This window comes from Sciurus carolinensis, chromosome 6 (assembly GCF_902686445.1).
Source record: "Sciurus carolinensis chromosome 6, mSciCar1.2, whole genome shotgun sequence".
Taxonomy (NCBI): Eukaryota; Metazoa; Chordata; class Mammalia; order Rodentia; family Sciuridae; genus Sciurus; species Sciurus carolinensis.
In genome coordinates this window covers 113,459,990-113,532,078 of record NC_062218.1, presented here as the reverse complement: position 1 = coordinate 113,532,078, position 72,089 = coordinate 113,459,990, and positions in this window count along the sequence as shown.

The following is a 72,089-nucleotide window of genomic DNA, read 5'->3' as shown; positions in this document are numbered from 1 at the left end:
AGCCAACATGTTGAAGATCTGGACCTACTTTTTCTTCTATAAGATGCAAGGTCTCTGGTCTGATTCCAAGGTCCTTAATCCATTTTGAGTTTAGTTTCGCGCATGGTGAGAGATATGGGTTTAGTTTCATTCTGTTGCACATGGATTTCCAATTCTCCCAGCACCATTTGTTGAAGAGGCTATCTTTTCTCCATTGCATATTTCTGGCCCCTTTGTCTAGTATGAGAAAATTGTATTTATTTGGGTTTGTGTCCATGTCCTCTATTCTGTATCATTGATCCACCTTTCTATTTTGGTACCAATACCATGCCGTTTTTGTTACTATTGCTTTGTAGTAGAGTTGAAGTTCTGGTATTGCAATACCCTCTGCTTCACTCTTTCTGCCAAGGATTGCTTTAGTTATTCTGGGTTTTTTATTCTTCCAGATGAATTTCATGATTGCTTGCTCTATTTCTGTAAGGTACATCATTGGGATTTTAATTGGAATTGCATTGAATCTGTATAGCACTTTTGGTAGTATGGCCATTTTGACAATATTAATTCTTCCTATCCAAGAACATGGGAGATCTTTCCATCTTCTAAGGTTTTCTTGAATTTCTTTCTTTAGTGTTCTGTAGTTCTCATTGTAGAGGTCTTTCACCTCTTTTGTGAGATTGATTCCCAAGTATTTTATTTTTTTCTATGCTATTGTGAATGGGGTAGTTTTCCTAATTTCTCTTTCTGAAGATTCATCACTTATATATAAAAATGCCTTAGATTTATGTGCATTGATCTTATATCCCGCTACTTTACTGAATTCACTTATGAGTTCTAAAAGTTTTCTGGTGGAATTTCCTGGTTCCTCTAAGTATATAATCATATCATCAGCAAATAGGGATAGTTTCAGTTCTTCTTTTCCTATTCGTATCCCTTTAATTTCTTTGTTCTGTCTAATTGCTCTGGCTAGAGTTTCAAGGATGATATTGAAAGAAGTGGTGAAAGGGGGCATCCCTGCCTTGTACCAGTTTTTAGGGGGAATGCTTTCAGTTTTTCACCATTTAGAATGATATTAGCCTTGGGTTTAGCATAGATGGCCTTTACAATGTTAAGGAATGTTTCCACTATCCCTATTTTTTCTAGTGTTTTGAGCATGAAGGGGTGCTGTATTTTATCAAATGCTTTTCTGCATCTATCGAAATAATCATGTGATTCTTGACTTTAAGTCTATTGATATGGTGAATTACATTTATTGATTTCCTGATGTTGAACCATCCTTGCACCCCTGGGATGAAACCCACTTGATCGTGGTGCACTATCTTTTTAATATGTTTTTGTATGCGATTTGCTAAAATTTTGTTTAGCATTTTTGTGTCGATGTTTATTAAGGATATTGGTCTGAAATTTTTTTTCCTCCATGTGTCTCTGTCTGGTTTAGGTATCAGGGTAATATTGGCTTCATAGAATGAGTTTGGGAGGATTCCCTCCTCTTCTATTTTATGGAATACTTTGAGAAGTATTGGAATGAGCTCTTCATTAAAGGTTTTGTAGAACTCGACTGAGAACCCATCTGGTCCTGGAGTTTTCTTTGTTGGTAGGCTTTTGATGACTTCTATTTCATTACTTGAAACTGGTCTATTTAAATTGTGTATGTCCTCCTCGTTCAGTTTAGGCAATTCATATGTCTCTAGAAACCTGTTGATGTCTTCGAAATTTTCTATTTTGTTGGAGTATAGATTTTCAAAATAGCTTCTAATTATGTTTTGTATTTCAGTCATGTCTTTTGTGATATTTCCTTGTTCATTCTGAATTTTAGTGATTTGGGTTTTCTCTCGTCTTGTCTTTGTTAGTGTGGCTAAAGGTTTATCAATTTTGTTTATTTTTTCGAAGAACCAACTATTTATTTTGTCAATTTTTTCGATTGTTTCTTTTATTTCAATTTCGTTGATTTCAGCTCTGAGTTTAACTATTTCCTGTCTTCTACTACTTTTGGTGTTGGTCTGTTCTTCTTTTTCTAGGGCTTTGAGCTGTAGTGTTAGGTTGTTTATTTGTTGAGTTTTACTTCTTTTATTGAATGCGCTCCATGAAATAAATTTTCCTCTAAGTACTACATTCATAGTGTCCCAGAGATTTTGATATGATGTTTCTTTGTTCTCATTTAACTCTAAGAATTTTTTAATTTCCTTTCTAATATCTTCTGTTATCCATTCATCATATAATAGCATATTCTTTAATCTCCAGGTGTTGGAGTAGTTTCTGTTTTTTACTCTTTCATTTATTTCTAACTTCAATCCATTATGATCTGATAGAATACAAGGTAGTGTCTCTATCTTCTTGTATTTGCTGACATTAGCTTTGTGGCATAATATATGGTCTATTTTAGAGAAGAAAGTGTATTCGCTCTTGGTTGGATGGTATATTCTATAAATGTCTGTAAAGTCTAAATTATTGATTGTGTTATTGAGATCTATGGTTTCTTTGTTCAATTTTTGTTGGAAGATCTGTCCAGTGGTGAGAGAGGCATGTTAAAAACACCTACTATTATTGTGTTACGGTCTATTTGGTTTCTAAAATTGAGAAGGATTTGTTTGACATACATGGATGAGCCATTGTTTGGGGCATAGATGTTTATGATTGTTATATCTTGCTGATTTATGCTTCCCTTAAGCAGTATGAAATGTCCTTTTTTATCCCTTCTAACTAACATTGGCTTGAAGTCCACATTATCTAAAATGAGGATGGATACTCCAGCTTTTTTGCTGAGTCCATGTGCATGGTATGTTTTTCCCCATCATTTCACCTTTAGTCTATGGGTATCTCTTTCTATGAGGTGAGTCTCTTGCAGGCAACATATTGTTGGATCTTTCTTTTTTATCCAATCTGCCAGTCTATGTCTTTTGATTGATGAATTCAGGCCGTTAACATTCAGGGTTATTACTGAGATATGATTTGTATTCCCGGTCATTTGATTCACTTTTTAAATTTTATTTATTTATTTATTTTTTTGACACAACTTGGTTCCTCCTTTATTTGACAGTTTTAATTCCTCCCTTTGCTGATTTGCTTCTTTGTTTTTTATCTCTTCCTCATGGAATATTTTGCTGAGAATGTTCTGTAATGCTGGCTTTCTTTTTGTAAATTCTTTGAGCTTTTGTTTATCATGGAAGGATTTTATTTCATCATCAAATTTGAAGGTAAGTTTTGCTGGGTATAAGATTCTTGGTTGGCATCCATTTTCTTTCAGAGCTTGAAATTTGTTGTTCCAAGCCCTTCTAGCTTTTAGGGTCTGGATTAAAAAATCTGAGTTCCGTATTGGTTTCCCCCTAAATGTAATTTGGTTCTTTTCTCTCACAGCCTTTAAAATTCTGTCTTTATTTTGTATGTTAGGTATTTTCATTTTAATGTGCCTTGGTGTGGGTCTGTTGTAATTTTGTGTATTTGGAGTCCTATAAGCCTCTTGGACTTGATTTTCCATTTCATTCTTCAGATTTGGGAAATTTTCTGATATTATTTCATTGAATAGATTGTTCATTCCTTTGGTTTGTTTCTCTAAGCCTTCCTCAATCCCAATAATTCTCAAATTTGGCCTTTTCATGATATCCCATAGTTCTTGGAGATTCTGTTCATGATTTCTTACCATCTTCTCTGTTTGTTCAACTTTGTTTTCAAGTTTAAATATTTTTTCTTCAATGTCTGAGGTTCTGTCTTCCAGGTGTTCTATCCTATTGGTTATGCTTTCTATGGAGTTCTTAATTTGGTTTATTGTTTCCTTCATTTCAAGGATTTCTGTTTGGTTTTTTTTTCAATATCTCTAACTCTTTATTGAAATGATCTTTTGCTTCCTGTATTTGCTCTTTTAACTGTTGATTGGTGCGATCATTCAATGCCTGCATTTGCTCTTTCATCTCATCATTCAATGCCTGCATTTGCTCTTTCCTCTCATCGTTTGCTTCCCTGATCATTTTAATTATGTACATTCTGAACTCCCTTTCTGTCATTTCTTCTACCATGCTGTCGTTGGATTCTATTGATGTAACATCTAGATTTGTTTGGGGCATTTTCTTCCCTTGTTTTCTCATATTGTTCAGGAATCAGTGGGTCATTAAGATATTGCAGATTTCCTCTATTGACTTATAATGTCCCTGAAGATTGCTAGTATATCCCTTCTTATCCTTCGGTAGCCTGCAGTCTTGGAGGAAGTTGATAATGCAGTGCTCCACAAGGAAGCTGCCCCTCTAGGGTTGGTGACCCTCAGGTGGGGTATATTCCCTGATAGTGGGCAGAGGTGCCTCCACTTGATGACCAATGGTCATCCAAAGGGGAACTAGGCTGTGGGCTGAGGCAAGGCCTGTTTGTGCCTGTGTCTCTGGTTTTACCGTCCTTGTGGGAAAACCTCACCCGGCAGGGAAGACTCACCCGGTGGGGAGGTCTCGCTGGTCAGTTCCCCTCCTAGAGGTTCCCCTCAATCTACAACTACCGCCTGGGCTGGTCTGTCTTCCTCTGCAACGTTCCCAGGGACCCAGACCTACCTCCTGGGCCTGGGAGCCTCACCCTTTGCAGATGAGTCTCCTTAGGCTGCCTCTCCTCAGAGAATCTGCCCGCAGCCCTGGAAACTTTGCTCCGCCCCTAGGCGTGTCTCTGTGTGGCTCTTCCACCAGGAAGCCGCCTAGGTCCTGGGACCCTGCTCTGCGCCTAATCGCCTGGCTATGGGGCCCCTCCTCTGAGTCGCCACCTGGAGCCCCATACAATAGCTCCGAGACCCAGAGACCCGCCACACACCTCTTCCTCTGGACAGCCACCCAGTTTTCGACATAGTCACTAGGAGTCCAAGCAAGTCACTTCGCGTCTCCTCCTCCTGCCAACCTCCCGTAGCCCTAGGCAGTCACTCCAAGTCCAAGTGACCCGCCCTGTTCCCCCTCCTCCTCGGGGTAGCCCCCCGGGTGTTCGGGAGCGGTCGCTCGGAGACCAAGCGACCCACCGCACTCCTCCTCCAGGCAGGCCACCGGTGTTCAGGAGCGGTCGCTTTGAGTCCAAACAACTCACCACTCGCCTCCTCCTCTGGCAACCGCCTGTAGCTCTGATGCAGTCACTCCTAGACCAAGCGACCTGCCGCGCTTCTCCTCTTCCTCCAGGAAACCCCCCAGTGTTCAGAAGCAGTCGCTCTGAGTCCAAACAGCTCGCCACGCAGCTCCTCCTCAGGCAGCAGCCCGGAGCTCCAGTGGTTGCTCCGAGTCCAAGTGCTGTGCTGAGCCGCCTCCCGTGTTCACCGCTCCAGTGGGGGGAGGGGCGTCTCGCCGTGCAACTCTACTTCACAAAGTTCCCTGCGTTCCAGGGCTACCGCTCCATCCGGGACACCTCCCCAACGGGAGAGACTCACCCGGTGGCTTTGAGTTGGTCCCAAGTCTCTCACTATCTCCTCTTTTGAATCCTGCGTCCTGGAGCAACATGAAATGCAGCTGCCCTCTAGTCCGCCATCTTGAAACCATTAAGTCATTATTGACATAATATTATTGTGGAGTTTTAGCATTTATTTTGGTTCATTCTTTTTTTGGAATAGAGCTCCTTTTAGAACTATCTACATTTTTACTATCCACTTGAATCTGTAATTATGCTCGTCTAATTTTTTTTCCTAAAATTGATCGATATTGTCAGAAACTTCTTCCTCTCATGAGTTTTCCAAGATGTCACTTCTAGTCTTGAAGATTCACTTTATTGCAACTTGGCTTTCTCCTGTATTCTTTTATAGAATTTTTTGTTTGTTCTAATTGGTTATACATGACAACAGAATGCATTTTGACACATTGTTCACAAATGGAGCACAACTTCTCATTCCTCTGGCTGTCCACAATGCAGTGCTATGATACATGTACATAGGGTAATAACATCAGTCTCATTCCACCCTCCTTCCCACTGCCACACCCCCTGCCCTCCTCTCACTCCCCTCTGCCCAATCCAAAGTTCCTCATTCTTCCCTAGCCCCACCCTTCCCCATTATGGATCAGCATTCGCATATCAGAGAAAACATTTGGCCTTTGGATTTTGGGGGATTGGCTTATTTCACTTAGCATGATATTCTTGAGTTCCATCCATTTACCTGCAGATGCCATAATTTCATTCTTCTTTATGACTGAGTAATATTCCACTATGTGTATATACCACGATTTCTTTATCCATTCATCTGTTGAAGGGCATCTAGGTTGGTTCCATAGTTTAGCTATTGTGAGTTGAGCTGCTATAAACATTGATGCACCTGAGTCACTGCAGTATGCTGATTTTATGTCCTTTGGATATAAACCAAGGAGTGGGATAACTAGGTCAAATGGTGGTTCCATTCTATGTTTTCTGAGGAATCTCCATACTGCTTTCCAGAGTGGTTGCACCAATTTTCAGTCCCACCACCAATGTATGAGTGTTACATTTTCCCCACATCCTCACCAACACTTATTGTTGCTTGTATTCTTGGTAATTGCCATTCTGATTGGAGTGTGATGAAATCTCAGTGTAGTTTTGATTTGCAGTTCTCTAATTGCTAGAAAGTTGAGAATTTTTTCATACATTTGTTGAGCAATTGTATTTCTTTTCTGGTGAAGTGTCTGTTCAGTTCCTTAGCCCATTTATTGAGTGGGTTAATTGTTCTTTTGGTATTTTTTGAGTTCTTTATATAGTCTGGAGATTAGTGCTTTATCTGAGGTGTCTGAGGTAAAGATTTTCTCCCACTCTGTAGCCTCTCTCTTCATGTAATTGTTTCCTTCGCTGAGAAGAAGCTTTTTAGTTTGAATGTATCCCATTTACTGATTCTTGATTTTACTTCTTGTGCTTTAGGAGTCTTGATAAGGAAGTCATTTCCTAAGCTGACATGATGAAGATTTGGGCCTATTTTTTATTCCACTAGGCACAGAGTCTCTGTTCTAGAGCCTACATCTTTGAGTCACTTTGAGTTAAGTTTTGTACAGGGTGAGGAATAGGGTTTTAATTTCATTTTGCTACATATGGAATTCCAATTTTCTCAGCACCATTTTTTGAAAAGACTATTTTTCTCTAATGTATGTTTTTGGTGCCTATGTCTAATATGAGATAATTGTATTTGTGTGGGTTTGGTTTTATGCTTTATTGATTTTTTTTCTTTATTTCATCTCTTCTATTTTATTTTGAATTTATTATTTTCTACTTTCTGACCTCTTAAATTCTAACCATAAAAATGTTTAGCTTTTCTTTTTCCAATGTAAATAAGTATAGAAACTGTTCTCAAATACCACTTTAATTGTATCCTGTTAGTTTTATATGTAGGATTTCTCATTCAGGTTTAGTGTTTTTAATTTCCATTATTTGACCAGTAGTCAATTTATTCATTAGTTCTTTATATCATGGCTTTTACCTTGTTAATAATTACCATGTCAGCTCTTGCATGACTTACACTTCCTTTTTATTGTTCCACTATTTTCTGGCACTGAATTCTTTTTCCCTAGTTTCTCCTTTTATCACTTATAGTTCCATAACTCGAAACCAGGAACTATTTTTTTAAGTTTTCAAAAGACTGACACCTAAAGAGAGGAAAAGATCTTCAGGAAAGGTCCAGGAACCCAACTTTCAAGTGAGAAGTATGAATTAGACATCACTTTCTGAGAAGGGAGAGAGAGTATTGATGAATGAATTTTTTCCCAAGGAAAAGAGAAAGAATTTCTCAATGAGCACCTGAAATGAGAGATCATCTACTATTTCATGACATTTCTTAGACCAAACCAGGGCCAATGGTTGACAATTACAATGAGGGTCTATAAAACAAAATGCATATTAAGAATGGTTAAAGAAACTGTGGTATATATGCACAATGGAATATTATTCAGCCATAAAGAATAATAATATTATGGCATTTGCAGATAAATGGATAGAATTGGAGAATATCATGCTAAGTGAAATAAGCCAATCCCCCAAAACCAAAGGCCGAATGTTTTCCCTGATAAGTGGAGGATGATATATAAAGGGGGCGAGGGGTTGAGGAGTGAGAGAAGAATGGAGGAACTTTAGATTATGTAGAAGGAAATAAGAGGAAGGGGTATGAAAAATGGTGGAATGAGACAGACATCATTACCCTATGGACATGTATGATTACACAAATGGTATGAATCTATATCATGTACAACCATAGAAACGAAATGATGTACCCCATTTGTGTACAATGAATCAAAATGCAGTCTGTAAAAAAATAATTTTTTTAAAAAAGAATGTCTTTTTTATTTAGTATAACATATATGACAGCTGGAGATTTCTATATTCTAAATTGCATGAATGCAAGGATAGCCTATGAGATATCATATGTCCTCCTAAACTTTTGGAACTTTGAAAACACTGTGCACATTGAAGTCCTGATGAATAAGTCCAGTTTTAGAGCTCATGAAGAAGCTGAGCTGTAGTGGAGGGAAAAGAAGTCTGGCTCCAGGTAATGAAATAAAATCTCGTCAGGAATTAGGCTTCTGAGTGACTTGCCTCTGGAACCAAATAGAAAAGGAAAATTGTGTAGAAAATTTTTTTAGACTTGACTTATTAACATTTACTTTCTAGAATAGAAGTAACTCCATTGGTGTGCTTTAATATCTTTATAGAAAATTAATGATATTAATTATTTTATTTGAGTTTGGGAGTCTTATCAATTTCTGGTAAAGATTGAAGAATATAAACTTGTTAATTGCTTACTCCAGAACCTGTTCAAATATGCTAGGTTAGACCATTTGGCTAGGTATAAAATAGAATGAGACAAAGAAAATTTTTAATCAAAATGCAAGATGACATTACAGTGGTTAACTCAATGAATGTCTTACTGTGAAATGTTTTGTATAAGGCAACGTCAGACGAAATTTTCTTGAAATCCAGAACTGCCAAACTCATCACTGATCCCAGATGGTTGTGCAGGATCCATGGACCCTGATGAGCAATTGCATAAAGGGAAGCAAAGTGCCTTTTGATGCCTAACTGATCCTCTACAAAAAATATGGATCAGCCATTCCTCTAGTTTACAATGTGTTTGGCTTTTAGTCTTAGCTGTGTGTGTGTGTGTGTGTGTGTGTGTGTGTGTGTGTTTGTGTGTGTGTGTGAACCATGGAGCAGGCAGATCAATTCTGTGTCTCCAATATAACTATCCTTACACATGGATATACTTGGAATACATAGAAAAGTATGTGTCTTAAACCAGCACTTTCATCTCAGACTATAAAAAATAAATAAATAAATAAATAAGAGCCAGGTCCTGCCTTATCTGGGTGAGCCCCATTATCTTTCTCCTTTTCTTCACTCATCATCTCTGACAATCAGTTTCAATTTGATTTGGCTAAAGTTCTCAGTAAGTCAATCAAAACAAAATTAGGCACTGCTGTGGAGGTATTTGATTAGAGGGCACAACCTACTCTAAGTTAGGGAGATTATTTTAGATAGTATGGGTGGGCCTGGTTCAATCAGGTGAAAGTCCTTAACAACAGAGTTGGGATAAAATTCCAACTGGGTTAGCAGTTCCAGCTTGTGTCCAAGGGTTCTAACCTGCCCTTCCTGACAGACTGACCTATGGGTTTCAGACTTGCCTTGCCAACTTTCAACTTCTGTAATCAAGGAAACCATGTCCTTGAAATAAAAATCTCTTTATAGATATAACTATAGATAGATACACATATGTATAACACATTACATGTTTGTATGTACACACACACACACACTGCATATGCCTCCTGGTTCTTTTTTCTTTCTAGTTGAAACCTGACACATTATTTTATATATGGATTATAACATAATCACTCTTTCAAGTTCTGTGACCAGAAATAGTAGGATTTGGGTATAAGATTACAGAGGCCTCATTTAAAATTTAGGCTCAATTCAGTAACTACAGCCTAGTTTTCCAGCAAACTCTGCCCTGGAGTAAAAGGCTTATCTAATAATAAGGCAATACTATATTTCTTTGAGGAAATTCTGTTATGAGGCCAAGGCATAATCTTGGTATTTCTGGATTTGGTAATGTCATTTTAATATATAATATCAAAACCTCAGTCCAATGAACACACACATGCACACACTGGCAGTACTACGTCTTCCTCAGCTTTCCTCTGAGTTTGCCTTCCACTGGACAGTTGCTAACCCATAGATGGACCTGTGAGTCTGGATCAGAGGGCTTCATTCAGTGCCATGGGAACTTCTTCAACCTTGTTCTAGGAAGCCTGTGACACATGGGAATAAGGCCCTGGATGATACCTTTCAACAATAAGGAATGAATGTTAGAAAACAAGTACCTAAGATTCCCCATTTCAATCTACAAAAAAACGGGAGAAACTTCTACATGATTCTTCAAAGGGTATGCAGCAGGGCTGAGTGATAGCTGCCCATAGGAAACCCCTCATCAGGAAACTCTTATTTCATATTTCTTTTCTTTTCACGTTCATTCCAACTGATCCAGAGGAGACATATACAACTGTAGATGTTTCACTGTCACTGATAAACACCCACAGAATCACAGCACAAACCTTCAGGGTGCCAGAGTAAGGCCATAGACCCCCTACCGCAGAAGAATACTCACCATTTGAATAATAGTGCCTGTTGCACTACCAGAGCCTTAGAGACTATCTAATCATGGGATATTAAGTCACCATACGTCTAGGAATGGCAAGTGAGCTGGGTATTGTCAGAACCCACATTATAAGGTCAAGCAAGTTCACTTATAAGTTTCAGTAAAAACTTCATGGAAACGACATGTTTAGGGTTGTATCCAAGCAGACATAGAGCAATAAGTAATTTACACAAACAAATGGACCAAGATATCAAATCATGCACTTCTTTTGCTCTGAGGCAGCTCCTTCAGCTTATACTTATGGTCACACAAGACAAACTTGGGGTCTGATTATAGAAATAGAAAGTGATTCAAGTTTTTAGTGTCAACCAAGAATGAAGTGCAGTCTTCTTATTGCTCTGCTCTAGAGGTGGCTCTTAAGAAGAGTAGCAAGGAAAAGTTGTTCCAACAAAAATTTCAAATAGTACATATGTTCAACTTCACATGGAGGACCTGTTTATAAAATTAAATGTAAAATGGCATCAATCACAGACTAACAAGGTCATGGTATGATGGGTTCTAATGCCTCAGGAGTACAATTCTTACTTTCCAGTTAAGCAATCAAGACAGCAGAAGTTCTGGCTGAGGATAAGGGGAATTTAGATAGGGTGATAGAGGAAGGAAATGATGTGTATTAATTATGGCCCCAGAACTGGCTGCACAGCTGGAACTACTGCTTGTTTCACTGAACATCCTGTTCTGTGCTGTTTCTAGAAACTGTGATTAGCTACACCCATCAAGTGTCAAAAGTAGAGAGTGTGCAACATAGTTATAAGTAGTGCAAGATACTACCGATAGCTATAATGGACAGTTTCCCAAAATTCTGAGAGATACACATCTGGTTTTTTTCTCTGCCTAAAGGCTTTCTCCAGTGCCATGGGAAATTGTTCAACCCAAGCACAGAGTAACCCAAAATTGCAGGAGCTTTAATATCCTCAGTGGCAATTCCCAACCCATGAGGGATGGGAGTTAGTGAATGCATACTTCAATGCACCAAATGTTGGTAAGACTATTCCTATGTGGTTCTTAATTCCTCAGAACTTTTTTTAGTTACTAAAGAAGTGATCCTTTAAGAACAAAGATCTTTATACTCTTGCATGGATACAACCTTGAAAAGCAATATACTCTTGAATGTTATTGTCAACTAGATGTTTTATCATAAGCTTTGCCTGAATCATGAGATTATTATAATTCATACATATTTTTTGCATATAACATAGTATTAATATAAATTACAAATATGTCAGTTTAAGTTTTTGCAAAAGAGGTAATTCTGGCACATTTATATCTTGTTTGCATGCTTTAAACATACTTTAAAAAAACTTGAAATTGTTATCTAACTCATTTAATTTTTGAAAATACTGACCATATATTTGGGATTTTTTTCTTTAAATATTTTTAGTTGAAGATGAACACAATACCTTTATTCTGTTTATTTAGATTTTTACATGGTGTTGGGGATGGAACTCAGTGCCTCATGAGGGCTAGGCAAGTACTTTACCACTAAGCCACAATCCCAGCCCTAACCATATAATCTTAACTGGAAAACTTAATCCAGATTAAGTGAAATCTACTGAAAAGAAATTCTTGGCTTACTTCCCAGTATTTTCCTTGACAATATTTTGCCTCTTAGTAAAAAATACTTCCCTTCTAAATTATAATTCTAAGATAGATGGATGAAAGGATAGACAGACAGCTGAAAGAATGATACAAAGACAGATGAATAATGATAACCCCTATTGATTTATAATTGGAAAGTTACTATTATAGCTTATATAGCATATGTGTTAGTCAGCTGCTTGTCACTATGACAAAATAATAAACTTATAAAGAGAAAAGGTTTATTTCAGCTCACAGTTTTGGAACTTCCAATGCATGATTGATTGATCCCATTGCTTTGGACCTGTGGCAAGGCAGTAGTACACATGAGAGTGTGTGGTGGAACAAACTTGCACACATCACATGTCAGGCAACAAAGAAACGGAGAAAGAGACTGGGGTCCCACACTTCATTTGAGATCACATCCCCAATGACCTAAGGGCCTTCCACCAGACCAAACCTCCTGAAGGTTCCACCACCTTCCAATAGAGCCACCCTGAGACCAAGTTTCTAGTACAGGGAATTTGGGGGACCATTCACCATCCAAATCATAGCTGCATCTTTAACAAAGAACAGTAAGTATTTAAAGAAGTAACAAGACAAATGCAAATGAATCTGCATCTTCATGAGCAGCAAGTTAGGGAAGGCAAATAATTGGCAGATAAATTTAGTTGTTAAAACTTGTTAATATAAATCTCTCCAATCATCTCAGGGCTAATGATGACCTACATCTGTCCTCAGTGGTTAACCTTTGTTCTCCCTGGTACATGAAAGGAGGCAGGATTTCTTTTTGTCTTTGTAAATTTTTGTCCTGCTTTTAGGAAAACAGGAAAGCAGAGAGCTCTCCTGCGTCTGGATCCATTAACTATCTTCATTTCAATGATCCTTCCTATTCTGCAGAGGCACAGTCTGGTCTTCTAGATCCAAACCATAGCTGCAGTTCCTTGCCTCAAGCTAATTATCTGAACGAAGTAAGGCTCCACTTCCTTCAATGGTCCTTTAGGAATCTCTTTTTGTTTTGCTATTGTAAATATTTTTCTTAAAAGAATGCATTTAAGAACTATCTGTTTATTAGGGGCAGGAATTTCCGTGGGCTTTTCACCCATGGCAATAGACTAAGATTCCTGATGGATGAGCAACATGATTCTCTTTCATAAAACAGAGAAAGGACAGTTTGGAAGAGGATATAGGGGGAAACAACGAATACTGAAAATATTAGGGGAATTTTTGAATAACGGAGAGATAAAACCAAGTTTTCCATACAAGAAAAAAATAGCATTAACAGCCTTGCAATATAAAGACTCAAAAGAAATTAATCCCTAGTACTCTAGGCCTGGTATTTAAAGTCCACATTAAAGTATTAGATCCATCAGTTACTAGATATTTGATGTTACTTAAATGACATAATGTTCCTGAGCCTCAGGTTTTTGTCTACAAAACAAGGATAATAATATTCAAATTACAAAGTTATGATGATGATTTGAGAATAATAACTTATGGAAAAATGTTATAAATGTTAACAAATGATGCAAATGTTAGAAATTATAATCATATAAGATCCTCTTGTATAATAATAATTATACAGGAAAACAATAATTTATTTCAAAAATTACCATAGTGCAAAAAGTAAAATTCTAAACCCCATGTTGAACGAATCCAGCATCTATAAGAAGGAACAAGTCTGCCCTGTAATGCTGTTGTTGGGTTATAAGTTTCCCTATTCTTAGCATCACACTTTTATCATTACATAATACATACAAGAGCCTCTGCTAGCTGAGAGGTAATAGAGAACACACTCAGCAGAAAGATAAAAGCACAGAATGAACTAAGTATGAATGGAAAATAATCTATCTGAACAAAGAAATAATATTTGGCCTTGATCTGGAAACGATTTCATGACCGGAGGGTCTTTTTCCTTAAATAAAATGCAGCTGTATTTTATGTTTTATTTTATTGGACATTATATAGTGATAAACAGTTAAGCCAGAGAAATGCTTGTAGAGGTCAGAGGGAGGGGAGTTACAACTAAAACAAAATAAAACAACAACAACATAGCCAGGTTCATTTTCCCTTTTAAGGACCTAAAAAGGTATCTCATTTGCCCAGAGAGAATCCTCCTTACTTCTTGATTAAAGGTAATCAGAGTACTGTGGCTGGCAATCTTGTCTAATTTAAAAACTATCACATCAAATGATAACTGTTAATAACTACCAATATTACACAGCATGAAAATGAAGGTCAAATGCTAAGGTCTGAATGTTAAATAAGGCAAAGCATATAACTAGCTCTTAACAGGGCAAATTTTGCTTGCCTTAAATTTTTTTTACTCCAAAATTGTGCTATCAAACCACAAAGTAGACTGTACTTTCTTTTCCAATGTTCAATGAAATGATCATCCTTCATCAATGGGTTTCCTATCTCCTGACTTACAATGCTGTGGAGATTAGTACCTTACTGTTCATCGTTAGGAAAATTAATCCTGCAACACTTGCCTTCTTCATCCCTGAAACTTCAGCAAACAAGTTTTCAAAACAGGCCAAGATTTTCACTAATGACAAAATTATCAAACGCTGGTATTATTTGCACAAGAAACTTTGAGTTTTTCTATTAAAAATTCCACTCCAGCATTTCTGCTTATGAGAATTAAGAAGGTCATTTTTAAATGTCATTAATATCGTAGTGTTCTGGGTTATTCTATAGTTTTGCCCTTTTCCTCAGCCTTATGCTGATTGTTGGAAAGTCTGCTGACCCTGCCCCCAAATAATTTTCCCCATCAACCATTTGGTATTTATAATGCTATCATTAACGATAATGATAGTGTGTTTGTATGTTATAGTTGTGGATGTCCCTGATTAGAATGTAAATGGAACAGAGGAGGATTACAGTGAATCTTTGTTTAACGATTACGATTAACACCTACCTGTAAACTGTTGAATTGACCTGGGGAATGGCACATCCCAATTTGGGTGAAGGAAGCAAATGGGATAGACTGGAGAAGACATTTCAAAGGGCAATGTCATGACATGCATATGATCGAAGGACTTTGGACAATTATATATATGAGCATGATGGCAGGGAACACAAAAAGAAGGGAACCAGAAATCTACTACTCGTAGCTGTGTGCTACATCAGTCTACTTCAGTCACAGTCCCGATCTGATTAGAAGAAATTCCTGGATGTTTGAATAATCATTGCATATTGACTCCAAAAAGGATCTCAGTGAGTATGATCAAATGCTTCAATTTTAAGGGAGTTGTAAACTACTGTTGTCTTTGACAGTAAGAATGAGCAGTTGTTATTACAGTACCCCTCTCCCAGCTTATCCTCAGTCCAAGACCTTCAGCGGATGCCTAAAATTATGGATAATAACTGTTTTAGTCAGCTATTTTGCTGCTGTAACTAAAAGGATCTGACCAGCATAATTATAGAGGAGAAAATGTTTATTTGAGGGCTCACAGTTTCAGAGGTCTTACTCCATAGAAGACTGACTCCATTCCTGGGGCTCCAGGTGAGGCTGAACAATATGGCAGGAGAGGGTGGCAGAGGAAAGCAGTTCACATCACTGTAATCAGAAAGCAAAGAGAGAAAGACTCCACTCTCCAGATACAAAATATATACCCCAAAACCATGTCCCAATTCCCACCTCCTCCAGTCACACCCTACCACTTCAATTAATCCCACCAGGGATTAATTCATCGATTGGGTTAAGACTCAAAGTACCCAATCACTTCTTCTCTGAACCTTTCTGCATTGTCTCACATGTGAGCTCTTGGGGGACACCTCACATCCAAACCATAAAAGTAACAAACTACAAATAGATAGATGACAGATAGATTGATAGATAGACATATGCTCATGTATATATGTATATACCTAGATAGATAGATAGATAGATAGATAGATAGATGACAGACAGATGGATATGTGCTCATGTATATGCATATATACCCACAAGCACATATATATACTTGCTATTTCTTCCTGTACATAACTATGATGAAATTTAATTTTAAAAATTTGGCACAGTAAGAGTTAACATCAACAAAATAGAACAATTATAAAAATATACTGTAATAAAGTTATCAGGATTACTACTCTTACAAAAAGGACCATTATTAAGTAAGAGTTACTTGAACACAGCACTGCCCCACTGTGACAGCCACTGATAACCCCAGCTACTTCGTGACTGACTGTGGATAGTGTATACAGCATGGACATGGTAAACAAAGGGATGATTCTTGTCCCAGGCAAGACACGGTGGGATGGTAAAAGATTTCAACATGCAGGGCTGAGGTTGTGGCTCAGTGGTAGAGCACTTGCCTGGCAAGTGTGAGGTACTGGATTCAATTCTCAGCACCACATATAAATAAATGAATAGAATAAAGGTTGACAAACAACTATAAAGAAACAGTTAAGAAAAAAAAGATTCCAACATGCTACTCAGTATGGTAATTCAGAGTTTATGAAATGTTTATATCTAGAATTTTCCTTTTAATATTTCTTAACTGCAGGTAATTGAAACTAAGGAAAGTGAAACTTCAAAAAAAGAGAGACCACTGTATTGTGGGAGAAAGGAATTAGAAACCATTCCACGTGCCCATTCAGAGGCCCATGTATTCTGGCACACCAGAGGGACCAGATTTTGCTGAAGTAATTCTTTAACACTGTCACAATGCCATGCTGTTCACCTCAATTCATCCTCATGTAGGTCTGTATCATCTCACATCATCATAAAAGGAGAATGAGAACAGTACTGTATTTTGAGAGAGATCATATTCATATAGCTTTTATTTTATTGTTGTAGAATTGTTCAATTTTATTAGTTATTATTAATCCCTGACTTCACCTGACTTATAAATTCAATCTTATCATAAGTATGTACATGTTGTGGGGCAATGGTATAGCTAGGATTCAGGACTATCCACAATTTCAGGTATCTAGTGGGAGTCTTGGAACATCACCCACAGAAAAGTGGTGACTGTTGTACTCTTTACGGAAAAATCATAACCCTGATGAAAAATGGAATCATATAACCCAATGAAAATATGGTTAATTTTCATACCCACAATGGAGCTCATCCCAAATCAGATTGTCTGTCAGCTACCATCCATATCCTTTGCTAAAGAAGAGCTTCATAAAATGAGCTTAAAGAAGTTTTTATGTGACATTTTTGAAGGTATTAAGACATTCTGCACATGTAAGAGATTTTTGTTCTTATAATAAGGACAAAGAAGTTCAAAATGTCCATTAGGTAATGGAATGCAATGTTTCACCTTCTCTTATAGCAGTTCTTTCTCATGCCCACCAAAAGTCTCCCTCTATTCTACTAAATCCATTTTTCCTCATATCTCCTTACATAGATAGAATCAGAGAATATTTTATTTGAAAACAACCTTCTAATTCATCTCTCTGATTTCATAAATGAGTTTGCTAGGAACATTTGTGGCCATAAGCATAAATGCCTATCAAGATTGAACAGATTTCATAAATAAGGAAACCAGTTGAGCAAGAAGGGCTTCTTGGGTCTGAGAAAACTATCAAAGCCAGCAGGATGAAAAGTAACAGCTGAGGGTCAGGCAGAGTGTAGAGACTCCAGAAGCCTGCAGAGTGCCAGCCACATGCAAGCAACACATCCCCATTTGTACATAGGTGGGAAGATAGGCCCATTGCTAGCCATTGTCACAAAGTTGAAATCCAAATCTCTACATGAAATCTCATTTTAAATGGTTGCATTAATTTTTAAAAACAGAAAAAATAAATAAAGCATTTGCAGGCCTGGTCTAGCCTACACCTTGTTAGTTCCAGATCTTTCAGTTTGATCACATGACTTCTAATCTTCTCTGCATCGTTTTCCCTATAAGAACCTGTAGATGAACAGCTTCAGTCTACATGATTGTTCCTACCCATGCCCTGGGCAATGAGAGCTTCATACCAGTCTTTAATAAAAACATGCTGAATAGACCTGAACATATGATTGCATCTTCAGACTGATCTCCAGCCTGGGGCTGAGTAGCAGAAGACTCAGGAGCTAGATCAGTTCATTTATCCTGAAATTTCTCCTTGGTCACAGCATTTTGTGCAACAGGTTATTCTCTTTAATCTCTTTGGAATCTCTGTAAAAAGAGCTAAAGAAGAGAAAAGCATGACCTGCTATGGGAGCGCTCTGGATATAGATACCAAATATGGGCAGAATTTCTTGGATTGGCATCCTCCATATCAGACCTCCTGGTAGAACTTTCTAGATTACGCTACACATCAGATTCACTGAGTGAGCCCCCCTTGTTATTGTGCTGGATGGTAATATCCACATAACACGAAGAATCTGTGTTACACAGAGCATCAGTAGGCAGGTTCACATAAGACACCTCTGTAAAAGGCTGGTGGTCCACCCTGGGATCAGTAATCACCAGAAGACATGGTTCCCAGAAGGCTGCCTAGATCTGGTTTCTGAAAGGTTTTAGAGTGAAGCACATCGAAGGGTCCCTGTAGCAACTGCAAACACTGCTCTCAGATGGGTTTTCAAACCCAAAAGAACAGAAAATGTCAACAGAAGCTTTTCCCAGATTCTGCTCAGATATATGCTATAGATGCCATCACCTTTGCTTTGTAGATGGACTGCTCCATTTGGAAATCAAAGCTAGTGTCACCTAAGCAGGTTCCTACAGCAAAGAATGTAAGGGAATTTTCTTTCTTCATATGCAGGATACCAGGGTCTCCAGTAATTATGGAAAAGTCCTTTGGAGTTACGATGGGAACCCAGAACAACACTGTATGAACCCCTCTTTTGGGAGACAGAAAACGCTTCCACCTTATAAAATAAATTCTGTTTCATGTTCACGATGTGCCTGATTAGCACATGTACTTCAGCATGATTTGTCTCATGGAAATGTGAATATCAATATTATGTGTCAATTCACCTTCAGGCTCCTCTCAACCTCACTTAGAATGTGATGCAGGGAGATGGCTCTTTGGAAGTCTAGGATTAAGGATACTGATTGCAACAAGAGAATAACAGGAAACTTCTTAAATAGAAATGATACCTGGGATGCTGACTCCTTTCAGACCATGAATGATCTAAAGTTCTTCACATAGTAGGGTTACCTGTCAGAGCTCTACTTCCTGTTCATATTTATTACTGTTTTTCCACTTTTTTTATTGTTTGACTGTTTCTCCAGTTAGTTCTTGAAATCTCTATTTGTCAAATCTGTACTTGACAGAATCCTGGACTGCTAATTTTATAGAGTGGTCACTAGGCACCTCTTCCTCCTGGAAGAAAATGATAGACTTACTTAAATCAAATATTGATTTTTTTTAAAGTAAGCACTAACAGTGCATCATTAGCCTCTGCACTGGGTTGGGATAGAATTTTGTCTATTATATGGACTTTGATGCTATGTTCCCTACTATGAAGGTATCCCCACACTCAGGAAACAGCAATGGGGAGCTGGGGTGGGGGGAGGAATACCACACAGAAATAAATTGCATAGAAATAAAAACAATGCTCTAATATTAAAGGGAAAACAAAATAATAGAGTCAGGAAGCAGCTCAGCAAAGCCATTACCATGCTTATTGCCATTTGAAGGCACAATGATTGAAGTTATTGTCTTAATGTAAGATTACTAAATAATGCATCCCATAAAAGAAAGACATTGTATTGGCCATAAAACGTGTGTAACTGCAACTGAATTCATACTTATTTAATGACACTTTAGAATTGGATGGTAATTAAAATGAAGTAGGAATTTTTAAAAGCCAAATTCAAACATACCAGTATATAAATTGAAACATTCTCTTTGTTTTGCAATCACATAAAGAAGTAAGTTTCACAACAGGGATTTTAGAATTTTTTCTTTTTTGACCCACTGGGAACAGCACAATTTTGACTCCTCAGTATTTCCACTTCTAATTGCTAGGAGGGTTCATTATCAGCTGTCTAAAGTGCAATACATCAACCTTGCAAAGCTGAGTTACAAAAGACGTTCACACATCTGATGGGCTGCTGTGCTAAATACATCTTAATTTGTGCTGCATCTGCTGTTTTCTAATTTGTTTGTCATGCTGTGAATGCTGCAGACTTTGTTAGAGCAAAGTCTTTTTTTTCTTTAAAAATGCATCAATACTTCATTTTTTAAAAATGGATGTCTTCCATCATCGTTCATCTGTGTCTGAGAATGTCATAAACTCAATTCTATTATGCGCATATATGTATAAAAACTCCTGTGCATTTGAATATGTATATGTATATTAGTATGAATTCACATATATTTGCATGTGCACCAAGCCAAATATTCAGTTTAATCACATAAAGCAAAACAAACTCTCTTCAGCCATAACTGGATGTACAAAGTGACAAACACGCCAACCTTAGAACTCTGGCATGGATTAAAGAGCTTCAAGCTGCTGGGCTCTGGCTTTGGCTCCCTTCTGAGCCAAAGACGTGAGCAAGGTTGGTGCTCTCAGTTTTGAACCAACTAAGCAGCAGTGTGAGAAACAAGCATATGTGAATCGGCACAATCCAGGATAAACCAGCCTCAGTATTAAGGAAGCTTACATTTGAGCTGGGCAAGAAAACAAATACCACTACCTCGGGCCTGTGCCACTCCATGTCTTTCCACAAAAAGCAGCATCCAAAGTAAAGAAGACAAGGCTGGTCTTCCCAGCAAGGAACCAGTGAGATCACACAGTACTTCCTCCCTACAAGAGCCTGAGCTGAATTTAATGCTCTGTTAATTGTTTTAAATTTTTTAATAATTTATGATCAAACAAGTAGCACATTTCCATTTTTCACTAAACCCTCAGAAATCAGGTAGCTGGTCTTGAGTACAGAAAAGTTTAAGGGACATTGGAGGGACAATGGAAGGATTTTCTCTGTATTATTTCGGTTTGTCAGTCTTTTTAAGATCAGAAAAGTTTACCCTTTGAAATAGAGAAGGAAGAAAGTGGAGAAAGAGGAAAGTAAAGAAAAGGAAAACCAAGCACTATTCCCTTTCTGTTCATACAATTTTAAGAAGAACGAAGGATGGAAGGCGGTCATTTCTAGATGATTTATCATTTATCATTTCTGAGCATGGAGTTTCTTTGAATGAAACTGATGAGAAGAACTGTTTTTTGTCATGGACTTTGGAATCACTAGCCAGTGACAACCAAAGTCAGCCTACAATCTTAAAAAAATTAGGTTAAATATAATTTTGGGGACTTTTAATTTTGTTTCTGGTTTTATGGTATGTGTGCACACCGGCACACACACACAATTTAAGGAAACCACAATAAGAACCAGGGATTTGGAGCAAGGCAGTGAGCTGACCACCAGTGAGATGCTGACACAGACTCATCCCTATAGTCTGCAAGTCTGCATCCTGGCTTCTGCTTCTGTGCACCTCACCGAGAGGGAGCTACAGGACCTGTTTACAAAATGCCAGTCTCCCATGTCAAGTTTTCCCAAGAACATGCCAAAGTGATTACCAAAGCAGGTGTTATGACTGGTGGAGTCACAGACAAATCAGGGCTTCCTTTCAGGAGTATGTTGAATCAATAAGGCATACTGTTCAGCTGGGGCTGAGAAAAACACCTCATAAAGTAACAGCATTTGTAAAGGTTAATCAATTCAGCTAATTGTAAATGCTCTCAATTGTCAGTCCCTAAGCAGTCCCTTCTCTTTGTAGCTAGTAATTCACTGTGGGATGCGGCAGCTCGAAAGCAGGAAGCAGAGAAAGAGGGGAAAGCAGTCAAATTTCTCATTACTCTCCCCATGTTGTGCTCTGTTGGTGTCTGTAAATGTCAATATATTTACCAGAGGGAGATAGCCTTTTTCCCCTACTAGCACTGTGTTGTCTCCTTCATTATACACAAAACAAAGTAAACAGCCTAATTATCTGGAGTCTAGGTGGATGGAAAGGAAATCAGAGTATTGATCTTTGGGGCAATATCTTAAGACAGTGCATATGACTAATACCCTGGACAGGTAGAGGAATGGCCTTTCACCAAAAATGTTAAGAATGGGACATCTTATTCACTGCCCAGAAATGATGCAAGAAAAAAGATTTCTGTTCTTTCCTCTCCCCTCCTGTCATTTCCCTAGTAAGAACAGAACCATTCTGGAGGGTTTTATAAATGAGTAAGTGTGGAGATTACAGAACAGAAACAAATCACATCAGGCAGAAAAACACTGGCATAATTCTACCCCAAATTATAACCAGACTCTAGCCATGAAAGCAAACCAACCACTTTAATGGAACCAGGAATTCCTGTCTTTCCACGAGGCTTCATAATGGAACAGCTCATATTTCCAGGCCACTGGTGAGCGTTGTGTTGGGGGACACGGAATGTCATTTGATTAAACAAATGCTGGGAAAGTTCTAGAAAGTGGTGATATAGGATAAGTGACAAATTTTTCTAAGAAAAGTCACTTTCCTTTTAAGATCACTTATACTTCTCCTCTGCCCTTTACTTTGTGTGAGTGTGCATATATATGGTATTTCATTTCATAAAGTTTTATTTCCCTGTCAATACAGAGATTAATCTTTCATATGTAGAAAATATAGCAAGATACAGTTATTTTTCAAGCAATATTCATATAAGCAAAAAACAAAGATAAGAACTATTTCAAATGTTTCGGTACATGGGTAATATTTATAGCAATGTATGTAATAACAACTTACAGTCACCCATTTATTATACCTTAGAATCCAATGATGTGTGTAATTTCCCATATTGAAACGTGAACTGCTGGAACAAGCAGTCAATTTCCTTTTATTTCATTTGCACCTCAGTAAAATGTAAATGTCTTTTCTTTGGTGGTAAAGCCTTGGGGAGTTAGCAAAATTTTAACATGTAGAATGAATCACAATATATTATAAATCCTAAGCTTTCAACAACTTGACAAAAGAGCATGCTTACATTTTATGTATCTCAATTTAGTGTTATTAATCAAAGACACTGTAAAATTCTAACAAAATCTATCAGAGGCCTGTGTTCCTGTCAAACGATTTTATACTGCAGGTTCATTAGGCAGTACAGTTAGACAAACCAAGGGACTCAGTCAAAGCATACGGTCTTGTTGATATGAACAGTATCGAAAGGAAAAAAAAGAAAACCTAGAGAAGACTTGGTAGACAGGGGATTGACAGTTGGCACATTACAAGGTATTTTATCCCCCAAATATGTGGGATAATGCTAGCTCTGTATAGGAACACAGCATGTTTAAAATCAAGTTGAGTGATGCATTGTAATAATAATGGTGAAGAGTCAGAAAATAAAATCTAAGTGCTCAATTGAAGTGAATGGAAGGGTCAGTTTACAAGGGGAATTCTGTATTCACAAGTTCATCCACCCATGAATACACTTAAACACACCATATTCACCTTTGAAAAATGAGAAATTAACCAGTCCACAATGTCCAGAAACAGCCTCATCCATGGAGAAGATGCATGGGAAAGACCTCAGTAGTAAACTCTGGCTCCTGTCCATTCACTGTCCTTCCTCCTTTTCCTAAGATATATTTCACTTATCCAATAATGCCATTTTCCCATAATTTCAAGGGAAAGGTCCTGACACCCTTGAAGATGCTGAAAAATGAGAGTGAAGTCCTCAAATGAAATGTTTCACTTTCAAAGAATTGATATACCTGTTAGAGTTTCAAGAACTAGCCATCATGCAAGTAATGAGCAAAGTTAACAAAGCAAACATCTCCAGGACTCTATTATTTCATCTCATTTACTGACTCTGAGTACGTTACCTTCATCCCCAGATATATTCATTCAGAGCCCACACCCTTTTATACATAATGCAGTTTTCTTTCCAGAGGATAAATTTTTATATCAGTTTAATAATTTCTTGAAGTTATCCTAGAGTATTGCTCAACTTGCTTCTAAATTAAAGCACTTATTAAAAAACTTTGAAGCACGCTCACAATTTTAAATCGCTGTGCACACAGCAATTTAAAATTACAGGAGTAGTTTTATAAGCACTTGAATTTGGAGGTGATCAGAGACCTGAAAATGTGTAATATAGAGTAATTTAAAATTATTAGAGTACTTCACATTTTTTATAAGCTCTTCAGCTGGGAAGTGTCCGGGTTCTAACATCTGAGCCTGTGTAGTGCAAAGTGAAGTACTTCTCAGCCTGAGATGATTCACTCCATTAAATCAAACTACTTTAATAATTTTAAAGTGATGTACAGTGGGCATGCCCAGATCTCCAAATTCACTTTTAAATTAAAAATATTTTTCACTTCTGACCTACAAAAGACATTTATGTGATAAAGCAGCAATTTACCCATTTAATTTTAGACATCAAAACTACCTTCTTGCTTTTACAGTGGTTTTCCCTTGGCAAAAACAAACACCAAAATATTAAAAATATTTGTTCTTTGCCGTGAAAAAAAAAAAAATCTTACTAGGAAACTTCAACAACCTAGTTATCTTTGAAAATACTTCCATGTTAAAGCAAACTTTAGTGTATCATGTTAGGGGATATAACACTTTTACAACTAAAACAATGAAATACTAATATCTCAAGGGAGTTTTAAACTTTTTATTCTTCACTAAGACCAGCTTTCTTGCTACCTGAGAAAAATGGTCTAATCTCCACCATGACTTCTGAAGACCACCACTGACCTGAAAAAAAAAAAAAAGCATATGGTTCCAATAACATGCTCCCACCCTACCACTGAGTTCAAAGCAAGGCAACATAAAAGAGCATGATGTGAATGCACTAAATATACATTCATGACAAGTATATTTGCAAACACCACCCTCAGATTATTCAGTTTTGTGATTGTTTTGCTCTTGTGAAATCTTATACTTTCTATACCAAAATTATAGGGTAGAATCCTGGATTTGAATTTGTTATTTTCATTCACAATCAAGATTATTTACCTATTAAAAGGGATTCTAATTGCCTTATAGAATAATTCAATTTTTGGTATACTTAAATGTATCAATGAGTTGATATTTGCATTAGGGACAGATCCTTTAAAACCCCATTCTGTCACCCCCTTAAATATAATAACAACTCAAATTACTAGGGAAACAACTATGAAATCATTTGGAAGTTAGGAAAAATAGTTTTATTTTTACTATTCAGTGTTGGGGAGTTTCCTTTTATCTTCTTCCCCTGCCCCACATCCAATGCCCTATTTGACTGACTTCTCACTGGAAGCATAAGTCTAGTAGAAAGTAATGACTGAGTACCTCTTCCTTCTTTGACCATACTTTGAATATTATCCTATAGGAGGATTGATCTGGAGAGGTTACCAGCAGCAATTCACCCTCATGGAAAGAATATGGGTGCTGTTCATTCTGGTTCTCATCAGGCAATAAGGCCACAAAGCACATATGCACTGCTCAATTTAAATGCCCTTTTTGTTTCCAATGAAACTGCCATAGCCCCTTCGTCTTTCACAATGGATGCCACCTGTAAATTAAAGTCTTTGGGTGGGAGAGGAGGCAAGAGTTGGTTTTAACATGCCCTCTCTTGGAGCAAACTCTTTCATTGAGAGAGATGCAAGGACATCCAGAAAATCAAAGTAGGCTTATTCTGAGGACTGTTGTACTAACATTTTTAACTTCAAAGGTTAGACCTTTACACTGAACATAAAATTGAGAAATACGACTGGATCACTATTTACAGAAAGAAAGTGGGATTCTCACTAATGGCGGAAGGTACATGTTGCCCAAACTGTCTGCAAAAAGTATCCAGTGTTTCAGTGAATTGACAAAAATGAACTCAAAGAATATTTCATTTTAAATATCCATGTGTATACTAAAATCAGGATTACTGTCTATGAAAATGTCTCTGAACTTAAGAAATTGAGATTTGAGTTCTGTTCAAACTGTTTTGACAAAAACTTTAGAAGTTACACAATATCTGCTTCTATACAAAAGCATTTTGAATTCAATGACATTTGTATTTGCCTGTACATTATGCTCAAATTGTCCTGGTTTTCAAGTTGTTTCCAACAAAAGTTATTCTGGAAAAGAGAAAAAAAAAATGCCCTGGCATAGAAATGTGTAATATTTAGACAAGTTTGTATGAACTCAATGGAATCATTCATTTGACTATAATGTTGTAAAAGTATTTAATTACCTGAGATAGTCAATTGTAATAATGCAAAATCCTCCATATAGTCATGTCTGGAAACTAAAATTGTTTTTCAAGAAGTGAAAAAGAATCTAAATAAATAATCATTAACTGGAAGATATAAAGAGATGATAAATTCGTATGTGCCTGAATTGATGGGGAAATTTGGATATAAATGATAGAAAAAAATCTCAACAGCATAACTAAGGACTCCTAGTATAGTTAAAGGAAGTGCCGATAATTTCTTTCAATAGTATGTGAGTTGACAGAAAACCTCTAAACAAAATTTTTGCTACAATGAATAGGTAAAAAGTAAGTCAGGCAATTATGATACAATGGATTTGAAAATCAATGTGGATATTTCAAACTAAGTGGCTATTAGATAGAAAGCAAAGATGTAATTGTAAGAATAATATCAAAGAAGAAATTTTGATGAAAATATAATACTCATACATGCTTGGGCTACACAAACATAATGAAACATGACAGCCATGGGACATTTGTCAATGGCTGTGCTCTGGATCTGTCACTGTATTTTACTGTAGTAATCGCTGCTTTCAGGATCCCTGTGTAAAGGGTGAGAGAAGCAATATTGGATGATGCCAATCTATGAGTCTCCTGTGTACAACGTTGACTTTAGTACTGAAACCAGGGAGATAATACCAGAATAAAGCTTTTGTACATGCACTTAAAGACCAATGTGCACTTTTCAGATAAAATGTTATTAATTCCTGTGTATTTTCCTGCAGCAGTACCTATGCCCACTCACATAGTGTATTTAACATTATTTCATCTAAGAGCGCTGCTAAATAAACAAAAATTTCATTAACACTGCAGCCATTTTAAGTAAATCTTTGCCTAATGATATGAAATGCCCTTTAATTCCTAATGCCTGCTGCATGAGATAATCCATTTAAGTGAAAGAACATGTTTTGTCAGATTGTGTGAGTCTGACAATTTTTTGAAACAAACTAAGCCTTTTGAGACTTGAATTCCGTTTGCTTTAGGGAAAAAAAGTGACTTTCTGGTTCAAAGGAAAAATGCTTAGAAGCCATATTTGAAAGGCTCATAAGGGGTCTCATACATCAAATGGCTCTTAGAAAACAACATTCTGATGAGTTAAGTGTAAATTAATTAGAAACATACAGATTGTTTTACCCTGACTATCCACATGGGTTTCAAAGTTAAAGAGTGTTTGACAAAATATGTTTGGAGTTTTCATGACCCAAAAGCATAGTAAAGCATTTCAAGATGTTTAGTGAAACAAAGATATTTGTTTTCTTTTGGTGACTTTTTTTCTTGCTAAAAATATCTAATGATCTGCAGCTAAAGAATGTTGGGAATCATACAGGTATATACTTTTGAGTTCATCAATATATGTAAAAGAAGATATTTTCCTGTAAAGAATCCGATTAAGTCATTATGAATTATTTCAAGTCTTTCAGTACTTGTGAAAGGAGGAACATCACTGAAATAAGCATTAAGATATGCTCACTGTGTACCTATAACAAAAATTGGGATAGAGACCATTTATGTACGGAAGCACAGAGGTGCTATGAGTGCAGATGGTACAGTCTTTCTACAGAGCTCCCTGGATAATACTGGATTATAAGAGATTGGTTCAGGTGATCTGGTTGCATAACCATCAAGTGCATGTATCCCATTTTCAGGGAATTGCAAATAGTTAAAGAAATAAAAGTAAATGAAGGATTGTGGAGATGTATGCAGAAAATAGTTTCCAATAATACCATTACTAGAGAAAGTACTTTAAAATATTACTATTAACAAATATCTATTGTAAATTACTTGCCTAAATGGTGTTAATATACATTAATGCCATTAGAATTCCTAGAATAAATCTAGCATTAACAAAAATAAAAAAAGAATAGAAAAACAAAGTATAAAGTACTTCCTTTCATGTATTATGCTAAGGGATTTAATTTTATTATTTTTTCAGCTGGAAAAAATAAAATCAGGATGTCTCCTTTCAAATTGAGCACAGAGAGATCAAGAAATTGGTTAGAGCAGGGTCCCTAAAGAAAGTACCAAGCCTGCCCAGGAAGAGAAGCAACCAAGATCAACGACTTCAAACTATTTAATTCTTGACCACATATGAGAATTAGTTGATTCATATTTTCAATTTATCTTAGGAGGTTTTTTAATTTTTTTGTTCTTTCACAGTCCTGATTAACTTAGAAACTTCCTGTAAGAATGGCAAACTTTTGAGGAATTCTGAAGTGACTGTATAGAAAAAACTGTTTTAATTTATAGCACTGCTTAAACAAAGGGTGATACTAAGCTAGCTGAACTATTTGGGATATGTTGATTCCTGGAACCACATGGATGGAAAAGCTTCCAAAAGATTTTTTTTCAAGTCTGATTTTGGAGTATCGTTTCTTTACTTAACATGTCTGGTTTGCTGCATGCCCAGGGTGACTTGGCTGCCCAGATATGTGTAATATCAATTCCACATTCCGTCAGCAAGCCATGTATCTATTCTTTCCGCATTTCATGGCTTTGCATTTCAAATTTGGTTGTGGGAGATTTAGAAGAGAGAGATGACAACGAATGAATATTTGTTTTCCTGAGTCCTACAGGCTCTGTGTGTTCAAGTGGATATATTCCATCACACAATCCGCCCCAGAAAAATGAATTCAATGTTAGCTATTTCTCAAGAAAATATTAATTGATAATGATCACCCCTCTATGGGACATGTATAAGGAAGCTTGTCATTTGGGATGCAAATTCAGGAGTGAGATCAACTAAAAAGTTTTCAAGGTTTTTATTGTTCTTTTCATGTTAAATTGTGCTTTTCTTTTGCTAAAACATTTCCTGTATCCTTAAAAACATTTAAAAGTTATATTGAATCTCCACAATTGGGGTTTAACAAGTTTAGTATCACCAGTTTCCAGCTTGCTAACTGAAATATTTTGCATTTGCTTATTCTCTTATGGAAAATAAACTATTACAAACACAGATCAAAGTGATAACCTAAAGAATACAAGAAAATAAACCCTTCTAATAGCATAACCAATTTTGCCAGTTCCTTAATGAGGGTGGAGTTAGAATATCATCTATATCAGTGATCCTCACACTTCTCAGTCTCAAGAACTCTTGACCTCTTAAAAAGTAATTAAGGGTCCCCAGAACACTTTGGATTATGTGGGTCATATGTATTGATGCTACTGTATTAGAAATTAGAAGATGTTGTTTAGTTATGGACCCAAATTTAACTGAGAAGTATGACATTGATTTACATTTTGCAATTCATGATGCTTGGTCAAAAGTAGCTGGATCTTCCTATCTTCTTTTGCATCCAATCCCCTAAAATGTCAGATACCATGTAGCCTCTAGAAAATATCATTGTACAGTCAGAGAGAAAGAGAATAAAAAAGGTAAACGAGTTCTTAGCATTATTAGGAGAAAATACTGACCTTGCAGACACCCTGAAAAAGCATCAGGAACCCAAACAGTACTTTGAAAACCTTTGAGCTTAAAACATTGTGTGTCTAATATATTTATATGTATATTTCCATGCACTAGTATATTGACATACTACATATAGGTATAACTACTCTGGTTAATAGCTTATTAACCTGTAGACAGCTCATTTCATAGTATAAGTCAAACATTCTATTGTTCTTTTTTTTCAACTGTATAATGTCTATAGTGCATGGTTTCATGCCAGAATATCAACAAAGATAAACAGATCACATGTTAGATGAAGACCTAACATGATATTTTCTTGTCAATACAAAACATTGTATTTTCACATGAGATACTACTGTGTGCTAATAATGAAGTCATTGGAGTAAGCAGCATTCTGTTTTATAGGGGGGAAAAGTGCACAGAGAGAGGGTAAGTGACTTATCCAAATGCCACAACTAATCCATGACAGAGTTAGGACAAGTTCCAGCCCAGTGCTGCATTGGGCTTCTCACTAGGCCAACTCACCATGCCAAAGCACATGGCTGAGAAATTAAAATCATTGTTGGGGTGTTGTCTGATTTGTTCCTATATATTTCTTCAGTCCACCAAATTGTTTTGCTAAGTATGTGCTTGGGACTTCTATATTATTTTGTGAAATGCTCTGTTTTACTATTTTGAAAATGCTTAATTTCACTCTCTGACCTTACTTTTACTTAGGTGAAAAGTGTGCATCAAAATATCCAAAAGTCTCCAGCAATCACAATGTCTTAACTAATAAAACAAGCAGCACAGAATCAATAAATCAAAAAGAAATGATACCACCAAACAAGGCAGACATGTGAGGGCACTTTTGGTTTGCTCAATCATGTTAGATGGATTTTTCTGGAAGGCAGGAGCCAGGGATGCTTGACATCCTATGATACTGCAGAGAATAGTTCACAATAATGCCTGAAAATCTGAAATATCTCATTGATGATCACATAGGTGAAAATCTTGTTTATGATTTTCTAACCCTGGTTACCAGCTTTATTTAACACATAAGCAAAAGATAGTTTTTTAAAGTTTTAACATCTTTTTTTTTTTCTAAAAACTCAACTATCATGTAAAGAAAGACTGTGTTTTGTTTTATCTGGAAGTTTACCAAGAATGGCCTGCTGAGTTAGAAAGCCACAGTGTGGCATTAGTGATGCCCTAATAGTCCCTGCTCATAACTGTCAGGTTCATGGCATTTTTCTACACACTGGTGTGAGCATCCATCTACTTCAATGGATTTTCTAGTATAGAGACACAAAAGCATTTACATACATAATGAAAAAGAGGACTATAAATAATTTTCCACTTTCTTCCCTTGTGTTGCAATTAAGATGTTTTAGCAATTTTGTATGTGTGTGTGTGTGTGTGTGTGTGTGTGTGTGTAAATGGGTTTTATTATCTATTCTTTCCCCTGTAGGATAGCAGAGGGACATCCCCAAATACATGTATTTTAAATAGCATGTTGTGTCTGATAATATCAAAAACAATAAGTTAATTTCACTCAGAAATCTAATTTTTTTATTTCTTCAAAAGTTTACAGTACTAATAGACATTGCTCAAATTTTGATTCTTACTGAAAAATTTTGGTCTCTCCATTTATGCTAATAGAAATGTGAACACAGCTTACAATATTTCTGACTACAGGGTTTGATATGTTGGATTTCTGTAGGTTGTGGTGATAACATCTTGGACTGATTCCAAAAAGAGTCACCTAAATTATGTGGCCTCATGTTCCTCTATACTCCAAACTCCACTGAGGAGATGGAGAGACAGAGATGAAGAGACAGATGTGGTAAGGGGAGGCAACGCAGAATTCTTAAATAATCATATTATGTGCCTATGTAAATATACTACAGGGAACTTCACCTTTATACATAGGTAGAAAGAACCAATCAAATATAAATAAGCAAAAGGAAGTCTAGTAGAAGAATGAGAATGGGAGAGGAGATGGGGGAATCATGAACCAAAATTGAATCCCATGCATGCATGAGTTTGTCAGGATGAATCCAACTACTATATATAACTATAAAGCTATAATTTAAAAAAAAAAAAAAAAAACTACTGGCCCTACTCTGCTTCTGATACCATCACCTTAAACAAAGTTTCTCTCTACTTTTCCTATCATAAAGACAAAAGTTGTTGTTGAAAACATTATTGATTAAATGAATGAAGTGACACATTCTTCTTTTACCTGAACCCTCTCTCAAATATTATTCTTTGCAATTTATGCCCTAGGTTCAAAGCTGAACATTCTTTTCAAACATGAATGATCCTATTTATAATTAAATAACAGAAATATAGTTTCAATGACAAATGTGTGCCTTTTAACAAAATGAGATAAAAGTAAATGGAAGTTTGAAAATCCAAATGAAGCTTTGATCAAGGTATTCTACACAACAGTAATTAGGATGCTTATTTTGCTATCTGTACATATTGTTTTTCCATGGCTGCTTTCCTGAGCCATACAATTACATTTAGATGCATTTTTATGCTCTCCACAGAGATATAGTTTTGAAAATTGAAAATAAAAATGATTTTTCATGATCATGTCATTTTCACCCCTCTGGAAGATACAGCCTTTTTTACTCACTGTTCTAAAAAACTCTCCAAATCAATACAACTTTCATGGTCAGGAACTGACTTACTTGATTATGTTAGGAGAATATGTACAGTGCTGGGAACAGCATTTACTTCTCTGGCTCCATTAGTTTTGCAGCAATGGTTCATTAACAGCATACATCATTAATTTAGAGGAAGGCCTGCGCTAATAATGACAATTGATTTCTTTGTTTAATTTCTCTATATCCAAATGGCACACTCTACAACAAACCCAAATTTAAAGTTCCTTTGGGACTTTGGATTATATCAGATCTTTGAAAAATGTTATGTTTGATGATCTAACTATTTTAAATATGTCTTTGAAATATTTAAAATAAAATCTTAGCTATGCTTTAAGTAAAGAATAATTATTTTGAAAAATAAAAAGAATGCACACAAATTTCCCTTTCAACTTGCACTAATTTCCACTTTATAATGATCTAATATCTGTAGATAAAACATTATCAATATTCTTCTCTGTGTCCTAAAAGTCAACATTTTAGGGTGTCAGCTGCTCTTACTGAATACATTGGCTTTGATCTAGTCAGATATTTTTTTCTGCTTTAATTTTTGCAACTATAAAACAGATTGATAACATCCTAAAATATGTTTTGAAAAACACATATACATGAAAAGACTCGATTGTCAATTAATCTGACTACATGTGTCAATATGCCCTAAAAAATAAGCTACTATTAAAAAAAGGTTGAGTTCAGAATCCCTGACTTGCTCACTTACAAACTGGGTCATCTGAGTCATGTCATGACATTTCTATTTCTACATACATTAATAGTGATTAATAACATATATTCTCCTTTGCTCAAAGGGCATTATAAAGCAACAAATAAGATGTTTCAGATGATTTTCAAATCACAATAATAAGATGATGAATAGAAAGAAAGAAGAAAGAAATATATTTCAAAGACCATGATGTGTTTTCTGGAATTCCAAATTCACCACTGTGTGTTTCTAAATAATCAAAATTACATGAGCCTCAATAGAACATTGAAAACTAAACAAAGTCACATCTACATGACTGTCATAAGCAGAAAAAAGGATTAAGTGCATGACTCCCCTGGCTGCAGGAAGTTCCAGGCAACATAAACTCATTTCATTAGCTGTCTCAAAGCCAGGATCTACAATAATAGCTACCCCTCATAGAGTCTCTATTTTTGGTAAAATTTCCTCTTTTATTTATAATACCTATGATAATTTGCTGGGGCCTGAAGGCAAAGGTGAGCCTTGTCCCTATAAGCATGATACAAACAAAAGTCAAAATCATCATTACTGTACAGGTAAGTCCCAAACTCAGATATCTAGCCCTAACCTCTACCAAGAGCTGCAGACCAGTGCTTTCTCCTGTGTGCCATGCATCTCAAATCAGTATGTCCAAAGTCAAACATATCTACTTTGTACTTAAGCAGACTGGTTAAAATTTTTCCTTATTTTCTAAGTATACTTCTTAAATAGCTTGTGATATTTTTCTATAAAAGCATAAATAATGTTTATGGAAAAAGAAATCAATGCATTTTACTAATTCTTAGTAGATGGCCTGGATGCGGACATGAAAGTGAATTCATGTTTATTAACACATGCTAAAACTCTACCTATCTTCTAAAAATCAAGCCCTGACAAGGACAATATAATTGTAAAGTAGTAATACCAGTTAATCATAAATTGCACACACAGTCATGCACCTTGTATTTGAAAAAGAGAAAGTCTGCTTACTGATAACTGCTGTGAAGTGCTTAATTCAACTTCATCCTCCACTGAAAGGAAGCCCATTGAGAGAAAGTTGGGTACCGCATTTGTAAAGGCCAAACAGCATTACAAGGAGAAATGTAATTAACAGATGAGAACATTTCTATTGCCTTCTAAGGACAGTAAGAGTAATTTAGCAGCAGAGAGTACAATGACATGACTGATTGATTCATTTTAAATATAAAAATGAGCAGCTTCAATCTAATGCCCAGGCTAACAGGTAACAAGTATAGTTCCCTGAGAAAAAGAAGCATCATGTTCCTAATGAGCAGTAAAAACAATTAGACTTGCAGGTAAGGCAGCTGCTGTACAGTGAATACTGTATAGCAAGAGAAGGAAAACAGACACAATCAATCTCCTGCCACAATCCAGGCCCTGAACCACAGTGGAAAAGAATTTCATGTTATTTTTTCCTACTTACATATCTATAAAAGCAGAAATATTAGAGGTGAAATGTGTATATTAGTATATAAATTAAAAATAAGGAAAATCAACGAACATTGACTATATCTTTGAAGACAAAAGAGAAAAGAAAATTTTTTTGATGTATTACTTGAGAAAGTGAAATATAATATTGCTTTACCAGTACCAAAACCTTTAAAACTTGTTTTTGAAAAGGCACATATCAAGTTTGAACCCTGATGTAGGATGGCTAAAACCAAATAGAAACCCATGAAAAAAATACATAAACATTGCAATGTAAAGGCCATCAACAATAATCTCTTAGGATAGTGGTGTGTGTTATATAATTATTCACTTTGCTACATATTTATATTTTATAAACTTTTCTCATTTGAATTTTCTTTCATATTTTAAGATATTATTTTTGGCATAATAAAGTAAATCAACCATACCCTAGTTATAGTCGCTCTGTGACTATATCCACACTATCCCAAAATATGCTTCAATCCATCAGTCAAGATGCTGGAAGCATGTGTCAAAAAAAATATTTCAAAGTAACGTGTGCACAAGATAATCGTGTAGACAAGACAGTAAATTTATACGTTTCACTAATTCCTAGTCAATGGCCTAAGAGCAAGTATGAAAGTGAACTCATGCTCAAACTTAACCTATTTCCTTTTTAAAAAATTCAAGCCTTGACAAAGACTTAGTTCTGTGAAAACAGTGTCCAGAATTTGACATCTTATATGAATTAAAAATGCAGGAATGAAATCATTGTCTTATGAATTCTCATCTTTTAATTCCTGTCATATTTTTAATTACAGAACCACAGCAAATGTATGGGGTATTACTAGGCACTGTATGAATAGGAAAGTATACCCGTGCTTATTATGTACTTTCCCCACTTTTGGTGAAATTTCTCATTGGAAAAAAGCATTAAAACTAAACATTAAATAAAAAAGAGTTTTATCCCTGGAAATGTATTATAGGAAGTTGGAAACAAATATAAGGAGATTCTGGGCATGTATGATTATGTAATAACAAATTCCACTATTAGATATAAGTATAATGCACTAATTTTAAAAAATGTACAGTGAAGTGTAATTAGCATATAAAAGATCAAAATAAGAGTAGGTCAGTGTTTTTCTTTGTTCAAGTGATCATTAACCAGTGTAGTTAGGGACCACCAGTTATAAACTTCCAGCTAAGGAAGTTATTCTGTTTTATAAATTTCTCTATTCCACCTAAACTCAATTACCTTTATTAAACAAAATATATTAGTGAAGTTACAATAGATACTCTACCAGATAAACCCTGAAATCTCAGTAGTGTAATACAAGTCTCAGTGGGTTTCATACAATTTTCATTTTTGCTCCTATAAATTCCAAACATTTTCTTGTTAAGCAGTATTTCTCCACCAGAGGTGATTCAGGAGCTCAGCAATTCTACAACATGGAAGCAGTGCATAAATCTCTGGCAAACAGCTGTCTATTCGACAGCAGTGGTATTTTCAGGAAATCTCTACTTTTCAGGAAAACAAGAGCAATGAGCTCTTGTACAGAAGTACAAATCAGAAGACTCCTTCTGGTCCTGACATGTCAAAGAATGGAATCACTAGAAAACCGTAGTGTGGAAATTCCATGCTCAACAAATGACAGGAAAGTTTAGAAAGTCATTTCTATAGTCAACGGAGCACTCGAGGAATACATGGAAAAATTAAAGAGAGTACACACAAAAAGAAAAATGTAAACATAGTTTTTATGTATGAGAGGCGAGAATGTATGTAATTCAAGTCTGTGAGTGATTTATTGACAGGGACAAACATGAGAACCAATTGCTACCACACTATAAATAGCATGTAGTTAAACCATGATACTTTAATGTTGATGGAGAGGAGCAGGTAATTTTTTTCTCACAAAGGATTAGAGATCTCTGAAGATGAACATCCCTAATTAGGAACAGAGATCAGAAAGTTGAGCCTTTCCCCAGTAGTGTCAATATGACAGATGATGCTGACCCAGAAATAACTCTGAAATAGCATTCAAAAGCTGCTCTTCTGAGCAAGGGGCATTCACCTATAGCAGAACTCCCATAATGCTGAAAGTATCAAAAAATCTTCAGATTCTACCATGAGGTCAACCTCTGTGTTATTATACCTTGTCCAGATTCCAAGTTACCACAGATCTTACAAAAGGAATGTCAGTTCCTGTTAGAGTGATGATTTCTTTTCCAGACTCTGCTGGAAAAATTGGAGAGATTAACTCTCATCCTGATTCTCACATTTAGTTTAACTAATTGTTTACCAGTTCATTGATTTTAAAAATGATCTATCTGATACCAACTGTGAGTCAGACAGTGTTGGATCCTAGAAAGACAATATTTAAGAACAAACAAAGTCTTTATAATACTACTCCTATTTTCATAAAACTGATATTCTAGGTGAGGAGACAGATAAATATTTCCATAAATGTGAAAAGCAAACCAATGGCAGTAAGGAAAATACATATAATATTCTGGGGTCAGGGAAGAACTTCTCGAGGAGGTTGGTTTCAATATAGGAATGAAAGAATATATCAGAATGAACAATGCAGTGGGAGTCAGGTGCAGAAAACTATGGCTGGAGCCTAGAAAACAAGGCATAAAATGATTTTAAATTAAATGAAATTATGTCATCTGGCAGAAGACTGACTGCTCAAAGCCTTATAAGCCACTTCAGGGATTTACACCTTTACACTAAAAGCAATGGGAAGGGAGGAACTTGGTCAGATTTATACTTCACCAAAATGACTCTGGTTTTGGGATGCACCCAGATGGGAGGTGGGCAACTTTTGAATGAATGTGGAAAACCATATGGGGAGCTGGAAGAACTGGTTCCCCTAGTTTTCCAGTCATTTAATGATGTAAATCAAGAACTTATTTATAAAAGTTTTTCAATATCAATTTCACATGCCACAGACTTTCCTCACGTTATAGAGCTATGACTTCCAGGGGGTGATCAGGGGAAGGCTACTGTTATTTCCAGACACACTACCACCACCTGCACTCTGGAGGACACCTACTCTCTCAAGGATGAATGTACATTAGGTTAAAGAAATCATCTGCAGTTGCTCCCCTATCCCTTCTAGTCTCAATGTGAAACTTCAGTAAAAATTATTATATGCTACTAGTGTGTCTTCTTTTCCCTTAACTTTGAAAACCTCCTAGGAAGCAAGCATCTGGAATTGTCCTAACCTGACACACACCACGCACATGACAGTGAACCTTTAACCTTCTTTGAACAGAAACTTTTATCTCCACTGGCAAATTTTGTTTCATGAACACCTTCTCTATTTCAAGAATGAAGTGTAGAAAACATTGGTCCACACCTACCCTTGTCCATATTTCTATGGAATGACCTAAATTTCAGATTTTAAAAAGAGATAAACTTTCTGAATTGTGAGGCTTGGTGGAATTGTCAATACTATAGTATCAGGTCTTCTGTTAAATATTTGTGTAAAAATTAAACATTATTTAAATTCTGGTTTCTAAGATTTCTTTTTCTCTGCTAGTATTCTACAAAGCCATTATTAATATACGGTACAATGAGAAATCTACAGCACTGCGAGTAAAAGCCTTTAAGTGATAATCCTTCTGAATCCTTTTTGGTAATAGCTGAACATTTGCTGTACAAAACCAATGAAATTCACACATGCCGCTATGGAGTAGTGGAGCGATTATTACAGCATTTTCCCCCCAAAGTACCTTAGGCTTTAGATGATTAGAGAATAGTCTTGTTTTAAACTTCCTGCCAACAATGTGGCTTTTAGTTGCATTGGATAGAGGACAAATTGTAGTATAATGTATGTTGACAGTTTAATAACATGGGTTACCATCCTTAGTGTACTTCATGATGTAATACATCCTTAGAGGTGTCTCTGGAGAACCATGCTATGATTTTTGAGGCACAGAAAAGTCAATAAACTAAAACAGTCTGACTGAGCTTTCTGCCTTCTGCATACTTTGGATAATTTCCTAAAAAATAAATAGGTGCTACCCTTCTAAAATATTTTTCTGACATGACTTTTCTGTTTTTCTTTGCAAGCTGTATATTATAAGATTGGAATGGAACAATTATTATTAAATTATACATTAAAAATATAAAGTCTCCTTCTTTATACAATAAACAGTTTTTTTTTTTTTTCAGGTCTCAGAGGTAAAGTTCCTTTTCTATAAAAAGCTGTAATTGTGGTTTTCAAAATCTCATTAAATATTTAGATCTTTTAGAGCACCAGCATTTTCGGTTGAGGTTTAAACACATTTAGACTAATTATTTCTAATGTTTTGACCATTGTACAAATACTTGTAGTATTAAATAGCTAACAGCATAAAACAAAATAATCTTATGTGCAGAATTCATATAATTATTTTTGGACTTTCTGAGTGAAATAAATATGGCAATACAATGTATTTTAAAAGCAATATAAAACATTATTATTAAATGGATGTAATTCTAGGTATAGTTATTTATATTACCTTGTGGGTTTTTTTTTTTTTGCATTTATAAGACTATAAACACAAGAACATATTCAGCTTCTCGAACACACTGAACCCACTATGACACTATGACTCTAGTATGGACAATTACCTGACATTTTATGGATTTATAGAAAGGAATATATACTGCAGTATTCGAAAAGAAATATTTTCTCAATACCACTTTGTAAAAAAAAAAAAAAAAAAAGAGGCTCAGTAATTTTATCATCCACCTCTGAGATGAAATAGGAGTGAAAGGAAATATCTATAAATTAATATCTTCCACAAGTACTACCCTTCATTATTCTCTTTAAAAAAAAATCTACATAAATCGGAATACAGAAGAACGTAAAGCACATTTCCTGTCCTAAAGGTAACACAGCAATTTTATTATAGGTACTGTACTTTTCATTAAGTACTCCCTATGCTGTGGGTACTGTGTAAAATATTTTATGTGTTTTATTTCCTTTACTGCTCTAAGCAACCCCAGGTGTAGGTTCCTTGTTATTATCATTTCCACTTTAGAGATGAGGAAAGAGGGGCCAAAGAATTATTCACCTAAGATCATAGAACAAAAAGCTAGTGGAGCTAGGGCTCCAACCTAGGAAATCAGGCTTCAAACCCCAGAACTCACTGCCTTCCTCACTGGCAAGGTGTGTAAGGCAGCTTTGAAGGATATTGTGGCTCATGGTTTCAGAGGTTCAGTCCATTGGTCGACTGGACTCTATTACTCCGGGCCAGAAGTAAGGCAGAACTTCATGGCAGAAGAGTGTGACTGCAGAAAACTGCTCAGCTCATGGCAGTCCAGAAGCAGGTAGAGGAGCCCTGGAGGACACTCCCAATGATCTACTTCCTTCAGTCACTCCCCACTGGCCTATGGTTACCACACAATTGTCTTTCAAATTATTAATCCATCAACAGAATTAATCCACTGATAAGGTTACAGCTCTCATAATCTAAGCATTTCACCTCTAAACTTTCCTCTATTGCGTAACACACGTGTTTTGAGGACATTAAAGTCCAGACCATAGACTAGATAATTGATTTAGATTTTAAAATCCCGTAAGTCATTGTTTCAATGAAAAGTAATACAGGTCAACATCAGGAATGCTAAGGGAATTTAGGTTTTGTTTAAGGACTCTGAAATTCATTCATTTGGGAAATTTAATTTGAAATTCTTTTCAGAGTGCTCACCCAGGACAGAGCAGTATCCTCTGTCCCCAGCTCAACATCACTGCTCTTTAAAATCCTGTACTTTTTAAATCATCTCACTGTTATCATTATTACTACATTCTTTATTGCAAATGAGAACCAAGCTGTCTGTGTTCAAAGCAAACATATATAAAATTAATGCTCCAAGATTTTGTGAAAGCTTAGAGAGAGTGAGTTAAAAATTGAATTGCAGTACTGAATGTGAGGCTTAAATCAAGGAAGAAAAAAATAAGTTGCTGCTGCCCTTGAATTCTGGCCCACATTGAAGTTTTTGGTTCCAGTGTCTTTGTTGCTTTTTCTAATTTTTTGGCCCAGAGTCCGTGTGCTTTCCTCTTCCCAGGGGTTTCACCGACCAGGTCTGGTTGGAAGCAATCCCAGTCGAAAGCAGAGGTCTGAGGATTATTGAAGTGGTTTTCTTTTTAATCACTTATAAAAACAGAGGCACAGCCAATCACCAGCCATATGATTTGCTCCAAGAAGTCACTGGGCCTCTAAATTCCCTGAAGAAAGCCAGAGTCAGCTCTTTTCCAACAATGTAGTATTTTGAACTTCTCTCAGATTTAGGATTCCAAGAGCTCTTGGGAAGGGAGGAGGACAGAAAAAATATTACTTTAACACGTTAGTAAAGTAGAGATCATAGTGACGCTATCATGCTCAAGCACAGTGTATGCCTGTGTGTCTCTAACTCCCTCCCAGCACTTTGGAAATTGATCCTCACTTTATTTCCCAGTTGATGAAGCTTGGCAGTCTCCATTCCTTCTTCTCATCACCCTCTGATTTTTCTTCTATGAGGTTTGCAATCAGAAAGTGTACTTTGAAAGCTAAATTAGGAAGAGAAGATGAAGAGTCCAAGATAAATCTGATTGCATTGGTCCTTACCAAATGTAATTAACTATCATTTAAATAAACACTTTCCAGGCAATTGCAAGATAAAAGAAAGGAATTGAAAGAGATGAGGAAGATATCACAACTTCATTGCCATTTTTTGCACTGTAAGTGGTACCACATGACTTTTCCATTCCCTCTCCAAACAACAACAAAAACCCTGGTGATTAACACAAATGATTAATTTTATTTTAGTGTATATTTGTGATTTTCAAGACTTTAGTCCAGTTGGAAATTGTATACTCACACCCACCTCAACCACCCCACCCCTACTTTAAAAACAGAAAGCAATCTATAAACTCAAACCAAATGTTTTCCAGTTTTACCCGCCTCTCAGAAGTATCTGCAGATTTAGTCAAGCATAGAGTTAGTACCAGCCACAGCCAGATTAACCTCAAGTTCTGGGAGTTGGCTACTCCTTTGTGGCTTGCACCAAATGGCATTAAAAGTAATGAACACACAGAAAAATACTATAGGGCATGCCATGGTTTGTGTTTATGGCTCATTGAAACAGTGTGGATATTAGGAATTTTTCTAAATCTGCACGTGCATAGGTTTTTCTGCATGTGTACATACACCAACTCAATCCTCAACATACTTCAGTCCCCTTACTATCCTAAGGGATAGTGAGAGCCTCATCTTCAACTATAGCAGCTGTCCAGTTCCTGTGTTCTAAATCTTTGCCTTCCCTCCCCAAAAAACTGTACCATAACCAATTTCATAGATGCTTTCCTTTTTCTTTCTAAATGAGGTCCCTGACTTCTTGGAGCAGAGCATACCTCAGGTAATACACTGAAATGATGTGGACGATTTGAGAATTTTCAAATTCCATTACATATTTAAGTTATTGTTATAATATTGAGAATCCATTCCATAAATTTATGAATACATAAAATTCAGTTGAATATTACTGATAATAAGTATCTAAAACTTTAGTTGAAACATGCACACTCCTCGAGAACATTGAAGAAATGTTGTACATATTATTTTATGTTCAAAAATATACATATGAGCTTGAGATACTAAGATAATTTAAAATTAAAGGGAATCAATACTCCAACATTTACTATTCATTGAGACTTGATTTTTGTTCAATAACGAAACTGTTGCCACTGTTACTTTGCTTAATGGAAGAAAAAACAGTCTATCAGTAACTCAAACTATTTTAATAGCAATGTTTTATTTGTGCTTCTATAAAAAACCTAGGAGTCACGTTGGTTTAAACAGCTTGTATAAAAGGAAATGTCAAGAAAATTCTAGAAATCAAAACCACCATGACACTCCCAACTTTCCCTCCAAGCTATCTCAAATGAATTGAGTGGGTCTTCTGAATAGAACTGGAATATACATGCATCTACCCAAGTTTTGGCTCTTGAATGAGTGATTACCAAATGAAACGAAATCTTTAGTGGAAGAAAATAAGTTACTAGGAAATCCACAGTCATTACATGGTTAACATTAGTCAGTTAAATAATGAGGTTACCTCCTACTAAGGCCTAACTGTAAGGCTGTGTGAAGATTTCTTTGCATATATAAGCTATGTACCAAATAAAGAACTGATTGGATTACAATTATAAGAGCCATTACACAGCCCTAAATATACAATTGGCAGGGTTCCTCCAAGTTAAAAGTGCTAATCTCCAGTACACATCAGCCCTGGCTTGGCTTGTCTTGTTAGGTAAACAAAATGTGTCTTGCCTGTCATTGCCATAAAATATTAATGCACTGGAAGTCTCTAAACCTTGGTAAGCATAAGGCCTATTATCACACTTAAGAGCAAAGCAATCTAATAAATCGCTGGCTGTATAAAAACTAAGTCAGCTGGCAGAGACAGTAATCTCCCTAAGGGATAGTAAGAGCCTCATCTTCAACTACAGCAGCTGCAGTTCCAGAGAAATTATGTTTCTTCTGCTCAGTAAAAATGCATTTGTGCTGAATTCTGTTATTTAAACTCTAATGGAATCATTAGGAATATCCATACATTATGAGTAATAGAAAATTAACTAAGAAAATCATCTACAATGCTGTCATATAATAGGCAGAGTATTTTTATTAGGCATGCATTTTAAAGGGCTAAATCTGATATAAACTCAAGGTGCTTATTTCTAACACTTATTTTGAAAGAGCATGAACCCCACCTCATACATAAATAATCATGTGTAAATGTTGAGTACTGAGCTGATATCACTAATTGAAAGAAATTTACTTGTTCAGTCCTAGGATGAAGTCCTTCAGGCAGTATATAAACATAAATGCAATACTGCTGCTATCCACCTTAAAAACAGTATAATATTATGGTTATGGAGGAATTTCATGCTACACTTAACCAATCTCTGAAAACTAAGAAAAATATACCTTTACTAACTCCACCTCTGTGCAAATTGAATCAATTAAATTAACACATTTCCAATAATAGAGAAAACATGGGCAAATATATTTTTTAAATAAGCAATAAAAACTGCTTTCAAATATTTCATTTAAACCTCATAACAATTCAGTAAGGTAAATACAGTTATCATATCCATGTCAAAATTAAAGAAATAACTGACTTATTCATAGTTAACCAGTTTGCAAGAGTTCTTGAACCCTGTGCAGTTGAATTTGAATACCACACCTCCAAGGGTAACTCCTTTTTTTTGTTGTTATTATGCTGTTTCATTCTCTAATGAAAATTTCAACTTCCAAACATGCTTCTTGAAATCTGAAAAGCATTTAGCATACTAATATATGATTGCTACCCATGAATGGTAGTTTGAGGTTACATGAATAATAAATGATGTGCACTTTTCATATGACATTCAGCAATAAAATGTTGATAATCGACATGATAAAATGAACTAAAAAATTCTTGCCATTTCACAAGTAAAATTAGAATATGAAAATATATTTAAATCAAAAGGGGGAAGTCACAGGCTTAAAAATGACAAAGATAATAATGGGGGCACCTAACAATCATCTCTTGTATATTGATGACATAACTTTAGTAAAACAACACAGTACTCAACTGTGTATTGTTTATGGTGATAATATTCTCAGTAAGGTCATGTCAATTTCTCTATGTTGACAGTAACTTTAGTGCCAAAGAAGCTAAATAAATTTCAATACAATTAATTGTGCACTATTTCATCCCTTAGAAAGAACTAAATTATAATGAATCAGAAACACAAAGACTTACAGTCCTGTGAAAGGGGCTCTGGGTGTAACTCAGAAGTAGAGTACTTGCCTTGTATGTGCCAGGCTCTGGGTTGGATTGCTAGTATCACAACAAAAAAATAAAATAAAAAAGAAAAAAAAAAAAGGGAGAAAGGGCGTGTCTCAATGTTACACGGTTACCTAATTATGTTCATAAGACTTACAGCAGACAGCAATATCAACCTCTCTGAATTCCTCTTATTTGTCCAGTCAGAACATATTTGTTGATACCTGCTCTGCATTCATCTTGCAACATGCCAACTTTACAAAAGCAATTAATATTCAGCCTTCCTCAAAGCGCACACACCTTTGTTAAAAAAAAAAATAAGTAAAATAATGTACTCACAAGTCAATAATAGAAATGAGGTACTCAGTGATACATAAATGTAAAAAAAAATATTCTATTTATTAATTTTCTGAAATCAAATCTAATCTAGAATCCCAGATTCTATTTAACACTATTAACAAAAAGGCACAAACTGGGCCTGGAAATCTCAGCAGCTTGGGAGGCTAAGGCAGGAGGATTACAAATTCAAAGTCAGCCTTAACAACTTAGCAAGGCTGTAAGCAACCTACTGAGACCCTGTATAAAAGTAAAAAAAATAAAAAGTGTTGGGGATATGACTCAGTGTTTAAGTGCCTTGGGTTCAATCCATAGTACCAAAAAAAAAAAAAAGAAGGGCATGATCAGTCGTACTGGTTCTGTCATCCTTCCCTTGTTTTTCCCAAAAGAATGGCAGATTACCATTTGAACTTTAGGGAATGCTGTTCACTCTTGATATTATGATTAATTCAGCTGCACAATCAAGCACTGCCCGACCAAGCCAAGTCCCCTCCTTTGTGCAACTCCTCAGATCTTTGGCCAAGAAAGCACTTAGTAACCAGTTTCTATTGTTCCTCAAAGTCTTACATGAAGGCACAACATCCAAAGGGTTTTCATTCTCTAACTCCCCCGGGAGTCTACAGCACCACTTTACCTGCCCTGCCTGTTCTTTCTTCTCTGCTGAGAACATCAGTATCCATTAGTACCAGCTGTTCTCTCTTCTTATCATGTAAAGACTTCCTATTTCTCTCTTGGTGCCTTCCTTTAACAGTTGAGTATAATGGCATTTCCAAAACATCTCATGTATATGGAAATATTCCAAAATTCAAAAAATCCAAAATACTTTTGGTTCTAAGAACTTATATAAGGGATATTCAACCTGTATCATCAATAGTAACAGTAGAACAGGTATCCTCAAAGTCTCTAGCATATTTCACTTTATAGCCTATGAGCCAGAAGTAGCTAAATAAAATAATGCATTCAAATATGTTGATAATGAGGACAAAATGCACAGTAACATGACACACAGAGTACAAAAAAATATATATTTCTTAGTTGTCCAAAAACATATCTAATCAGGACTCTCAAGACTCCATTTGTTGGTAGGTGGGCACTATCAGTCATGCTGACTACCCTCTCCCTGTTTCTGGTCTTGAGAAAGTGGCAGAATACCTTAAGCATTAATGTAAGGACCATGTTTCTAGGGTCCTATGATCATTCAGAAGTGCTCAGCATCAACAGAACTTTCTTGATTCGCTTAAATAAATATTGATATATTCCTTGGGTCTGGGTATGTTGTTATATAAAGTATGTGAGGAAGGAGGGAAAAGAGCTGTTGGGGAGGCTATCCAGAGTATCTACCACAGCCAGGTTTAAAAGAGGCCACCAAAAATATCAAGAAGAGATAAAGAGAGAGGAAGAAAGAGAAGCTACAAAATTATTGAGACTAGAAGAATCAACCTAATGTATGAATTCTGTAGAGAAAAAAACAGGTGAGAAGATATTTTCGAAAAAAAAAATGACAAAATTTTCAGAACAAAAGAAAATTTTAAGAACTTAGATTAAAAGAATGCATAATGGGAAATGGAATAAATTAGAATAATTCCACACTGAGACTTGTTATATTGAAAAGTTAAAAATATCAAATAAAAATTAGAAATTTTTTAAACTTCCAGAGAGGAAAATCCAGTCAGTTACAAAAAAGTTAGGATCAAAGAGACATTGAAATTCTCAAGGACAACATTACATTTAAGTAGACCCTGTGCTTTCAATGCACTGAAGGACAGGGGCATTAAATCAGAATTTTATTTCCAACTCAATATTTTATTTAACTCTGGGTGTAAAATAAAGACCTATTCAGACACAGAAGACTTCAAAACCCTTAAAATGCAAAAATCCCTTTGACATTTCTCCAGCAAGTAAAAAATACATCCAGGACAATGCTGCAAACAAGAGAATTAAGATGAATAAATATTTTGGAGAAATATTTTACTGTATAAAAAAGTGATGACCGTAAGAAAAGGAAAGACCTCAAAAGGAAGAAAATGTTCCTAACAATCAAGAATTAAAAATAAAACTTTAGATCATATTGAGGACTTGCTTAATTTATTAAAATAGAATTCATAGATATTTATAAACTTAAGAAAACTGATTAGAAAAATTAAGCTTCAGCATAAATCTGAATAAAGAATAACAACTTTTCAAACCAGTCAAAAATAGACTATATTTAGAGGATATTAATAGAAAAAAATTTAAAGATTGCAAAGAACAATAAATTGAAAAGAAAAAAATTATCAAGTAGATTCCAATATAATAGTAATTAAGAGAAATGAAAATGGTTGTGATCACTGATCAAAAGACTCCTTGATAGATGTTTCTTAAAATTCAAAAATATTAAACAGTAAAACCCATGAAGTTTGAAGAAAGAGGGATAGGGAAAAATATTTACATAGACTAATGAAAGTCAGAATCAGACAAAATTGAAAGCAGGAATGATCTTGAGGAAAACACTAGACACATTCTACTTATGTATAATCATCACGAATCTATGCATTTAACAACATTACTGAAAAAGCTATATAACAACTACTGGCAAAACTACAAGGTAAATGTATAAATTGATACTCACAGTTGAAGATTATTAAATAATAACTACTGATACAACAAGCAAACCCAGTAAAGTATATTGCTCATAGATTAAAAAGTTCTAATAAATATATGCCAACAGAGACTACACATTTGCCTCAAGCAAAATTAGAAAATTCAGAAAAAGTAACCTTGAACAAGGTTATAAACTAGATCTCAATAAATTCCTAAAAATCCATATCATACAGACTTTATCTACAGAGCAATAAAATTATGAATCAATAATAAAGAGATAACTAAATAACACCGGGATGAAAATACTTTTCAATAACCCTTGGATTCAACAAAGAAAATTTAGAAGGGAAATTATGAAAGTGTTAAAGTAGAAAGATAGCAGTAATGTTGTATGTCTAAATGTGATCATGCATATCATGCACATCTGAAGTCATGCTGGGGTTTTTGTTGACCATAAATTTAATATAGATCAACCTAGTAAAAAAGCAAACACTGAACAGAGAACAAATGAGACTGATGATCTTTGTACAGGGCAAGTCCAGCGCCTAAACTGAAGGAGGTCAGATTTCACACTTAATACATCCCAGGCTATATGCTATAATGTAAAAAGAACTGTGAGTAAAAATAGGGGTGAAGGGGCACCAGAATGGAAAGATACCTGGCCCAACATCTTATCAGATGGCTGTTTAGAAGTGGAGGACAGGGACAAGCACGATCACAATGACCCTGAAATCCAGCAGGAGTTGCCATCCACATGGTGGTGGTGCAGGTACATGGCCTATGTTAGCAGGGAAGCAAAAGGGAGATCAATATCTGGGAGTTCCAGTTGACAGATATTGTAAGATTTTTTAAGAAAGAACAACAATAGGAGTTGACTAAAAATAATTGTTCAAAAATAGCAATTTCTGAGAAGTTTTTAAAGCCCAGTAGGAACCATCCCTGATACAGTAGGAACTCCTACAAAAAGCAAGCCATTGCAGTACAGGCCACCTCTGCTACCTTGCTCTCAAAATGTCTGAAGTTGTCTTTTTACTATCAAAAACATCAGTTCTTTGAGAAGGAAATCAAATATCTTAATGGTTGGTTTGTGATTGTGTACATGAAAACATGGTGATTTCTACTGAATTTGACATTTTCACAACAGTGGTTGAATTTCTGCTAGTAGAAATACTTAATGTAATCCTGGTCACATTTCTGTTTGATTTTTAATTCCAGACTAAAACCTGATCATTAGAAAGAGGAGAATGATAGGAACTTATATGTTTTTAAAGTTGTTTAGAAAGATTACCTTAGCCTTCCTTTTGATCAATAGTGTTAGAAAATATTTCTTTGAATTCCTATAGAAATAAGATAATAGAAATGCCCATAATGGAAGTTATTGGCATCAACTACTGTGCTAGATTTCTGTCACTATGACAAAATACCTTAGAAAAACAGCTTTAAAGACAAAAGATTTATTTTGGGTCACTGTTTATTAGTGACTAGGCCCCCATAGGTTGTCTTGTGGTAAGGCAGAACACCATGTCAGGAGGGCTTGATAGAACAAAGCTGCTTACCTCATGGTGATCAGGAAGCAGGGGAGGGAAGTGAGGGACAAAATACACCCTTCAAGGACATACTCCATGACCCTCTTCCTCCAACTAGGCCCCATATTCTAAAATCACCTCCCAATAGCACTAATAGTTGAGGCCAACCATTCAACACATAAGAGTTGGGACATTTCAGATCCCAACTCTTAACTACTGATTAGAAAAAAAGTTCAGGAGATGAGATCTTTCAGCTTGAGGAGACAAAGCCAGCTACCTTTTTAGTAAGACTCTTCAATAGTATAAGTTTGAGCAGCAAGGAATGAAGTATCCCTCACTGAAGCATGGGAGTGCAGCATTACATGCAGAACAGCTGTAAGGCAAGCAGTATTTTCATTCCTGTTACTTAACTCCTTCATTTATGCACAGTGACAGAGCTGCAGCATGGCACGATGAAGAGCCTGGGCACTGGGGCAAGCCTGGGTGGCTCAGGTTCCACATCTGCTACATGACAGGCATGAAGTCTTAGGTAAGCCACTCCATATCCCTGCACCTCCATTGTGTAACAGGTGAAGTGAAAATGACAGTGATACCTACTTCCTGGTTTATTGTGAGAATTCAATGACCATAGAAATAGAGGGAAAGAGCTGTCAACAATACTAGATGACAATACAATGCCTAGAAATAAGACTGGCCCACGAACTACCTAAATGTCAGTCGTTAAAACTGTACTCCAGATACTGGGCTAGATGCTGAGGGTACAATAGTAAGTAAATGAAAAATAATTTGAGACCTGGTTATACGAGGTATTAGAGGCCAAATGGTAAACTTTTACTTAATTCTGAGAATGCAGGGAAACTGTTGAAAGATTTGGAAGGAGGCAAGTTGCATTGTCAGCCGCTTATTTTTAAGAGAATTCTGGTTGAAGTAAGAAATCTGTAGCAAGAAAGATGAGGCAGACATCATTAATGCCAAAAGCAATTACAAAGAACACTGAAATTTTCAAACTTTTTTTGAAAGGGGTGTGTGTGTGCATGTGTGTTTGTGTGTGTGTGCATGTGTGTATGCATGTCTGCACTCCTCGTATATGTTGGAGAGAAGAGATATGGCTGTGGAGTATGTGTATGTGCTCACACTGTGATTAAATCATTTGTGAAATCAACTCTTCCTTTGGAATTGGAGTCAGTCATCCTCTGACACTTGCAACATTTCTAAATGACCGCTGAGAATTTCCTTTTTTTTGTGAAATGTGGACACAGAACATTTTTGTGAAGACTGTATATGAAAGGATCTCTTGACCATGAAGCACAATATAAATGTTCTAGTTGTTCTCATTATGTGGTAGAAGTGGAGTAAGAAACCAAATCCCAAGGACTCTTCTGGGATGTTTATTTTACTAAGGGAGAGGCATAAAGAGGGAAATGTGATATCACAAGGCAAGAAAAAGTGGTGTGATTAATATCTGTGGTTACAAAGCAAATTTCCATCCAAGAATGTTTTCCATACATAATGGTGTTTCAAGGTTCCCAGTCTCCAACCTGCTGCAGGTCTGTAGCTTGCTCCCTCCCTCAGGACCCTGATTCCAACCAACATTTTCTACCACTGAGATACTGGTCCTAACAGCTTTTGAGCTTTCTCTCACCTACCTTGATGTTCTCAGATCCTTCAGCATACCTCTCATACTACCCCACCCACACACACACTTTTTGCTGTGTCAGTTTACAAAAACCCTATTTTTTCCATTGCTTAAAAGAAAAATATATCCTATAGTCCTGCAATACTTCCAAGTTACTGCACTATTTCATTCCTTCTGCTGGAATAGTGTTTAATACAATGTCTCGATTTCAATTTCCACTTTCTTTAGAATCCTTAGTTATCCAGTCCCACTCTTTCAACTTCAATACTCATCCACTTCGCCAATGACCACCATTTTGTAAACTCCAGGAGTCAGTTCTTATGTTACTTAATTCTATCAGTAGCATTTTGTATTTTTGTGCTTAACAATGTAGACAAACTGTAAGGTCTGAGCTTAGTCCTTGTTTGGGTCCTGTTCTATTATAGTCACCTTGTCACACTAGCTACATGTATGAAACAAACACTTTCCTCCAATATCACTCACACACACACACACACACACACACACACACACACACATACACAGAGGCATAAGGAGCCACACGAGTATGCATATTTAAAGTCACGTGAGAGGTCTTACCTCCCTTATCCTAATTGATTCTTTTCTAACAGCACGTATCACATTTTGACAGCTACATACTGACTTGTTCATTTTTATTCTGTCTCCTACCATTCAAATATAAGATCTACAGGGATAGGGCATTTGCTTTATTCACTAAATTCTCGGCTCTCACCACAGTGTTTAATATATAGAATTCAACAAATTTGGTTTGAATAAATAAGTAAAATCAAGATTTAAATTTAGCAAATTTCCCAGAAGATAAAAATGGTTGTTTAATTAGCAGTGACAAATCAAACATGTTAACAAGTTTATGATATGAATAGTCCATACATGTATTTATTCATTTGTAGTATTTATAACTTACAGGTTCCCCAAAATGACTTGAAATAGCTGATAAATATACAGTAATGCTATTTATAACCTGGGTACAGAACATTCTGTCTTTTGTGAAGGAAAGAGATGCTACTAACTTCATTCATAAAATAAGAATAATCCTTCAAATAGGAAATGGAAATGGTTAAAGAGCCTTTCTTCAAACAATAATGGACTAGTAATTTATTTTTATATAATTAACAAAGAAAACCAGTGGGCAATGTCAAGGTTAGGGGATATTTGAGTTAACAGAAACTAAGGATTCTTGATTTGCAGAGTGAAGATGTCAAATGAGCCTCTACCTTCTTTGATATACCTGTGCTTTTTTAGTTAGATTAGATCAAGAAACAATTCCATATACACTAAATGCATTATTGAAATTTGCATGTTGTTTTAAAAAAAGCTATGTTTTTTTAATTTAACTGTTGCCAATTCAGCATAAAAACACAGGTTTTTCCCCAATTATCAAATGCTTAGTCAAGACATGCTAAATCTGTACCTATACTTATTTGTCTAACAATAAGTTTTTACCAAAAAAAAGAGCGGTATTTATTAATTTCTAGTAAGAAAGTAATTTTTATGCTGAGAATGGCTAGAGTCTGGAATAAGGTTCCCAAGGAAGTGGAGAGAAAGCTTTGAGACCATTAAAATAAAACCATACAAAACAGTGGAAAATGTACTAAATGTGCTATAGTATGAGGGAAAATGCTGCCCAGATCCCCAGAGGCTGCAGCTGAGAGCTGAATAGGCCTTTTCAATCTCCAGCCATTATAAGTCTAGGTAACTATTCTGAGAATAGATGAAAGAAGTGGTTTTTCTATCCATGTTGAGCTCCTATTAGCCCCTTGAGGAAATAGGGGTTTTGCAGAAAGTGTGAGTTCTCTAAGTGTTACTGAAATGACCTTGTTTAATTTCCTCATAAAAGGCAATCTAATAATAGCTACATCTTCTAATATTCACAAAGCTGCAAAGTTACACAAGTTAGAATAATTTTCCTTTGCTTGAACACCAAAATCCTTCTATGCCCTTGTCTTTCTTTTCCCAATGCACCTCCCCCTTTATAGTCTATATTTGCTCTTTAATATTTGATTTCACATTTTCCAGTCACCCTGATACAAAGCTGCAGTGTGAAGTTAAAAGATTCAAAAGAGAGAGAGGATAGGGCTGCCGCCACATCGTGAGCAAGTCCACTGAACTGTAAATCTACCCTGCATTTAATTACTCAACTAGACGGTGCAATGATAAGGTCTCCAGAGTATTGTACTATCATGAGTGATTGAGTCTGCTTGCAGTAATAAGCTTTTCTTCAGCTAAGCCAAAAGGTTAAAAGTATACATGGAACTTCAAGGCAAGCATTGTTTCTAAATAGCTGCAAAACCAGAATAACAGAACCTTCTTTTGAATGAATATCTCAGTTTCAAAAACCTTCCATTGAAGGAGGAGAGTTCTGTGGAAAGAAGTGTGTTCCCTCAAGCAAATTTACAAGTCAGGTCAGTGATGGGGTAGAAAGCTTGTCTTCCCCATGCCAACTTGTACCATATCCACAATATCATTAGCTTGTAATGAAAAGTGAAGATGATTGAACTTGTGAGCAGTAAAATAAAACTGTTTTCTTTCTGAATCATTGTGGAAGGCACACGGAAAAGTTACAAATAGACTTTGTTCTCCATCAGTGATGGGAGGGGAATTTATGTTTGGAGCCAAATTTCCAAAGTAAGGCAAATGGGCTTGCCAGAAAAACTGTTCACACCCCCACAGAGACCACAAAACCCTGTAGCTGTAATTTTAGAACACGCGTGTGTATAAATCAAGTAATTGCACACCTAACTATCCACTTGAGCCTGTGTGCCTGGGTTTGGGTTTTGTTGTTGTTTGGGGTTTGTTTGTTGTTTATTTGTAGGTGCCCAAGGAGGCACGTGTGCTATCTGGCTTTGAAAACAAGGTTTACTTTAATTGACAGGATATTATCAAATTCAAGCTGACTTGTATGGGCACATCTCAAAATGTGAGGGTGGCATACAGAATCAAGTAGCACATATGAATGTCCCATATGTGTGTTATGCAAGGTCTTCGCAGCCAACGAAGTCTAAACAACAGGAAGGGACAAAATTAAAATGTCAATTTTGAGTTCTAATTCATGAAAGTGTTTTTCCAAAGCATCAGTGAAGCCATATCATTTGACATATTATTGCTGTTTACTGAGGGAGGGTGAGAGAGACTTGAGTATTATCTCCTTTTATATAATGATGTTTTAAGAAAGAATGAGAGGGTGTTTGGGTCTGTTGGCCAGAAGAGCATACAGATCTATATTTTTGTGTTCCAGCTGGCAGAAGCCCCAGCAGACATCCACGGAGCAGCCAGCCAGCTGCCCAGGAAAGCAGACTCATGGCAGCATAGACTCATCGTGCATGTGGTCTATCCATCCAGGAGAGATCCAGATTAGTGGGGCTTCAGAACAAGGAGTTATGACTACTCCTCTACTAATGCTTTGCAGATTACAGTAAAGTCAAATGAATGCCCAATGAGTTCATCCAAAAATTCTGCTGCAATTCAACATATGCCTTGCCACAGTTTTTTTCTTGAGAAAAACATGCATTAATTTCACAAAGATATTTAAACTGCCAACCTCTCAACTACCTCCCAAGAAGTTTATAGATTTGTGTTTTTTAAATACACACACGACACAAACCAGCAAATTTCTGAAGAAATAATTCCCAAACTCACCAACAAACAGTAAGATACTCCAAGTTGCAACCCCCCATTTCACCCCTTCTTTAAAGCACTGACTGATAATATTGCCACACAACAGAGAATTGATGGAGGCTCTCAATAGACTATGAGAAATTCCACCTCAGAGTTCTTTACATCTGGTTCAAATTTTACTACTGAAAATGAAGAAATAGAACCACAAGTCCTTTGAAAGTTAAAAAAAAAGAAGGTAGTACAGTAACTATAGGTAAAATCAATCTTATGATAGAATGTCCCATGAGAATAATTTTTGAGACAAAAGTCAGAAGTCAACCAGAGCAAAGAAAAGAGAACTCTATACAAGAATTTTACCCAAAACAATGTGTGCAAAGTCTCATTGGTCTATCTGTGCCAAATTCCCATCCAGTAAGTCTTGTTTTCACAAAGTGATTATCAAAGAGACTCATTATATTTGCATGTAACATTAGCCAAAAATAACATTTCAAAATGACAGCAACAAAATTTAACTCTTCTCTTTTAATGACTCACAGATTTTTTTATTATTATTAAAAACTTTAATCAAAGGCCTGATTTTGAGGTTTTTATAACTGGCATGCTCCCGTTGCTTTGTTATCAAGAAATGTGCAAATGTATAAGGTGTTTATGGCCTATTAAAGAACCAGTAGGCCATAAAAAATAATCTACCTATAAAAATGGTAAGGGAGGGTGAAATCTATATACAAAGTCTAAACTACAGTTTGATCACTGTGTAAAGGCTTAGTAGGAAAAACTATTGATTTCTTTCCACTGAACAAACATTAAATTCCAGATAGAGTAATAGGTTCAAGTTACTTTTTAATCTAATATGAAGGAAAGAGCAAAAACATCATAAGGAAACCACATACATACATCTCAAATTATATTTGCACTGGGGGTAGGGACACAGAATTATCATCACTAAACCTTTTATTCAGATTCTGATACTTTAAGGATGTATTTTAGGATATCACAAGTCCAATATTTTTAAATGCAACAAAATATTTTGTAGATTATAAAATGTGACAACTGATATTATAATGGAGTTCTTCAGCAGTCCATGAAGCCAGTTTGTAGACAAGATGGTGGCAGAGTAGGAATAAGGAGAGAAGACAGGGTGGAGAGAGCAGTCTTGGGCATCAGTCTAATCACTAGTCCTAACTACCTCTTACTGTTAGAAAAGATTCTACTTTCTTTGCTTCTAATCATCTCCAGAGTGGGGCATGCTATTAGATAACCACAATGCAAGTATTAAATGAAGAGAAAAGCTGTGCAACACTGTATCTATTTTTATTATACTAGAGCTTGGGTCATAAACAATTCTATCCTAGGCAATTCCCTTAACTTTCTTTTGTAATGAGAAAAGTGGACCAAAGTCTTCCGAGCTCCAATCAGCCCTGACTTTAGGAAATAAGATCAGACCTTGAAGTTCTGATGACCAAGTGCCAAACTGATCTCCTAGAACCCCTGCAGACCAAGATGGACCTTTAAACCCTTTGTTTACATGGATGAGAAAAGACCTAGACCCTGGGAATACCTGTAGGTTGAACCAACATCCTCCAAGTAAGAATTCTCAACTTTAAAGTACAAACATTGGTATATTGCAAAGATAGGTTTTTGCAAAGGTTTTTGGCAATGTTAATTAAATAAAATAATCATTATAGTTAATTTATTAATAGTATTATATAATAACCATGTATAAGTATTATGTAACAGTATTATAAATTACTTTAATAATTATTGCATCTTATATTTAACTTAAAACTGATTTAGTTTTTAAAAATACACTTCAGCAGATTTAAGGTTACTTCTATAATCATGGCACTCTATGTAATTGTATTCCTGAAACTTTTCTTATGAGACTCTTGGAAGAAAACGTGAATACTGCTCTCATGTTATTATATGTATTTGCTGTTTTATGATATGATAACAAAAAGTAGTTCCTGAAAAAAAATGATGTTATTTTAATTCTTTTATAGAGAAAATGAATCAGTGAGTATACCTACTAAAATATTAATAGTCTGTATAATAAGACCAAAATGATCTGAAAATGTCTGTCTGCAAAATTGGGCTCATAGAAGAAAAGAGAGACATGTTTTAAATTCTCCCAAACATCACTGCAGTCCATCCATGACCAAAAAATATTATAGTAGCATATTTTATCAATTTTAAAATTTCAAGATATTGCTTTAAAAACGATGGTTTCTTCTTCTAAGAAGACAATTCAAACTCTAATACTTAAGCTGTTTTTCTTAAATAGTTCAAAGGAGATTCCCAAGTCTCCTTCAAAGATACATAAAATTATTAACATCAGTAAATGGCACCTGGGGATAAAGAACTCAGGAATGCCTGGATAGGGAGGTAAGTTCACAGATAAGTCCTAAATCCATCATCATTATTTTGCTTGTCTAGTCCAGTTATCCAAGTAAGTACAAGGAACAGACATCAACATACTTGGGACTTGTTAGAAATGCTGATTCCTCACAATATCAGGATCTATTAGAAATGCTGATTCTCATGAGACCCAGAAATTTGTATTTTAACAAGACCTCAAATTTATTTGGATACTTGAGGTTTGAAAAACACAGATCTAGACCACATATTAAATAATGATATTTTAAAACATGAAAGAAAGGAGCCAACAATTGTAATCCTAATCATTCTGTCTATAAGAAATTATTATGGCACTTATGTGTTTCCCATAATTCTGAAAGATCACACCCGAATTTAACAATCTGTATTGTATTGTATATTGTGTATAAAATATAATGTGCATAGCCAATGTCCCCATGGGTGATTTTTAAGGTATTGCTACATACTGATTCTCAATTAGTATCTGGAAAACACCTTCCCCAGCAATCTACTTCAGAAACCCAGCCCACTCACATCATCCCCTAACCCTCTTTGTTTTCCTCTCCTATTCAGACAAGTTTCAGAAAATGTCAAACAAGAGAAATAGCAAAGTGATAAATACCATTATAACATTTTCACGTATGTCTAAGTGTGAGAAAGGGATTTACTGAGTGATTTCTTAATCATTCATGTGACCCCTCAACACTGCTACTATAGATAATTCAGAATGTATTAAACAACTACTTTGTTTAAATCTAGTGTCAACAAATCTGAAACAAAGCTAAAGTTCAGACTAAAGAAGGAAGCATTTTCTCTAAGAGAGACACAGGGTCCAGTAGCAGCTGGATTATGTTCTGAGGGAGAGAGAAGGACAGAATTTTTTTAAAAAACATGCAACCATGCAAGTTATTTTGAACATTATGGTTGATAGAGGCAAACAGTTTATGGGTCCACAGGCCTATTAGAGCAGGGTGGCACACCTTTAGTCCTTGCTACATGGGAGGCTGAGGCAGGAGAATTGCAAATTCATTTGAGGCCAGCCTGGGCAACTCAGTGAGATCCTGTCTCAATAAAAATTAAAAAGGGGTGGGGAAGTAGTTCACTGGTAAAGTGTCCTAGGTTCTATCACCAGTACCAGAAACAAAAATGTCTTATTAGTATTCTTGAGTGGTTTGGCCCACTCAAAAAATATTCACTTGAGGATGTACATAAGTCCCACTCCCTTACTGGCTCCCTGGCTCTATTTGGGGACTCTAAACCAAAGTACAGTCATTTTGTGATCTGAGTTCACACTAGTGTTAAATATTTTGTGGAACTGAGAAGAAAGACATACCAACATGAATTAGAACTAGATCTCTTCATGGAGCTTAAGTTCTTTCTATTTAAGAATAAATACATTGTAGCATATTCATGTGGAATATTAACATAATGAAATACCTTAACCTTACCTAAATACAATATGAATGAATTTCATGCACACAAACTTGAATGCAAGAAGATAAAAACAAGAGTACCTGTGTATGATTATGTGAAACTCAAAGGCAAAACTACACTATAGCTTTAGAGGTCAAAACAGTATTTATATCTAGGGCAGGGAGCTGGGAGGTGTGAGGGTGGGCAGTTACTGGAAGAGAGTACAGAAGGACTTCTGGTACTTTTGGTCCTACTCTACTGATAAAGTGCTTGTGTACTTTGTGAAAAGTCAAGAAAGGGTACATTCCTGATTTGTACATTTTATATGTATGTAGTTTCTATACCAATTAAAAGTTTATAATTAGAAACATTCTAACAAGTTCAAAAAATGTACTTCAAATCTCAGACAAAGGTTAATAGCTCTAATACAAAAATAGCTGCAAAATACTCTAGAAATAAATTAGGACCACCCAAATAGGAGCAAGCAAATGCTATTTATTCAGAATTTGCAAAGGAGTAGCCAGAATCATTTGCATCTAACAGAGACTCAAATATAAAGAAATGGGAAAGCTACATAGGGGAAAAGTAGAATGATATGTTCTGACTAGAGGTTGCTGGCATGGGGAAACTGTAAGCAGCCAAGGAGAAGCAGGGCAACCCAAGTGAATGACTAGGGGCACAGTTTCAGCTTTCTCTACTTGGCCTGAGTTGAAAGTTGTCTGTTATTAGTTAAGTCTTGGACACCTTGGAGCCACTGGTACAGGGATTACTTCTATCGGTTGCTACAGAGTATTCACTTCCTGTACTTGTTCCTACTGATGGTAGCTTGGCTCCCTGGACTGATCACTGCAATTGTGGGTAACAGTCTCACCATCATAAATAGTTTGGCCATTTTTCATTTGAACATTCAGTCTCTAAGCATCAATGCCCCAAATGCCAACAATCCAATTTTAAAAGACAACAAAAAGTAAACATCAGTTAACAGTAAAGGAAATATGAGTTTGTTCAATGAGCAATCTCTCGTACAATAGAAAGTACATATTACCACTTTCATCAAGCAAATTTGAATAGTAAACTTTGAAAAAGATGAAAATATTTGATAGTGAACTTTGGAGAGAGCATTTGGGAAACAGATACACTTACACCTTCATAGTAAGAATTATAATAAGCTGTGTGGAACACAATCTAGTGATATCTATCAAAATTACAAATACACAGACCCTTTAAAACAGAAAGTGTACTTACCAGAATTTATTCTACAGATTCACCTGTATGAAATGACATAATGTTTTTAATTACAGCTCTCTTCCTCAAGTAAAACATTAGAAACTATCTACATGTCCATCTATAGGAATACTCATTTATTATGGTAAATGACTATATAGTCATACCGTAGAATGCTATATAACTGAGAAATTAAGAGAAAGCACTCTGATCTTCTGATCTAGGACAACCCCCAAGACACTAAAGTGAAAAAGTGAGAGGATTTACAAAAGTGGGAACGTGTATGTGTGCATATCCATACACACATGCACATTATGTGCAGTTTGTATATACATAAAATATGCACAAGATATTTTCATGGTTATGGAAAATATAAAGAGATATTAATAATATTAACTACCTATATTATCCCAGTATTATTAAGATTAGAAAAAAACAGGCAATTATATGTTTCCAGTATTTGTATAAAAGACTTAAAATAATTTCATAAAGTAGTCTGGAAATCTCTACTAAAATAAACACACAAATCCTTTGACCTATGCATCTCATTTTGGGGAAATTGTACTACAAAAATAAAAGTGTCAGTATGTAAAACTGTCAGTATAAAGGCATAGCAGCATGGCTTGTAGAGGCACAATCATACCAAAGCAGAAGTTGGGAGCAATTTGAAAATCCACCAGTAGGGAAATAGAAAAATGAGTTATGGTATAGTTCTACTATAAGCATATGATTCTAAATTCAGTCCTAGTAATACTGTCAAGTGCCCAAAAAGCTATTTGTGGAATAATGGGAATAATGCTTTGTGTGTTCCTATCTTTTAGATAAAATATATATTCATACACACACACACACACACACACACACACACAAGCTACTTCAACTGAAATACCCTGAGAGCTCAGTAGGCTCACACTGTAAACATTATTTATGTCATTCTTCTCACACAGAGCTCATGCCCGTCAGAAACTTGTTCACTTTGTTGTCATGTCACTTGAAATCTGGAACCTCTAAGGTGGCAGCAGCAGAGGAGCCTCAGCCCTAAAGTGACACCCATCACTTGTACTGATTTCATTGACTAGCATTCATCACATGAACTGTATCTGTCAGCAAGAAAGGGAGACTGGGAAATGCAGAGGGTATTTAGCAAGCAACAACTATACTGTATATTTGCATAGCTTACTATGAACATATCAAATATATAATATTTTTCCTTGAAGAGAGATAACAAGGTTAGGAAGCTTGCAAACTTTTCTGTGTATATTTGACTTCTAACAATGGACTTGTACCACTTTTATATATGAAGTAAGGTTCCATCCAAATCTGGCACATTTACATATACAACTACCTTTACCCCAGGCACGTACTTATATGTATTGGCAAAACCTTCTACGTGACTGAAGGGGAATATATGGCTTTAACATAAGAAAAAAGGGAAAGTCAATGACTTCAGGTTCCTGACATAGTAAAAGGGGGTGGGACGCAATATATACACTGGAGAACTGTCCTCATAAGACAGTTCTTTTTATAGGTAGGATTAAACAAGTACAGAAAGGATACCAACAGAGATGAGCTTGCAACATTGATGCCCAGAACATGAGAAAAATGTCTTTCTTATTATCCCTACTTTATTCTGTACAAAAAGAGGCCAGATTTTCTGTTGAGTATGAGATACTAAACTGGTTTGTAAGTTTAATAAAATCTGAAATAATGATTGTAGAGGATGAAAAAATGAGTTCCATATTAGTGCTTTCAGGGTTTAGAGGTGTATCTACCTCTTCAGGCTTTATCAATGCTTTCTTTCATCAGAACTCAGTGCTCACCTCCAAGTCTATGGTCACTATCACCATTCTGACTCTTGTTAAAGTTCTGACCCCAGGCCAACTCCATGACTGGTACATCTCATGTACTGAACTGATCCATGCTGCTCCTGCCTCCTAGTCTGGATTTGGAAGGAATAATGCAAGAACTGGCTTCTAAAGCATCTACCAAGGAGCCAGGAGACATAGCCAAAACTTTCAGGTAGTTAGCTCCTTGATCAGTGGGAAATAAGAAATGGTATAGGGCCAGACAGATGAATACCCGCTTCTATCTTTCACTTTTAAAGAATTCTTTCTCCTTTACTCAAGGAATAGTTCTGATCTATTGACTGTGTTGAGGAAATATGCCTGCTAAGAGTCATAATGTTTCTCTTCAAAGCTCATTATGAAATGATGGCCAGTGCAATGGAGCATCACATTTTGGGAGTGGGGTTTTGGTTTACTGTTGTTGTTGTTATTATTTGCTCTTATGTGTTTCCCTTCTGTTGCCTTTCTTTTCCTAACACACACACATGAAATCTTTACCTTTAACTTTCCTTAGGCTCAGCATTTTAAAATGACAACTGACACAGGAAGTGGTTCAGGAAAGCAGATGCTCAAGAGAGGAATTTGGTACCAAATTGCTTATTTACATAAAAGTGACAGAGACCTTATTGGTGGCAATTAGGGTGGTATTTATGCTTTTATCTGTGATTAAGAGGGATGAAGTGTATGTAGAAAGCAAGACAGTGGGAAATTGGTGACTATTTCAGTATAGAAAATATATTAATATAAAAATGTGCATTAGAATTAAGGTAGCCAGAGCCAATTTATAGGAAGAAATGGACAGTTGCATTCCTCCACATATCAATACACAAAAAGGGCATGCTTTAAAAGTCAAATTATCTGAATGGTGGTTTCACAGGAGTCCCTTATTGTATCTACAGCAGACTGTGTTGAGCATCAAGCCTAAGATCTGGTTGAGTGATAGAACTTTAATAAAGCTAATGAGCAACTCTGAGGTCTTTTACACTATATTCAAGGCAATGGAGAATAAAAGAATGGAACAATGAGACTTGGGATGGGAATATTTGGGTGAATAAACCCAATAATCTTAAAAACCCAAATATTACTGAAATATTCTTGCTAAAAAAATCAGCCCTTTCCTAGAAACTGAATAATAAAGCACTTAAAGCAAATATCTTGCATGATGATGAATTTCTTTCAAGTCATTCATTGATCCATCATTCCTTTTTTGCCATTTGTGGGGATTCCAGGTTTGTTCCACTCTCTTTGCTTCATTTTCTAAGAGATCAAGATTAAACAGTGTCATGAAATGGTTTCTGTGGCTGATGAGATCTTTTAAGGGAAATTTTTAAAAAAGGAACCCAGATATAATGAAGGACTGAAAGTCTCTTGAAAAAACAAGTGGTAGAATATAGTGTACAAATGTTTATCTCTGTGTCAGTCAGATTTCACCAAAGAAATAATTATCAGGAGAATTTGATCTGTGCAATCATGAACACTGGTTAAATGGTTTCTGTACAGCTACTGTCTTCATGTATAATGTTGGAATTTGAAGTGGTCAATAAGAAAGGAGATAGATGTCAAATGGTGAGAGCAAGAAAACTGAAACCCTTTAGGACAAATTAAAACTTAACCTTGAAATAGGTACTCTTGAGGAGAAGCAGCATCTTCTGTTGTGGAGCTAAACACACACTTAGCCAAGCAGTGAAGGTGAAGAAAAACCCATGGGGAGGCGGAACGGTTGTATATAATGAGTCACCGAATAAGCAACAATATTGGGAAGCTATACAACATCCCACATGCTAACCCCATTCATGCTTAGCCTTCCAAGTCTGGCCTCAGGGCTTCTAAACATCCACCAAAAGTGTTTAGAGAATGTGGGGCAGAGGAAGACATTTTGAAGATGGGCAGGAAATGGAAAATAAGGAATTTGATTCTACATTCCTCCTCTTTTCTACTTTCCAGACTACTCTGAGGTAGAGATCTTCCTTGATGTTTGCCCATAGAAATTCTCTATGCTGAGTGAGCATGTTTGCTGAGTGACCTACCCTGTCACTTCACCACCCAGCCTGAAGCAGATACCATATTGAACAAGGTTTGCCTCGTCAGATGGCACTGTTTCCCACTTTTTTTTTTTTTTTTTTTTTTTTTGCCTTGCCTCCTATTTCCCACATCCTTACCCTTTGGGCTTGCTCATCCCCATAATAGCATTTTCTTAAACTCTGTGCTGTGCTGAACTTGAATAAATCACCAGACAATTTGAAGGCCCCTTTGAAGCCATGGATGGTGAATTTGGAGTGGAAAACTATCCACTTTTATTGAGGTGTTTCTTAAGTGCATTATAATTGCTCAAGTATGAACACAAAAAAGAACAAGAGACTTGTTTGCTTCATTCAGGCTAGTAGGATTTTATCAAAAATGTTCATGAAAAGATTATTTTTCCACATCATCCAACCATTATCAGTGACATTTCAGACACAGTTTTTGGGTGGATTCCATCCTTTCTACCTATTCTGTCAGTGAAAAAAGTTTTGATGGAGAAGGAAAATAAGAACATTCTGAACATAAGAGCTTTATAAGCCATATGCTACCCCTAAAGTATATTATTTCACCCAAAGCAAGAAAAATACACATAGAGGAAGCCACAACTCCATGATGAGCTTTGAAGAAAAACATCAGGGAGCAACATGGATATAAGGGTCCAGAGCAAAAAGAAACCATCACTGAAGAGGGTTCTAATACCAGGAGAAAAGGCTTCTAAAACGTTCTGCCTCCTGTTTTACCCAGGCTAGGTTTTGACTTCAGCAAGTGCATATTGTGGGATTTTACTGTTTTCTTAACATTTAAGTTACCTTCTGATTGTTCTGCAGAATACCTTTGTAAGATTTATGAGAATTTGCAAATCCAAAAATGTCACTGCAATATCTAATTGCCTCTTTGAGATAAAAGGGGAACAGACAACAGGAGAAATAGTGGAAAGATCTTTCTCTACATTTTAATTAAACCAACATTTATTGAGCATTCCGTATAGGCCACTTAAAATAGATGACATTGAGTGTATAAAAATAAGGTTTCATTTCAATATAATGTGATGAGTGCTCTGTAAGAAGAAACATGAAGGGCCATGACAGGAAAGCACTTCGGAAAGAAATGACAAATACCTAAAGTTTGGAGTGTAATTAGAGGTTAGCCAGGCAAAGAAAGAGGCAGTGGGGTCTCAAAATGACCCATGATGTCGGTTTGTCAAGTCACTTACTAAGTATTTAAATATGCTGCAACCAAAAAAATGTCTTATGACTCATTCCTAAAACCTGCTTCATTCTTCACAACAAAGGGGCCAAAGAGAAAATTTCCTTTGTTGACTCACACAGTACAAAAAGACTGTCACAGAGCAAAAGGGAACTAAATTGGAGACTTTTTCAAAACTTGAAATATGTTTTAAATTTGAATAAATACATTAATGTACTATCTGGTCTGCTTTTTTTGTGTGTGGATGTGCAAATATTTACCCCACCCCCATCATGTACTTATGTGTAGCTGAAGTTATTTCAGTAGTTGAATGTATGTCTGGAACCTCATGGGTGATTGGAAAGATGGAGAGAAACACCGTGACAAAGAGCAAATGATCTCCACTTCTATACATATCGAACAAGGTTTTCCTCAGGATTCCTAGCACTTGATCAGCACTAAGCTCTTTGTTTCTCCCCATGAAAGGAGGAGGTCTTCTGAGTGGAACAGTAACATCAGCCAAGGATTGGTTAACGCAGCAAGGTATTTCCCACAGTGCCCCTCCACATTTTACCTGCCCGGAACCTGGGTGCTGTTAATGGCAGGAGAGAAAAAGGAATCCAGTGAGATGCTATCTGCCATTCCTAAAGATTATCATAACAGACTATGTAAAGCTACCTGAGTGAGGTAAGTCTTTTGTTCATTATTTTTGCCTGTTTTTACTTTTTTTCATGTCCTTATTGTAGTCTTAAAGATGAACCATTAACAAACTATGTCTTCATCCAATTTTTCAATGTACTTTCTAATTCCTGCCCAAACATTCATAAAGGCAATTGAACAAATTTTTGAAATATATCTCTTATGCAGAATAAGGAAAGAAAAAACTGTAACAATAGCAATTTAAAATCTTACGGCAAGTCCTTTTTTTCTTTAATTTGTTCTAATTAGTTATACAAGATAGTGGAGAGCATTTTGACACCATACATAAATTGAATAAAACTTCTCATTTTTTTAATTGTACATGATGTAGAATCACATCAGTCATGTAATCATATATGCACATAGGGTAATAATGTCCAATTCATTCTACTATCCTTCCTACCCTCATACCCTTCCCCTCCCTTCACTCCACTCTGCCTAATCCAAAGTACCTCTATTCTTCCCTAACCTCCCCACTTATTGTGTATTAGCATCTCTATACCACAGAAAACATTCAGCCTTTGGTTCTTTGGGATTGATTTATTTCTCTTAGCATGATATTCTCCAGCTCCATCCATTTACCAGCAGCTGCCATAATTTCATTCTTCTTTAAAGCTGAGTAATATTCCATTTTGTATATATACCACAGTTTCTTTATACATTCATCTATTGAAGGGCATCTAGGTTGGCTCCATAGTTTAGCTATTATGAATTGACCTGCTATAAACAGTTATGTGGCTGTGTCACTGTAATATACTGATTTTAAGTACTTTGGGTATAAACCAAGGAGGGGATAACCGGTTCCATTCTAAGTTTTCCGAGGAATCTCCACACTGCTTTCCAGTATGGTTGAACCAATTTCCAGTTCTACCAGCAATGTTTGAGTGTACCTTTTCCCCCATATACTCAGAAACACTTATTCTTGTTTATATTTTTGATAACTGCCATTCTGACTACAGCAAGGTAAAATCTCAGTTAGTTTTGATTTTCATTTCTCTAATTGCCGGAGATGTTAAACATTCTTTCATGTATTTGTTGAACAACAGTATTTCTTCTTTTGTGAAGTGTGTGTTCAGTTCCTTTGCCCATTTATTGATTTGGATTAGTTGGTTTTCTGGTGTTAAGTCTTTTGTGTTCTTTATATATCCTGGAGATTAATGTTCTGAGGTGCAGGTGGTAAAGATTTTCTCCCATTGTGTAGGCTCTCTCTTCACATTATTGATTGTTTCCTTTGCTGAGAAGAAGATATTTAGTTTGAACCCATGCCATTTATTGATTCTTGATTTCACTTCTTGCCCTTTAAGAGTCTTGTTAAGGAAGTCAGGTACTAAGCCAAGATGATGGAGATTTGGTCCCACATTTTCTCCTAGTAGATACGCGGTGTCTGTTCTAGTGCCTGAGTCCATGAACCACTTTGGGTTGAGTTTTGTGCAGAGTGAGAGATAGGAGTTTAATTTCATTTTACTACACATGGATTTCCAGTTTTCCCAGCACCATTTGTTGAAGAGGCTATCTTTTGTCCATTGTATCTCTTTGGCACCTTTGTCTAGTATGAGATAACTGTACTTATGTGGGTTTGCCTCTGTGTCTTCTCTTCTGTATCATTGGTCTATAAGTCTGTTTTGGTGCCAATACGATGCCATTTTTTATTACTATGGCTCTATAGTATAATTTAAGATCTGGTATTGTGATACCTCCTACTTTACTTTTCTTGCTAAGGATTACTTTATATATTCAGGATCTCCTATTTTTCCATAGGAATTTCATGATCACTTTTTCTAATTCTATGAAGAATATCATTGGGATTTTAATAGAATTTGCCTTAAATCTGAATAACATTTTTGGTAGTATGGCCATTTTGACAATGTTAATTCTGTCTATCCAGGAGCATGGAAGGTCTCTCCACCTTCTAAAGTCTTCTTCAATTCCTTTCTTTGGTGTTCCTTAGTTTTCATTGTAGAGGTCTTTTACCTCTTTTGTTGGATTGAGTCCCAAATATTTTTCTTTGAGGCTATTGTGAATGGGGTAGTTTTTTAAATTTCTCTTTCAGTAGATTAATCACTGATGTATAGGAACACATTTGATTTATGGGTGTTAATTATATATCCTGCTGCTTTATTGAATTCATTTATTAGCTCTATAAGTTTTCTAGTGGAGTTTTTTAGGTCTTCTAAATAGAGAATCATGTCATCAGCAAATAGTGATAGTTTCAGTTCTTCTTTACCTATTTGTATACCTTTAATTATTTTCTTCTATTTACTCTGGATAAAGTTAAAAGGATAATGTTGAATAAGAGTGATGAAAGAGGACATCCTTGTCTTGTTCCGGTTCTTAAAGGAAATGTTTTCAATTTTTCTCCATTTGGAATGATGTTGGCCTTGGGTTTAGTGTAGACAGCTTTTACAATGTTGAGCTTTGTTCCTACTATCCCTAGGTTTTCTAGTGTTTTGAACATGAAGGGGTCCTGTATTTTGTCAAATGCTTTTTCTGCATCTCTTGAGATAATCATATGATTCTTGTCTTTAAGTCTATTGATGTGATGAATTACATTTATTGATTTCCTTATGCTGAACCAACCTTTCAACCTTGGGATGAACCCTACTTGATCATGGTCGACTATCATTGTAATGTTTTTGTACAGGATTTGCCAGAATCTTATTGAGAATTTTTGGTCTCTATATTCAGTAGGGATATTTGTCTGCAGTTTTCTCTCCTTGATGTGTCTTTGGTTTTGGTATCAGGGTGATACTAACTTCATAGAATGAGTTTGGAAGAGATCTCTCTTTCTCTATTTCATGGAACACTTTGAGGAGTATTGGTATTAATTCTTCTTTGAAGGTATTATAGAACTTGGATGAGAATCCATCTGGTCCTGGGCTTTTCTTGATTGGTAGGCTTTTGATGCCATCTTCATTGCTTGAAATTGATTGGTTTAAATCATGTGTGTTCTCCTGATTGTTTGGGTAGGTCATATGTCTACAAATTTGTCAATATCTGCAAGATTTTCTATTTTATCAAAGTAAACTTTTTGAAAATAGTTTCTTATTATCTTCTCTATTTCAGAAGTGTCTGTCATGATATTTTTCATCACAAATTTTAGTAATTTGAGTTTTCTCTCTCTCTCTGTTAGCATGGTTATGGGTTTATCAATTTTATTTATCTTTCAAAGAATCAATTTTTGGTTTGTCAGGTTTTTTTAATTGTTTAAGTTTCATTGACTTTAGCTCTGGTTTTAATTATTTCCTGTTTTGGTATTGATTTGTTCTTCTTTTTCTAGGGCTTTGAGATGTAATATTAGGTTATTTATTTGTTGACTTTCTATTCTTTTAAGAAATGAGTTCAATGCAATGAACTTTCCTTTTAGCACTGCTTTCATAGTGTCCCAGAGATTTTGATATGTTGTATTGCTATTCTCTTTTACTTCTAAGTATTTTTTAATTTCTTCCCTGATTTCTTCTGCTATCCAATGGTCATTCAACAGCACATTATTTAGTCCCCAGGTGTTATAGTACCTTTTATTTTTTATTATTGATTTCTAATTTCATTTCATTATGATCTGATAGAATGCAGGGTATTATCTCTATTTTTTCTTGAATTTGCTTAGAGTTGCTTTGTGGCATAAAATATGGTCTATTTTAGAGAAGCATTCATGTGCTTCTGAGAAGAAAATGTATTTGCTTATTGATGGATGAAATACTCTATATATGTCTGTTGTTCAAATTATTAATTGTATTATTTAATTCTATATTTTCTTTATTTAGTTTTTGTTTGGAGGAGCTATCCAGTGTTGAGAGAGGTGTGTTAAAGTCACCTAGTATTATTGTGTTGTGGCCTATTTAGTCTTGAAATTGAGTAGGGTTTGTTTGATATATGTAGATGCTCCACTATTTGGAAGCATAAATATTCACAATTGTTATGCCTGGTTGACATATAATTCCTTTAAGCAGTATGAAATTTCCTTCTTTGTCCCTTCTGATTATCTTTGACTTGAAGTCCACTTTATCTGATAAAAGGATAGAAATCCCTGCTTGTTTAAGAGATTCATGTGAGTGATGTTTTTTTCTCATTCTTTCATCTTCAGTCTGTGGCTGCCTTTACCTATGAGGTGAGTCTCTTGGAGACAGCATATTGTTGGATCTTGATTTTTAATCCAAACTGCCAGTCTATGTCTTTTGATTGATGAGTTTAGGCCATTTATGTTCAAGGTTATTATTGAGATATAATTTGTATTCCCAGTAGTTTTGGTTTACTCCTGGTCTTTAATTTGAATTAGTTTCTCCTTTGGTTGACTATTCCTTTAGTGTAGTTCTTCCCTTTGCTGGTTTTCACTCCTTTTTTTCTTTTCATCTTCATAGAATATTTTCTTGAGAATGTTCTATAGGGCATCTTTCTAATTGTGAATCTTTTAACTTGTTTACCATGGAATGTTTTTATTTCATCTTCAAATTTGAAGCTTACTTTTGCTGGATTCTTGGTTGGCATTCATTTTCTTTCAGAGCTTGGTATATATTATTACAAGACCTCCTACCTTTGAATGTATATGTTGAGAAATCAGCTGAGATCCAGATTGGTTTCAGCCTAAATATAATCTGATATTTTTCTCTCACAGCCTTAAAATTTATTCTATATGTCAGGCATTTTTATTATAATGTGCCTTAGTGTGGGTCTGTTGTAATTTTGTTCATTTGAGGTCCTGTAAGCCTCTAGTATTTGATATTCCTTTTCATTTTTTAGGTTTGGGTAATTTTCTGATATTATTTCAGTGAAAAGATTGTGCATTCCTTTGGTTTGTATCTCTGTGCTTTCATCTATCCTGATAAATCTTAAATTTGGTCTTTTCATGTTTTCCCAAAATTCTTGGAAATTCTGTTCATGGTTTCTTACCATCCCTGCATGGTCAACTTTATTTTCAAGAGTATATATTTTGTCTTCATTGTCTGAGGTTTTGTCTTCCAAGTAGTCTACTCTGTTGGTGATACTTTCTATTGAATTTTTAATTTTGTTTATTGTTTCCTTCATTTTGAGGATTTCTGTTTGATTTCTTTTCAGAATCTCTCTTTATTGAAATGATCTTTCAAGTCCTGAATTTTATCTGATTTCACTCCTTACATCATCATTTACATCACAAATAAGTTTAGAATGCACTACATGCATTCTAAACTCCTCTGTCATTTCTTCTAGTGTATTGTCAGTGGATTCTATTATTGGAGCATCTTGGTTTGTGTGGGGGTGATATTTTTTCTTCTTTTTTTTTTTCATGTTGTTTTTGTGTCATCCCATGTAGTAGTGTGGATCTGCGGCAGTAGAGTTTTTATCCTGTGGACTTGTTGTGTCCCTGAAGGTTTCCAGTACCTTGCCTTTAAGGGGGAGACCAATATTAACAGCACCCAATCAAATGATATATAGCCATAAACCAAATACCTCCTACTAACATATCTACAGTTTTGTCATGATAAACAAAAATGGTGTGTTCAATTATTTTCTACAATATAAGCAATAAGTTTACAAAAGGGTTTATAATTTTAAATAGTGGAGAAAGAGAAGTGGTGTAGGATGTGATGTTTATGAGGTAGGAGGTGAGAAGATAGAAGTAAAAAATTATATGAAGAGTGAAAGAGTAATAGAGATTGGCTGTTAGCAGGAGAAAAGGAAGAAAGAGAATCCAGTGAAACAGATAAGTGAGAGAAAAAATATATAACATAAAAAAAAATTTTTAAGTTAAAAATAGGAAGAAAAAAGTAAAAAAAAAAAAAAATATATATATATATACAACAAAACTGTAATATATTATTCAGACATTCCAGTCCCCAATAAACTGATACATAAAAAATACTTGGTTTCAAAAATGGTAGAAATGTGAGAGGAAAAAAAGAAAAAAAATCTTGATGAATAATTCAACAATTGTTTCCACTGGAGTTCAAAAGTTTCTCAGGTTTCCTTCTCAGCAGGTAGGTGGGATTATCTGTAATATGATGCTAGCTCCACCCTCAGGATGGGTGGGGTTGCTAGGGTAAGAGGTTTAAACTTGGAGGTGGAACTCCTGAAGGTGGGGCTTAGGTATGCTCTAGTATCCTCACTGGTTGCCACTTGGTCTTGAGATATTAAGTCAGCACACCTCCAGGGCCCAGCAATTGCTGGTCCAAAGTGGAAGACTGTACCCCAGAAATCTCCTTTGGGTTCCACTCCTGTGGTACAGGAGCCTGTTCTTAGCCCACTACTTCACCTCCGGACCCCATGATTCCTGGTCTCTGATTCAGTCTCTGAACTCAATCTCTGCCACCCCCAACCTTTTGAATTCACAGTCAGGTACATCTCTCTCAGTGAATCCTGCAAACAGCCAGATTGGAAGGGGAGTGAGAAGCCATACCGGTTTCCTCAACCAGTATTCCCCTGTGCAAACCACCCCCATGCTTGTTTTTTCTCCTGGTCACTTAGGCACACTCACTGTCATGCAGTGTGCATTTGCCTGACTTGTTTTTTGACTCAGTTCTACCAAAAATCGGCTCCCAAAGCTGTCAGCCCAAAATGTGGTTGCAAAATAGTTGTTTCCACTGCCCTCCATGCATGCCTCTAGGAGAGATGGCAACTTCTTTCCCATACACAGATACAATGCAGTGTGGCTTACTGTTTTTTCTGATCTCTGAACTCTGCACCCCAACACGCCTCAGTTTTCCCAAGAATGAGAGTCCCTATACTCCTTTAATTGCTTTACTGTGTTCACAGAAGAATGTTCTGGCTTGTACCTCTAGCTGCTGCTATGACTGTGGGGCTGAGGATCTTTCCCCCTTATTTTATTGTAGAAGAACTCCTAAGTCCCTGATCTGTTCTGAATGTTCAATATTAAATTCCAGTAAAGTCCCCTAATTCTTGATCATTTGCCCTTTTTACTGCAAAGCTGCCTGTCTGCTTCTCTTGGTTCACACCATGAAGCCATCAGGGAAGCTACCCCTCTTCCGCCATCTTCTGCGAATCCTCGGGGCAAGTCCTTGACCCATGAAAAATTATTCTTCTCTCCACAAGTCCACAAATTATATCACTCTTCTTACTGTTTTTTTGCCCTTATGCTTGGTATTTATTTCCTATGAATCTTTTGAGCACCTGTACTACAAAATTTGGTAATGATTAACTGATACAGGTTGCACTGGGCAAGGAAAGGGAGTATACAATGTGCACTTCATCTTTCTGGATCCCACTCTCTCATGATCAAAGTCAGGTAGGAACCTCAGACTTCAGCAGATGCCCATCAAACTCTTTCCACACCTCAATACCTGATCCTGTCTACTCTTATTCTGACCAAATACTCTATCATTATTCCTGTCTTTCATCAAATGTCCAAGTCATTCAAC